Raw genomic sequence first — 72089 nt, 5'->3', positions numbered from 1 at the left:
AGCGGAGATGATGACGATTAGAGGCAGACGTGCTTCAGCCCTCCCTGGTTCCCAAATATTAGGGCCTTGATAATTACCTCTTAAAACTGAAGGAATTGTCCCATCTGACCTGCACATCGGGATAGCAAGTAAGAGTTATACAATGCCATCTGTACGATGTGCATGGACAGCTTTATGTACCATGGGACATGGCTATGTGGTAAATCCGGGGTATTTTACTAAATATCTGCACTCTAATATTGCCTAAACTTTGACTTCTTCACTAGCCCAATAAGCAGCACTAGGCCCTAAAATGTCTGCTTCATCTACGGGGTTCACCTGTGGGGTATAGCAAATGATGACATGGGGTTTTTGATAAAAGGACCGGTTCTATAAATTAGTCTGGGCCATAAATTTGCACCACTGTGTTCTGCGAATCAGAACGATTTATTTTTCCATTGACGCAGCTGTGTGAGGTCTTGGCTTTTGCAGAACGAGTTGTCGTTTCTATTGGTAACATTTTGGGGTACATATGATTATTTGATCACCTTTTATTCCATTTTTGGGAGGCGAAAAGACTAAAAAACTGCAATTCTGTCACAGCTTTTCAGTTTTGTTTTTTTATAGCGGTCACTGTACGGTATAAACAATATGTTAACTTTATCCTGCAGGTCAATGTGATTACGGCAATACCAAATTTATATAGTTTTTTTAACGTTTTACTACTTTTTCACTATAAAAATACTTTTTTCTAAAAACAATCATGTTTTAGTGTCGCCATTTTCTGAGACCATTAACTTTTTTATTTTTCAAGTTGATAGAGCTGTGGGAGAGCTTTTCTTGTGTGAAGAACTGTAGTTTTTATTGGTACCATTTCGGGGTATTTGCGTCTTTTTGATCAGTTTTTATTACAGTTTTTTAGGGAAATTTTTGAGTGGCTCTTAAGGGACTATATACAGGAGAATGTGACAGAAAATAGTATTACAAGTGACAGCCAGCACGGATTTACTAAGGATAGATGTTGTCAAACCAACCTGATTTTATGAAGAGGTGAGCAGAGGCCTAGACAGAGGGGCCGCTGTGGATATAGTGTTTTTGCAGTTTGAAAACGCATTGGACACTGTACCTCATAGACTTCTAATGGGTAAGTTAAGGTCTAATAGGTTTAGAAAGTATAGTTTGTAATTGGATTGAAAATTGTCTCAAAGACCGTATCCAGAGAGTTGTAGTCAATAATTCCTACTCTGAATGGTCCCCGGTTATAAGTGGTGTACCACTATTATTCAACTTATTTATTAATGATATAGAGGATGGGATTAATAGCACTATTTCTATTTTTGCAGATGACACCAATCTATGTAGTATTGTTCAGTCTATGGAAGATGTTCGTAAATTGCAAGCTGATTTGGACACACTAAGTGTTTGAAGATCCACTTGGCAAATGAGGTTTAATGTAGATAAATGTAAAGTCATGCTAAATACTGGCGCAGGCTCTTGTAGGATAAAAGTAGAACTTCTGAAGATATTATTCAATCAGGTTCTTTAAATTACATCTCGCTGTCAGCTGTCTCTGTTGCTTGAAGAAGGGGTCCTAGATGCCCCAAAATGCAGTATTTTTAATGAGACATGATAAAAAGATCCTGATTGAATAAAAAGGCTTAGTTTTATTTTATGGAAACCTGCGCCAGTAAAGTCTCCACCTTTTCTTTGTTTGAAGTCGTCCGTGACAAGTGAGCTCTTCTGCTCTCCCTGGCCTAGGCCTACAACTGGCATTCCTGATAGATAGGAACCAGCTATATTCTGCTCTAATTAAAAAGTTAGACAGATTGAAAAAGTGCACGACCAAGAGGGAGGCAGTCACCATCCCCAAATGTACAATGCAAAAGATATAGTCAGCAGCTCCCTACACCAGGGGTGTAGCTAGGATGGGGAGGGGGACATGTGCCATGGGCACAACTAGGGGGAAAGGTAGGGGGTACCGCAGTGCCGCTACTGAACAGGTGTATCTGGAACAACTGCCGCCAGTGGCGGAACTTCCGCTATAGCAGCCATAGCGGCTCCTTCAGGGCCTGTGGCATGATGGGGCCCATGCCGCTCTGCCAATAATGTGCCGGGCCAGGCGGCATGGGCCCCCTCATTCCCGGTGATGTCGCCTGCAACGGGCATCCAGGGCTCCGGGCGACTGCCACATTTAATTGGATCTGTGTCCTTAGGATGCAAATACAATTGAATGCTATGGCAGAGCAAGGAGCTAGCTCGCTGCTCTGCCATTCACTAAGGAGCTGGGAGCTGCGATCACGTCAATGGATCTACCCAAGGATCCCGTCTCTTAGGCTGCTGAGGAGGCTGTAGACCTGCTCAGTTCATCGCGGGCTGTGTGACACCATCGACAAGTGGGGACTGTGTGGCACTATCTACAAGGGCAGGCTGTGTGGCACTATCTAGAAGGGGGGTTGTGTGTGTCAATATCTTAGGAGGTGTGTGGCACTATCTACAAGGGGCGGCTGTGTGGCTTTATCTAGAAGGGAGTGTGTATGGCACTATTTACAGGTTGTGTGTTTGGCACTATCTACAAGAGTAGTGTGTGGCACTATCTACTGGGGGAGTGTAGCAATATTTACAGTGGGGCTGTGTGGCACTATCTACAAGGCAGGGCTGTGTGGCGGTATCTACAAGGGGGTGTGTGCCACTCTCTACTAGGGGGTATGTGTGGCAGTATCTACAAGAGGGGGTGTGGCACTGTTCATTATGTCACCATATAGTCTCACTAGCCTCAGTTACACAATCTGTTTTAGTCAGGCACGCTGACCTCTTTAATTTATTTTCATTTAATTTATTATTATGTTAACTGCCTTATATAACTATATTCATGTAAAATGTACAAATGGTTTTATGATAAAGTTACATAAAAAAAAATGTGGGGAAAAAACGGACACCTCTTTGATTGGTAGAGAAAGCAAAGATGGCGAGGGGGAAGGAGATGTCGGGAAAGAAGTTGAAAGGGGGCGCCAAACTGAATCTTTGCCTTGGGTGCAGGAGAACACATTCGGATACTGTACAATTAGTGCTGTTAGTGTTAAACTGTGTAGAGACCCACCCTATTGACAATGGCAATGGCCAGTTATCGATTTACAATATTCATTCATTTTCTGGAGGAACAGAAAAAAAACACACATTCGGGAATTCAAGTATTGACTTAAAGAGGCTCGGTCACCAGATTTTGCAACCCCTATCTGCTATTGCAGCAGATAGGCGCTGCAATGTAGATTACAGTAACGTTTTTATTTTTAAAAAACGAGCATTTTTGGCCAAGTTATGACCATTTTTGTAATTATGCAAATGAGGCTTGCAAAAGTCCAAGTGGGTGTGTTTAAAAGTAAAAGTCCAAGTGGGCGTGTATTAGGTGCGTACATCGGGGCGTTTTTAATACTTTTACTAGCTGGGCGCTCTGATGAGAAGTAACATCCTCTTCTCTTCAGAACGCCCAGCTTGTGACAGTGCAGATCTGTGATGTCACTCACAGGTCCTGCATCGTGACGGCCACATCGGCACCAGAGGCTACAGTTGATTCTGCAGCAGCATCAGCGTTTGCAGGTAAGATCGACTTACCTGCAAACGCTGTTGCTGCTGCAGAATCAAATGTAGCCTCTGGTGTCGATGTGGCCGTCACGATGCAGGACCTGTGAGTGACGTCACAGATCTGCACTGTCACAAGCTGGGCGTTCTGAAGAGAAGAGGATGTTACTTCTCATCAGAGCGCCCAGCTAGTGAAAGTATTAAAAACGCCCCGATGTACGCACATAATACACGCCCACTTGGACTTTTACTTTTAAACACACCCACTTGGACTTTTGCAAGCCTCATTTGCATAACTACAAAAATGGTCATAACTTGGCCAAAAATGCTCGTTTTTTTAAAATAAAAACGTTACTGTAATCTACATTGCAGCGCCTATCTGCTGCAATAGCAGATAGGGGTTGCAAAATCTGGTGACAGAGCCTCTTTAAGCAGACATGTCATGAGAGCTGACAGGTCATCTTTAAGTCAATTCAGATAAACCTTTTTAGAATTCTCTTCATAAACACCACTGATAGACATGCAGAGAATAAAGAAAAAACTGCAGTAGCTCAAAAATATACAGTACACTACTACACTAGGTGAATAAGAATGTATAACTTCCCATTGTTCTGCATGTAACATCTGGCTGGTGTTTTATATTTACGCAAACAATACAAAGCCACCCTGGCGTCATTTAGAAAATATTTTAGAGTAGATACAGTGGAGAGAAATGCTGCTCATGCATATCAAGTATTTATATAAAGTAATGTGCATGCAACATTTTCCAGACCCCAAATTGACAGCCAGCTAAAACGAGCTCATAGCTGTAATACATTGTAGAACAGTTTTTCTACAGTGTGTAGCACTGGTATTATAAAATGATTTCATTTATTTTGCAACAGTACATTTGGTATGCGTAGAATAAGTATACCAGGTATATTTGCTCTGACAAGTATGTGTGAATGAATGTTCACACACCTCTCATACGTGCTGGAACATTTACAGTATTTCCTAGCATTGCGTATTCTTTTTATCTTGTATTGCAATTCTCTATAAAACATGAATGGGATCTAAATTTGCTGATTTCAATGGTAATGCATCAGTTGCAAATGGTTTTCATTTGTCGCCATTCTGTAAGGTTTCCGTTGTTTTGATGGAATTAATAGCGCAGTCGACTACGCTATTGATTCCGTCAAAACAATGGTAACCTTACAGAATGGCGACAAACGGAAACCATTTGCAACGGATACATTACCATTGAAATCAATTGTGACGCAAACAGAAAACTATGGTTTCCGCTTGTTTCAGTTTGGTTTCCGTTCATGGGTTCCCCTGACGGAAAGGTCAGACGGAACCCACGAACGGAGCCTCGATGCAGATGGAAACGAAGCCTTCATCTAAGTCTTTTGTAGAATATATTTATGGATCGCAATTCTACTCCAAGCTTAATGTCCAGTAGATAAGCTGGAGAACAAGTAGGTATGTACAGTCTACAAGATTATTATCAATGGATCGAGTCAACATAAAGAAGTTCAAAGCTGGAAATGGTGTGACTCCTCTGCGAAGAAGTATTAAATGCATCATCCTGAGCACCCAAGGGATCTTGGGAAGACAACAGTTTAAGGGAAAACTATGATTTTCTTCTGCATACAGGGTTCCTTCTAATCAATGTAGAGGATGAATTTCACGTTGGGTACGTGGACCCACTGGGCCGTACCGCCTTGATGGTATGGCAGCTGGCCAACAGGACACAGGTCACAGTCTATAGTTCGTATAGGTTTAACTGTGGTAGCTCCGACAGTAGCAAGACTGGCTAGGGACTTAGGCAGCAGGCAGACATCAGGCGTGGGGAAGCAGGACAGGTGTGGTACTCAACGCAGCTCGACTCCAACTCAATATGGCACTTGACCAGGATAGCACGGGATACAGGTTACAGGTAGCAGGAACGGGAAACACTTGGAACTGGAAAACACTTAGGAGACCATTTGCATAGACAGACTAGGGTAACGACAACAAAGCGAGCGCACCCTACGGGAACCGGCCGGGAGAAGCGGAAGTTCACAGATCCATGGCTGCGGCCATCAGGAGGTAAGTGAGCCTGACGGGCTGCGGCCTTGGGCATGACAGTATCTCCCCTCTTACGCCCCCTCCTCTTGGGGCCAGAGCGAGAGAGAAACTTCTTCAGAAGTGTAGGAGCATTGAGGTTCTTCTCTGGCTCCCAGGACCTCTCTTCAGGACCAAACCCCCTCCAATCCAACAAATAAAAGGTTCTTCCATCCACTCTCTTGGTGTCCAGGATCTCCTTAACCTCAAAAGTATCTGATGAACCGCTGTGAGCCACTGCAGGACTAGGAATCTTGGAGCGGTTCAGGACCACAGGTTTCAGAATGGAGACATGGAATGAGTTGGGGATCTTGAGGGTAAGAGGCAGCCGAAGCTTGTAGGAGACAGGATTGATTTGTTGCAAAATCTCGAAGGGTCCGAGGAACCTGGGAGCAAACTTGTACGATGGCACCCTCAGCCGGATATTCTTAGAGGACAGCCAGATCTTAGTGCCTGGATGACACTGGGGAGGCTCTCGTCTTCTTGTGTCTGCCTTTATTTTCATGTGTTCGACGGCCAGCAGAATAGAAGATCGGGTCAGCTGCCAGATTTGTAGAAAGTCCCTAAATGTAGAGTCAGCTGTGGAAACAGGAAGAGGTATTCGTGGATGTTGGCCATAGACAATAAAGAATGGGCTGGAGGCGGTGGACTCACTAGTGTGGTTGTTGTAGGAGAACTCAGCCCAAGGAAGCAGCTGCACCCAGTCATCATGCTACCTGGAGAAAAAGTGTCGTAGATAGTTCTCCATAAACTGATTTATTCTCTCGACTTGACCATTGGACTGGAGATGGTAGGCTGAGGAAAAGTCCAACTTCACACCAAGGAGTCCACAGAGGGCTCTCCAGAACTTTGATGTGAACTGAACCCGCCGATCTGACATAATATGCAGAGGCAAGCCGTGCAGACGGAAGATGTGTTTGATGAAGAGATTGGCCAGTCGGGAAGCAGAAGGTAGGCTGGTCAGTGGAACAAAATGAGCCATCTTGGAGAATCGGTCCACCACCACCCAGACCGTACTGCATCCAGCAGAGGGAGGCAGGTCCGTGACAAAGTCCATAGCAAAAAGCTGCCAGGGGGCATCGGGCACAGGCAGCGGCTGGAGCAGGCCAGCCGGTTTGGAGTGTGAAACTTTACTCGCTGTGCACACCGTGCAGCAGGAGACAAAGTCCATGATGTCTTAGGGCAGCGTGGGCCACCAGAACTGATGAGCAATCAGGTCTTGGGTCTTACGAGCACCCGCGTGACCTGCCAGTTTGGAACTGTGTCCCCAGCGGAGGACTCTTCTTCTGTCTGGCAGACGCACACATGTCCTCCCCGGGGGAATGTCTCTAACTTGCAGATGGTTGACTGGGATGATGTAGGATGGATCAATGATATTCTGTGGAGACTCCATAGTGTCCTCTGTAATCAACGACCTGGACAAGGCATAGGTTCTCACATTCTTGTTGGCCAGACGATAGTGGAGCTCAAACTGGAACCGGGCAAAGAACAGCAACCACTGGCCTGACGGGGATTCAGTCGTCGGGCCGTTTGGAGATAGGTGAGGTTTTTGTGGTCCGTGAATATCAAGATGTGATGAACTGTGCCCTCTAGTAGATGTCTCCACTCCTCCTGAGCCAATTTTATGGCCAGTAACTCCCGATCCCCAATCGAGTAGTTGCGTTCTGCGGAAGAGAAGAGTTTAGAGTAATAGCCACATACCATTGTCTTGCCCTTGGAACCTCTCTCTAACAGAAGTGGACCAGCACTGACAGAGGAGGCGTCCACCTCCAATGAGAACTGTCGAGATACAGTGAAGGAAATAAGTATTTGATCCTTGGCTGATTTTGTAAGTTTGCCCACTGTCAAAGACATGAACAGTCTAGAATTTTTAGGCTAGGTTAATTTTACCAGTGAGAGATAGATTATATTAAAAAAAAAAAAGAAAATCACATTGTCAAAATTATATATATTTATTTGCATTGTGCACAGAGAAATAAGTATTTGATCCCCTACCAACCATTAAGAGTTCAGCCTCCTCCAGACCAGTTACCCGCTCAAAATCAACTTGGTGCCTGCATTAAAGACAGCTGTCTTAAATGGTCATCTGTATAAAAGACTCATGTCCACAGACTCAATTAATCAGTCTGACTCTAACCTCTACAACATGGGCATGACCAAAGAGCTTTCTAAGGATGTCAGGGACAAGATCATAGACCTGCACAAGGCTGGAATGGGCTACAAAACCATAAGTAAGACGCTGGGTGAGTACTATTTCACTGTTGGTGCAATAGTAAGAAAATGGAAGACATACAAAATGACTGTCAATCGACATCGATTTGGGGCTCCATGCAAAATCTCACCTCGTGGGGTATCCTTGATCCTGAGGAAGGTGAGAGCTCAGCCGAAAACTACACGAGGGGAACTTGTTAATGATCTCAAGGTAGCTGGGACCACAGTCACCAAGAAAACCATTGGTAACACATTACGCCGTAATGGATTAAAATCCTGCAGGGCCCGCAAGGTCCCCCTGCTCAAGAAGGCACATGTACAGGCCCGTCTGAAGTTTGCAAATTAACATCTGAATGATTCTGAGAGTGATTGGGAGAAGGTGCTGTGGTCAAATGAAACTAAAATTGAGCTCTTTGGCATTAACTCTACTCGCCGTGTTTGGAGGAAGAGAAATGCTGCCTATGACCCAAAGAACACCGTCCCCACTGTCAAGCATGGAGGTGGAAACATTACATTTTGGGGGTGTTTCTCTGCTAAGGGCACAGGACTACTTCACCGCATCAATGGGAGAATGAATGGAGCCATGTACCGTCAAATCCTGAGTGACAACCTCCTTCCCTCCACCAGGACATTAAAAATGGCTCGTGGCTGGTCTTCCAGCACGACAATGACCCGAAACATACAGCCAAGGCAACAAAGGAGTGGCTCAAAAAGAAGCACATTAAGGTCATGTAGTGGCCTAGCCAGTCTCCGGACCTTAATCCCATCTAAAACTTATGGAGGGAGCTGAAGATCCGAGTTGCCAAGCAACAGCCTCAAAATCGTAATGATTTACAGATGATCTGCAAAGAGGAGTGGGCCAAAATTCTATCTAACATGTGTGCAAACCTCATCATCAACTACAAAAAACGTCTGACTGCTGTGCTTGCCAACAAGAGTTTTGCCACCAAGTATTAAGTCTTGTTTGCCAAAGGGATCAAATACTTATTTCTCTGTGCACAATGCAAATAAATATATATAATTTTGACAATGTGATTTTCTGTTTTTATTTTTTATATAATCTATCTCTCACTGGTAAAATTAACCTAGCCTAAAAATTCTAGACTGTTCATGTCTTTCACAGGCGGCAAACTTAAAACATCAGCAAGGGATCAAATACTTATTTCCTTCAATGTACATCTGGATGATGGAGGGTAGAGGCTGATGTGAAGGCACTCTTCAGGCTATTAAATGCAGATTCCGCCTCAGGACTCCACACCTTGTCGTTCATGCCTTTTTTTGGTGAGGGTAGAGATAGGAGATGTCAGTGAGGAGAAGTTTGGAATTAACTGCCTGTAGAAATTAGCCAATTCCAGGAAGCGCTGTATGGACCTCAAGCCTTGAGGGCGTGGCCATTCTAGGACGGCTTTTACCTTTTCAGGATCCATCTTCAGGCCTTGAGCCGAGATGATGTAGCCCAGGAAGGGTAGAGCATCTTTCTCAAACACGCACTTCCCCAACTTTGCATACAGGTGAATCTCCCTTAACCACAGCAAAACTTGACGGACATATCTCCGATGAGTCATCGGATCTGGAGAAAAAATCAAGATGTCATCAGGATAGACCACAACACAAACATAGAGGAAGTCACGGAAGATCTCATTAATTAACTCACCCCTGACGAAGCACCAGCGAAACGCGCGTCGGGTCTGGCAGCGGTCTCCCCTCCCGGTCTTGATCTCCTGCTCATTTTCCACTACGTAGGTGTAGGTATACTGCTCATTAGTTTGCCTATGACTGCACTTTGCATGTATATTTTTTTAGGTATCTATCTGTGCAAATGTACTATGCTTAGCACCTGCCTAAAAATATTGATTCATGCTTTTTGTGGGATCTTTTGACCATTTTAACATCTGGTGGACCAGGCTTGCTTTCATGTTCGGATTCCATCTCTTTATGAGGGTTCATTCTTTTTACTGTGTATAGTTGTAATGTGTTTTTTGTGTGTATTTTTGACTGAAATAAAGATTGTTTGTAATTTTGCAAATACTTGGTCGTGACTTTTCTTCTTTTTCGGGTTTATTAATTAACTCTTGAAAGACCGCGGGAGCATTACACAGACAGAAAGGCATTACTAGATATTCATAGTGTCCATCACCGGGTGTTAAATACCGTCTTCCATTCACCACTCCGGCAAATCCAGATTAGCTTGTAAGCCCCACGCATGTCTAGGCTCCTCGTATACGATCGAACAGTTCAGAAATCAATGGCAACGGATATCTATTTTTTAACGTGATCTGGTTGAGACCCCAGTAGTCGATGCAGGGTCGCAAAGAACCATCCTTTTTCTTGACGAAGAAGAACCCGGCTCCTGCCGGGTAGAAGGAGGAATACCATATGAAGCCCCTCTCCAGATTCTCCTTAACATAGGCAGACATGGACTGAGTCTCTGGTAAGGAGAGAGGATATACCCTACCACGGGGAATGGATGTACCAGGAATCAGCTCAATAGAACAGTCATATGCCCGGTGTGGGGGCAGCGTCTCCATCTCTTTCTTGCTGAAGACATCCGAGAATGCAGAATGATGACAAGGCAACCCTGCCAAGGACTGAGGCAGAGTAGGCTGAGCCAACCGAATCTGTACCAGGCAGCAGTTGAGACACTCAGAACCCCACTGGAGAACCTCTCCAGAATTCCAGTCCTGGACTGGGGCATGTAGTCGGAGCCAGGGCAGGCCCAGTAGCACAGGGTTGACGGCTTTAGCCAGGACAAAGAACGTGATGAGCTTTGAAAGGAGGGCTCCCACTTGGAGCCTCAGCGGCTTGGTCACAGCTAGAGATGAGCGAACCGGGACAACCGAACCCTGTTTCGGTCCGAACATTGGGAAAAGTTCGGTTCGCAGCGATTCCGAACTTCACCGGGTTCAGCCAAACACGTTTTGACCGAACCCGGTCAAAAATATTATACAAATCGGCAGCCACTTGTCTCTATCAATCACTGATAGGGAAAAGAGGCTGCTGATTAAAAATAAAATAAAAAGCATTTCATACGTACCCGGTCGTTGTCTTGGTGACGAGTCCCTCTTCTTCCTCCAGTCCGACCTTCTTTCCTGACGCGGCAGCCTGTGATTGGCTGCAGAGGCTGCTGCAGCCTGTGATTGGCTGCAGAGGCCGCGGCAGCCTGTGATTGGCTGCAGCGGTCACATGGGCTGTAACGTCATCCAGGAATGTTGGGCCGGATGTCGAGAGGGACGCGTCACCAAGGCAACGGCCGGGAGACCCGACTGGAGGAAGCAGAAAGTTCTCGGTAAGTATGAACGTCTTGTTTTTTTTACAGGTTACTCTATATTCTGATCGGAATTCACTGTCCAGGGTGCTGAAACAGTTACTGCCGATCAGTTAACTCTTTCAGCACCCTGGACAGTGACTATTTACTGACGTCGCCTAGCAACGCTGCCGTAATGACGGGTGCACACATGTAGCCACCCGTCATTACGGGGCCTCATGCACATGACCGTAAAAGCACCCGTTATTACGGGTCGTAATTATGACCCGAAATAGCGGGCCCATAGACTTCTGTTAGCCACGGGTACCTTCCCGTTTTCTCACGGGAAGGTGCCCGTGCCGTTAAAAAGATAGAACATGTTCTATTATTTTTATTTTACGGGCCGTGCTCCTATACTTTATAATGGGAGCACGGGTCGGAAAAACGACCGGCTGCCCGTGGCCTGCCGTGCCCGGCCGTGCTCATCTCCTGAAATACTCTGTGCTGCCTTAAACTCTGTGGACAGGTCAGGATCCTGTTTCTTTTAAATGCTGCTGGGGAACCCGCTCGATCCACTATATAAGGCTGCGCTACAGTGCTTGGGAATAAGTGACTGGGGCAGAAGAGGATGGAGGCGCAGCCTTATATAGTGGATCGAGAGGGGTTCCCCAGCAGCATTTAAAAGAAACAGGATCCTGACCTGTCCACAGAGTTTAAGGCAGCACAGAGTATTTCAGGAGATGAGCGTGCGGATCTTGTGCGGGGTGGTGACTTGCCAATCATGTGAAGGTGTTATTGAGGACAGGAGTGGAGGAGAGGTAACAGACTGAGAGCTACGTAATGGTAAGAGCAGAGTTCACAGCAGCACAGAATCTGCAGGCTCCTCTCCTGAAATATTCTGTACTGCTGTGAACTCTGCTCATACCATTACGTAGCTCTCAGTCTGTTACCTCTCCTCCACTCCTGTCCTCAATAACACCTTCACATGATTGGCAAGTCACCACCCCGCACAAGATCCCCACGCTCATCTCCTGAAATACTCTGTGCTGCTGTGAACTCTGCTCTTACCATTACGTGGTGACTTGCCAATCATGTGAAGGTGTTATTGAGCACAGGAGTGGAGGAGAGGTAACAGACTGAGAGCTACGTAATGGTAAGAGCAGAGTTCACAGCAGCACAGAATATTTCAGGAGAGGAGTGTGCAGATGTTGAGGAGTGTATGACGCTGAGAGGCCGCGGCAGCCTGTGATTGGCTGCAGAGGCCGCGGCAGCCTGTGATTGGCTGCAGAGGCGGTCACGTGACGTGCGTGACCGCCACTACAGCCTGTGATTGGCTGCAGCGGCGACATGGATGAAACGTCATCGCTGGAGGCCGGACAGGAGGAATGTAAGTATGAACGTATTTTTTTATTTTTTTTACTACAGTAAAATTTTATTTTCCGTGCGCCGAGTATGGTACTGGCAAGGTTGCTGAAAGAGTTAGTGCAGCCCATTAACTCTTTCAGCACCCTGGACTGTACCATGCTCGGCGCACGGAAATTACAGGTTCGGTCAGAACTAGTTCGGTCCGAATCAAACTTTTTTGTGAAATTCTGTGAATTAGCCGAACCGAACTTTTCATAAGTTCGCTCATCTCTAGTCACAGCTACAACCGGGTCTGGCAGTCTATTCACAGATGCAACCATGAAAAGCCTCTCCAGAGGGGTTCTGGGCAATTGGAGAAGATCCACCAGGTCTCTTCTAATGAAATTAGCAGCGAATCCAGAGTCCAAATAAGCAGAGACCCAGTGCGTTTTTTCCCCGGCACTATAGTCACGGGAATGGACAATTTCGACAAAAGTCCTTCTTCACCCAGGGTTGTCTGTCCCACCAATCCTAGGCTCTGGGGCTTTTGGGGGCACAGACGCACAAGATGGCTTCCGAGACCGCAATATAGACAGAGTCCCAAGGTGCGTCTGCGTTGTCTCTCCTGGGTAGACAGCTTAAACTGGTCCGTCCTCACAGACTCCCTTGCAGGATCAGCAACTGAGGACAGCAGGGGTTGCTGCAAAGTAGGAACCGGGCTAGGGAGTCTTCCCTCTCGATGAGCTTCTTGGAACCATTCTCGGATACTTATATTCATCCGGGCAGCCAGAAGGATGAGGTTATCCAAGGTAGATCGTAGATCTCGGGCGGCAAGCTCGTCCTTAATCTCAAGAGACAGTCCCTGCCAGAATGTAGCCACCAAGGCCTCATTGTATACACCCACGGAAGTGTCTGCCTGGCGTAGGTTCAGCACAGAGGCAGCTGCCAACAAGACTCGTCCAGGCTCCTCAAACACTGTGCGAAATGTCCGTAGGAACTCCTGGAAGTCACGGGTCTCCAGTACTTGTCTCTCCCAGATAGGGTTCGCCCATGCTAGGGCCCTGCCAGTGAGTAGAGAGACGATGAAAGTGACCCTTGAATCATCAGTCGAAAATGCCCTTGCATACAGGCTAAAGTGGATCTGGCACTGGTTCAAAAATCCACGGCAGATCTTCGCATCTCCATCATAGCGGTGAGGTAGCGGCAAAGAAAATCAGGGATCAGCACTGCCAGGAGGTGTAGCCAGATGATCTGTACTGCCAGGAGGTGTAGTAGGAGGAGCAGTTTGCACCTCCAGCTGATGTGCAATAATGTTCAATGCCTGTAGGAGTTGGTCCTGTGGAGACCGGATGCCTAGCATATCCGCCTACATCTCTTGTGATGTCATCTTGGTCTTAGATCGACCAGCGGGGTCGATGGCCTGAGCTTACTGTCACGTTGGGTACGTGGACCCACTGGGCCATACCGCCTTAACGGTATGGCAGCTGGCCAACAGGACACAGGTCACAGTCTATAGTTCGTATAGGTGTACCTGTGGTAGCTCAGACAGTAGCAAGACAGGCTCGGCTGGGACTTAGGCAGTGGAAAGACACCAGGCGTGGTGAAGCAGGACAGGAGTGGTACTCAGTGTAGCACGACTCCAACTTAATACGGCACTTGACCAGGATAGCACGGGATACAGGCTACAGGTAGCAGGAACGGGAAACACTGGGAACTCTAAAACACTTAGGAGACCATTTGCATAGACAGACTAGGGTAACGACAACAAAGCTCAGGCAAGGCAGGAAGGGGCTGGGCCCCTCTTATGGTCCAGGGTGCTGATGGGCTAATTTGGCACTTTAACTCAGGTGCGTGCGCTGGCCCTTTAAGAGCGGGCACGAGCATGCGCGCGCACCCTACGGGAGACCATGAGGATGGTGTTGCTTTACTTTCCTCATTTTCATTGTATTTCACAAAAAAATTAATTGGTTTTGTACTGTAAATAAAATTAGCGCCCTGAGACTTTAGTTACGTTTTCATGCGTTATGGTGGTATGAACCTCAACTGCACATGCTAAAACTCTTGCTGTAATTCATCTCTTTGATCCCTCAGCCATTTAAAGTCAACAAAGTGAGTTTTAGGCTCTGGTTTAAATGGCTGAGGGAGGAGGTCAGATTATGTTGGATTAATATCAGTCTGTGATCTCTATGACGGACCTAAAAGACTGTGCAAGCTATATTACAATTTTCCAATTTAACACAGCAGTAAAATTATGTTAAAAATGATTCTATGCAGACTGGAATCTACACTGACTGAGAAAGGTTCAATATACAAATTGGATTCTGGACAGACCAATTTTTTGCTGATTTATAAAAAAAACAATAATTACAGTTAGACTGTAGTTTAAAGACAACTGCAATTAGCACATCATAGAGAATAATTTGGCATCATTTTCTTGTATTATAGCAGGGCAAAAATGAGGTCATTAATAATGCATAAAAATTACAATTGTAATTGGTAATTACTCATATTTGTAACAATGTGACAAAAATTGTATAGACAATGCGAAGAAAAAATGCTTGTTGCTACCTTTATTTGTAGATGTTTTTCTCTTAGACGTGAATCAAACACAATACATGCTTTGAGACATTGCTTGAAATACAGTTCAAATTATCTTTTACATTTTAATGATTTTGCAAACAGGGCATTACAGCAATTATGCCACGTCCCTGGACTATGAAGTACAATTTGACAGCCCAGTTATACATCAAATAGTTTTCTGCCTTGTTTGATGTCACTAAGTGTTGTATTCCATTGATATTAATATTATATTAAAAACAATTAATTTCAAAACAAGACAATGAAATCAGATGTGTTCTTTCATATTACACTACTTTATTAACCGTTTCCCGCCGCAGCCTTTTATCAGATTTTCAATAAAAACATTTATTTCTAAGCCATAACTTCTCCTAAACCATATGGCTACGCCAAAACTTTTTTAGTTTTCCGTCTATATAGTCCTGTGAGGGGTTGATTTTTGCAGGTCAAGTTGCAGTTTTTCATGGCACCATTTGTTGTACCATATAATGTACTAAGAAACGGGAAAAAATTATTTGTGGAGTAGAAAATGAAAAAAATAGCAATTGCTCCATTGTTTTTTGTGCTTCGTTTTCTTTACGTAATTCACAGTGCAATAAAAATGACATATTAACGTTATTCTGCGGGTCAATATGATTATGGTGATACCAAATTTATATTGTTTTTTTCTATATTTTACTTCTTTTACAAGGAAAAAACAAACTGTGAAAATAAAATTTATTTTGTGTCGCCAAATTCTGAGATCCATAACTTTTTTTAATTTTTCCGTCGATTAAGCGGCATGAGGGCAGATTTTTTGCGAGATAAGCTGGAGTTTTTAACCCCTTGAGGACGTGGACTAGTTGGCACATTCAGGACGCAGCATAATTTTTCAAATCTGACATGTATCACTTTATGTAATGCTCATACCTTGCTTCTCGGGGCACGTGTCGCACTGTTAGATGGTATATTTTCTTATGCCGTTTTTAAAGCATACCTTGCATCATTTTTAGCTCTTTCCCTTCTTGGCAGTTTGGGGAACTCCACTGGGGAAATGTTGCCCTGGCACAATGCGTGTGGCCTTGCTTCCAGAAGTAATGGGGCCCTCCTCTTCCTGATCTCCAAATGTAAGGGACTTTATTACCACCTCTTGAAATTCCAGGGAAGTTCCCTGCTGGCCTGAAGATCTGAATAGAATGTAAGCATTATACAATGCTGTTTGCATGATGTGCACGGCCAGCTTCTTGTACCACACCCTTGATTTCCGCATGGCATTGTATGTCTGCAGCGCTTGATCTGAGAGATCAACCCAACACATGTTTTTATTGTAGTCAAGAATGCAACTGGGTTTGAGGGTCTCTGTATAGGTAACTCGTACAGGGACGGGGGTGCTGCCATGGCCATGTATTGTTGTCAATATATGGACATCCCTCTTGTCCCTATACTTGACACACAATAGATTGGCGCTGCATTGTGCCCTACTCTCACCTCTTCTGAGTTTTTACCCGAGCAGCAACTTGGGCCTTATTCACACGACAGTGAAATACGGCCTCGTGACGGCCGTTCTTTTAACGGCCGTCAAACGGCCGTTTTCATAACAATGATGTTCTATGGGTGTATTCACACAGCCGTTTTTATACATGTAAGAACCGTTAAAAACGGATCTGTCACATGGGGATTTGCAAGGGAACTACTCACCGATGCAGCGCTGTCTTCTTCTGGTGTGGTCACTAGTCTCACGGGTTCTGCGAAGGCGATGTGATGATGTCATCGCATCGCCTTCGCAGATCCCGGGAGACTAACGACCACACCAGAAGAAGACAGCACTGCAATGGTGAGTGTCATTGTGTTGCCTTCGCAGATCCTGTGAAGACGAGAGACCTTACCTGAAGAAGACAGCGCTGCATCGGTGAGTATGTAAGGCATTCATGTCAGGCTGTGTGGCATCATATACATCGGAGCTCTGTGGCATCATATACAGGGAGGTGTGTGGCATCATATACAGGGAGGTATGTGGCATATACAGGAAGGCTGTGTGGCATATAAAAGGAGGTGTGTGGCATTATATACCGTGAGGTGTGTGGCATCATATACAGGGAGGTGTGTGGCATCATATGCAGGGAGGTGTATGGCATAATTTACAGGGAGGCTATGTGGCATCATATACAGGGAGGTGTGTGGCATCATATACAAGGAGGTGTGTGGCATCGTATACAGGAAGGTGTGTGGCATCATATACAGGGAGGCTGTAAATTGTGTCTAGGTGAACATGTGACCTTCCGTTGGGTGTTTTCAGATGCCACACACCACCTTGTATATGATGCCACACACCTCCCTGTATATGATGCCACATAGCCTCCCTGTATATGATGCAACGCACCTCCTGTATATTATGCCACACACCTCCCTGTATATGATGCCACACACCTCCCTGTATATGATGCCACAAACTTCCCTGTATATGATGCCACACACCTCCCTGTATATGATGCCACACACCTCCCTGTATATGCCACACACCTCCCTGTATTTGATGCCACACACCTCCCTGTATATGATGCCACACACCTCCTCTATATGATGCCACACTCCTCCTGTATATGATGCCACACACCTCCTGTATATGATGCCACACACATCCTGTATATGATGCCACACACCTGTATATGATGCCACACACCTCCCTGTATATGATGACACACACCTCCCTGTATATGATGCCACACAACTCCCTGTAGATGACACAGCCTCGATGTATATGATGCCACACACCTCCTGTATATGATGCCACACACCTCCCTGTATATGATGCCACACAACTCCCTGTAGATGACACACAGCCTCGATGTATATGATGCCACACACTTCCCTGTAGATGATGCCACACAGCCCAACATGAATGCCCTACATACTCATCGATGCAGCGCTGTCTTATTCAGGTAAGGTCTCCCGTCTTCACTGTATCTGCAAAGGCGTCGCGATGACACTCACCATTGCAGCTCGTCTTCACGTGTGGTCTCTCGTCTGCACGGGATCTGTGAAGGCGGCGCGAAGACGTCATCGCGTCGCCTTTGCAGAACCCGTGAAGACGAGAGACCACACGTGAAGAGGTCGCGCTGCATCGTCGAGTGTGTGTCATCGAGCAGCCAATAGCCGGCAAGGGAACTAGCAGTTCCCTTGCCGATCCCCATGTCACAGATCCATTTTTAACGGTTGTTATATGTATTGACAGCCGTTAAGAACTGATCCATTCACTTCTATGTGGCCGACAGGCCGTTAAAACAGCCAAAAATAGGATATGTCCTATTTTTTGACGGCCATTATTCACAGGCGGTTAGAAAAACGGCCGAGTGAATACACCCATAGAACATCATTGTTCTGAAAATGGCCATGTGACGGCCGTTAAAAGAATGTGAATAAGGCCTTAGGGAGGCTTCCCTGGTTCTTGTAAACTGTGCCGCATGCCACTGTACTTCTTGAAGCGAGGCTCTTGAAAAGTAGTACGCTTGTATAGTAAGTGTCCAGGTACAGGTGGTAGCCCTTGCCTAGCAGTGGATGCACCAAATCCCACACTATCTTGCCGTTAACTCCCATGAAGGGGGGGCATTTTGGGGGATAAATACTGGTGTCCTTCCCTTTGTATATTTTAAATTTATAAGTGTACCCTGATGTACTTTTGCACAGATTGTACATCTTCACGCCATGCCTTGCCCTCTTATTCAGCATGTATTGGCGGAATCGAAGCCTCCCTTTAAAATGCACTAGGGACTCATAAACAGCAATGCACTTCTCGGGGGTGTATACCTGGGCAAATTTGGTACTGAAACGAGCCCTGGCCATCGCCATACGGTACATGGGGGTGTGGTACAGTATATCTGTGCTCCAGTATGGATGTTTTTTTCTGAAGCCCCATACTGAGCACAATACCCCAGAACTTCCTCATTTCCATAGTATCTACAGGGTTCCACCTGTTGGGCTTGGCGTAAATAGATGAGGCATTGTGGGCGATAAACTGGGCATAAAGGTTAGTTTGAGTTACTATTAAGTCAATACATTCGTCAGTGAAATAAACTTTAAAAAAAGTATATTTCCTGTAACCCTGCCATTTCAAATTGAATCCCTGGGGTGCCGTAAACCCAGGGACCTGGGGCTCGTAATTCTCTGAGATTTGGATCCACATGGGGTCACTGCTCTCGTGGGCTGGTGTAGCAGACGTCCGTGGGCGACATCTTGGTGGTTCTTCATCCTCACTTGATGAGGAGGAAGAGGAGAGGTAGAAGAGGGTTTCTATGTCTCCTTTGGACACGCTGTCCGAAGCAATAATGGCATATGCCTCCTCTGCCGTAAATACTCTACGGGCCCTTATGCTCTTTATCAAATAGGTAAGTTGTGCGAATATTATGCGTCAACACGTGTAGTATGTACAACGAGTAATCAGCAAAAACGTTTCATTTTATTTAGTAGTACTAGTACAGTTTTGTACTAGAGAATTTTTTTAGAAAAAAAACTTAAGAGCAAGGTCTGAATTATAAATCAGCGATGGTGATGTCACTAATCAGCCAGAGGGACACAAATTTAGAGTATGCCTCACTAATATGAAATGCTCCAAAAAAAACTTGGCGTCTAGATTATAGATCAGGGATGACAATGAACTAGGGAGTATGCGCCACTAGCAAAACCTACCTAACTATACTCCTATATATATATTTTTGAGTTTTATATTATTTCAATTTTCTTGTAGATTTTTTATCTTTTTTTTAGAACGAAAGATAAAAACCAAGTGCACGGAAAAAACCTAGAGTAAGGCTTATGTTAGGCGACCAGGTATGGCAATCTCATTGACCCGACAGGGGGTGCAGAAGACGAGTTTGCGTCACTAGCAAAACCTACCTAACTAAACTCCTGTATATATTTTTTTTCGTTTTATATTTTTTTAATTATTTTGTCGATTTTTTATATATTTTTTTAGAGCAAAAGAAAAAAAACAAATGCTCTGAAAAAACCTAGAGAAGGCTTATATTAGGCAATCAGTGATGGCGAAGTTGCTGATTAGAACACAAGATCAAAGGACAGCAATACTCGTCCCAGGGGAATACAAAATAAATGAAATATATATATATATATTATAAATGGCCAAAAAGAAAGAAAAAAAAAACCCGGTAGCAAGGGTTTTGGACAGTGATCAGCGAACTTATTCAGTTACTGATCAACTGCAGCAAGTAAAATGACAGAAAACGAAAGTGAACACTAGGGGGCATGATCAGGGGGTAAATGGAGAATGGGGGTTGTAGTATTATATAAATGCAGACCTGTAACAAACAGCTCTCTAGAGGCGTAGTTAGGTTCTCCAGCACCCGGGGCAAAGATTCTTCCCCCTCGCCATGTTTGTTTTCTCTTCCAATCAATAAGGTGTCATTTAGATACCACATTTTTTTATGTAACTCGAGCATAAAGCCATTTGTACATTTTACAAGCAATATGGTTATATATACAAAACCAGAATCAAGCTCATTACATATATACATCACCAGAATCAAGCTCGTTACATATATGCAGCACCAGAACACAGCTCATTACATATATACAACACCAGAACCAAGCTCATTATATATATACAGATCCAGAACAAAGCTCATTACATATATACAGCACCAGAACAAGCTCATTACATATATACAGCACCAGAACAAAGCTCATTACACATATACAGTACCAGAACCAAGCTCAGTACATATATACAGTGCCAGAACAAAGCTCAGTACATATATACAGTACAAGAACAAAGCTCAGTACATATATACAGCACCAGAACTAAGCTCAGTACATAAATACAGGCCAGGCACGGAGGGGTTTCAGTGGTGCCGCCGCCCCCTCAGAGAGGCAGCAGGTCGCCAACATGGATGGTGCTGCCCTGATGCCCGCCCCCCACCTTCCCTCTTAGGTGCGCACATGCCCCAGCTGCCCACCCCTAGCTATGCCCCTGCTCTCTGGAACACAACTGCTCTGCTCCCTCTCAGCAACTTCAATGAGGGTGCAGAGCGGGATCATAATATAAAATGGCCACCAGTGTTCTATGAGTGGTCAGTCACGACAGACAGAACAATCAAAATAATCGCCGACGAGGGACCAGTCTGATTGGTCCCGCGGTGATGTATAGTGATTGGCTGCTGTCCATGACATCAGCCAATCAGGTGTCTTCACTACCCCCCAAGGCCCAATCCCACCTCCAACATGACGATGGTCTGTCAGTAATGACTATCATCGCCATTGAGAGACCGCTGCAATGGGTCCCTCAGCGTTTAGCAGTGATAGTCTGCTGTCCAGGAGAGCAGCTATCACTGCTCTAAAACTTTTCTTCCCTCTCCCCGGTGCCCAATCCTCCACCTCCAACATGACGATGGTCAGTCAGTAATGACTGACCTGTCGCGATGATCGCCACTGAGGGACCGCTGCGATGGGTCCCTCAGCGTTAAGCAGTGATAGTCTGAAGACACAGGTGCATGTTAACACGATGTTATAATAGTACGTTAGTTCGCGTTAACAGTTCACCACCCATGACGTAATAGTACGTCACAGGGTGTTAAGGGGTTAATGGTACTATTTTGAGGTACATGCGAGGTTTTGCTATAATTTTATTCCACTTTTTGTGGGAGATGAGGTGACCAAAAACCATCGATTCTGGCATTTAAATTTTTTTTTTACAGTGTACACCGTGCGAGTTAAATAACGATATATTGTAATAGCTCAGACTTTTATAGACGCGGCGATACCAGTTATGTTTATTTTTTTATTTTTTTTACAATGCTTTAGGGGGGAAATGGGAAAATAAATTACACTACGCAACAGACTGTTGCGCCAATAGAAATAGGTTATACGTTCACTTTAAATTTAAATACACTGCATTCCAAATTATTATGCAAATGTTATTTTTCGCTGATTTTCCTATATAGTCGATGCAAATGACAGTCAGTATAATCTTCAAGCCATCAACCGTTGGAGTATAATGCAAATTTTATTGAACAAATCTCCTAATGATAACATATTTTTTTTTAGAAGTAAAAAACTCAAAATGCACTGTTTCAAATTATTATGCACAACAGAGATCAAAACATTTTAAAGGTTGTAAAGAGAACTAAAATGGTAATTTGTTGAATTTGCAAAATCAGGAGGTCATATTTACAGAAATCAAAAGCTCTTTCAATCCCCAAAAACTTAACAGGCCAAGTTACATGTTAACATAGGACCCCTTCTTTGATATCACCTTCACAATTCTTGCATCCATTGAATTTGTGAGTATTTGGACAGTTTCTGCTTGAATATCTTTGCAGGATGTCAGAATAACCTCCCAGAGCTTCTGTTTTGATGTGAACTGCCTCCCACCCTCATAGATATTTTGCTTGAGGATGCTCCAAATGTTCTCAATAGGGTTCAGGTCAGGGGAACATGGGGGCCACACCATGAGTTTCTCTCCTTTTATGCCCATAGCAGCCAATGATACAGAGGTATTCTTTGCAGTATGAGATGGTGCATTGTCATGCATGAAGATAATTTTGCTACGGAAGGCACGGTTCTTCTTTTTGTACCACGGAAGAAAGTGGTCAGTCATAAACTCTATGTACTTTGCAGAGGTCCTTTTCACACCGTCAGGGACCCTAAAGGGGCCTACCAGCTCCCTCCCCATGATTCCAGCCCAAAACATGACTCCGCCACCTCCTTGCTGACGTCACAGCCTTGTTGGGACATGGTGGCCATTCACCAACCATCCACTACTCCATCCATCTGGACCATCCAGGGTTGCATGGCACTCATCAGTAAACAACACGGTTTGAAAATTAGTCTTCATGTATTTCTGAGCCCACTGCAACCGTTTTTGCTTGTGAGCATTGTTTAGGGGTGGCCGAATAATAGCTTTATGCACACTTGCAAACCTCTGGAGGATCCTACACCTTGAGGTTCGCGGGACTCCAGAGGCACCAGCGGCTTCAAATACCTGTTTGCTGCTTTGCAATGGCATTTTAGAAGCTGCTCTCCTAATCCTATTAATTTGTCTGGCAGAAACCTTCCTCATTATGCCTTTATCTGAACGAACCCGTCTGTGTTCTGAATCAGCCACAAATCTTTTCACAGTACGATGATCACGCTTACGTTTTCTTGAAATATCCAATGTTTTCATACCTTGTCCAAGGTATTGCACTATTTCACGCTTTTCGGCAGCAGAGAGATCCTTTTTCTTTCCCATATTGCTTCAAACCTGTGGCCTGCTTAATAATGTGGAACGTCCTTCTTAAGTAGTTTTCCTTTGATTGGGCACACCTGGCAAACTAATTATCACAGGTGTCTGAGATTGATTACAATGATTCAAAGAGACCTAAGACACAATACCATCCATGAGTTTAATTGAAAAACGAATAATTAAATGTTTATGACACTTAAATCCAATGTGCATAATAATTTGGAACACGGTGTAGTATCACTGCCTTTATGAACTATTAAGACTTGAATTTTATTATAGAAATCAAAAACGAAAAGAAGGCTAAATAACCAAACAACTATTCAGGCGTTAGCACAGTGACCAGTCAGGGGGTGCAGAAAAGGTGACACAGATCAATTGCCAATATATTTCTCCCACTCTTATTTTATTATATAAACACCTGGTCACCCATGCCAATAGAATTGCATCCCTACGCGTTTCCGCACCCCCAGTTTACAGGGTGCATCATCAGGGGTCACACTTATTGTTAAATTAAAACACCTAATGGCCGGCGAGCACCTATTGCGTGCTCTAACATTCACCTGGCTCATGCACGACACTAGTTAGCTGGTCGCACACGAGTCGGGTGAACGCCGGACATAAATAGAAGATGTCCCTCCCACCCAGCAGTGATGCAGCACCCGGCAGGTCAATCCCTACATGCGCACGTCATCACTGACGTCACATGCAAGGGACTCCCGACCCGCTAACCTATCGCGGGTGGGAGGAGACGAGCATCCCTAGTAACCAGGGATCCAAAGGCAGCCACATTCAGGTCTACTGCATGACTTCCCAAGTGGTGATCAGACTGGATCAACATTCTAACAAGAATTTTATACTTTAACATAGGAGCTGATATTTTTTCATTCTAGGAAATTATCTAAGCCTTTTTTAAAGCAATCTACTGTCCCTGCTGCGACCAGCTCCTGCGGTAGACTATTCCATAGATTCACAGTTCTCACAGTAAAGAAGGCTTGTCGCCTCTGGAGCTTGAACCTTTTTTCTCCAGACGGAGGGAGTGCCCCCTTGTTTTTTGAGGGGGTTTTACATGGGACAGGTTTCCACTATATTTTTTGTATGGGCCATTTATATAAGTTAATCATGTCCCCCTTAGTCGTCTCTTTTAAAGGCTTTTCTTCTTTACTTTGCTTGAAGTTGTCCGCAACCAGTGAGTTCTTCTGCTTTCTGTGAACCCAGGTCTTGGTGAACCACCAATTATGGGTGTCTGGACAATGGCAGCATCTCCACTATCTGCTTAACATCAGTATTGTGCATACATAGAGCACAATCTGACCATGTTTTTTCTTGTGTCCATTACTGAGACTTTTTAACCTATGAGGCAATGTTCTTTCTCCTGCTTTGCCTCCGTGTAGCTGGCTTTATTGCATCACTTCAAGACCCAAGAATAAGGTTGTACAGGTATAATGTTTGTGTATGGACCCATCTGAATGCCAGATGGGCTCATAGATTTTGAACAAAATGTGTTCTATGAATCTCACATTTAATGAATAGTAAAAATAGTAAATATAGCAGTGATGTATTAGTGCTAAAGTATAAAAAAAATTGCAAATATCTTAGCACCTGAAGAGTGCGGCTGCATCTTTGTGTTGCAGTCAAATCAGATTTGCACCTGCTCATTTATTTCACTTATTTGGCCACCTATAGGATACCCACCTGTCTGGAGAATGAGGGTCAACTTACCCTCCTTCTCCATTTCAAACCTTGCTTGTCAGTAACCGTAACTTCCATAGACTACAATGGAAGGGCCACACACATGCACGGTCAGCTCTACACTTTGTTTCCTACTATATGCTTCCACTAATGGCCTCTATGGATTGTTCGGGGTTCAGGGGATGGCATATGCAGAGCTGAATTAAAAAAAAAAGAAGCAGTAAACACTTAGGAAAACAAATCACAGCAAAAATTTTATTAAAAGGTAGTAACTTAGTTATAATGGTTTAGAACAAAACTGGACATCCATTGTAATGTACCAGAATTAAAAAATAAACATCATCCAGTGTTAAAGGATAATATTTATATGGGCATGCTATACTTGTGTATTTATCTCTCTAAATGCTGTCAAACATTACTTTATTATTTTCTTGTTTACACCTTTATTTCCCCATCCATTTTCAGAGCACAACCTTTTGTTCCAGAGACGTCTATCTGTCTCTTTTTTAGCAGGTAGACACATATTTCTAGTGACGTGCTGGATAAATGTCAGATGACTGGCGTTTATATGAGCTTTTTAAACAATTAATCGTGCTGCATGTCACTGATATATGTTTTAGTCTTTAGAACAGCCCAGAATTCCAGAGAGATTGTTATGTTCCTGTAATATACTTGCTCCTCCTGCCAGCAGCTGCCGCAATAAATGTCAGGCTGTGCATGCACAGAGCACGTGGCCCTTCAACCAGTCAGAGTGCTTTGCACCTTATATAAAGCAGTTGTCCAGTCATAAGGAATTACTCCAGGCCCCTGCCAATCAGCCTTTTTGAAAGTGCCGTGGCGCTCATGCGACGAATTACAGTATTACAGACTTCTTCCATTGATGTAACTGAGAGAAGGCTGTAATACTGTAAACCACTGCTACAAGTTTGTCAGAGATTCACAGGGAATGAAGGGGAAGCAGTGCTCGTAAAAGCGCCGCGGCTCCTTCAAAACAGCGGATTGTTGCCGGGAGTCGAACCCCCACCGATCAGATGTTAATGGCCTATTGTGACAATAGGCCATCAATTACTTATGACTGGACAACCCCTTTAAAGTGCCAGCACACTGGCCTTAATGTCAACTATAGTGGTTAGTTTCCCTACCTGGTTTACTAGTTTTATGCCTGTGCCTTACTGATTAACCTGATTTTTTTTCTTCTCCTTATTACTCTTATGGATTATCCTCTGTACTGCATACTGAAATCTGCTACATCGCTGTTGCTGAACCGTGTATTGTCTGACTGAAAACCAAGTGTAAAGCAGAGGCGTAAGTCACAAAAATGTATATAGTCCCGGAAAATCCGAGATAAATGCAACTAAACAAGTCTGTACTACGGTACCGACCTGGTTAGTCAATTCACTTCTGGTGGGAGGTACAGTGAACAATACATAACCCTGTATCGCAAAAATAGGCAGCAAGATTCAAGTTATATATGCAAACAGGAGTGCAAGTCAACGTGTATGCTGATTTCAAAGTGTAAAACCAATTAAGAGAACCACATATATCAGACTTTCTGGTTAATAGGATATCTTTATTTCAACATCAAAAATAATGCAAAGAACACACAAACTGAATAAAACCATTTTAAAAAGCACAAACATATACAGTGAAGGAAATAAGTATTTGATCCCTTGCTGATTTTGTAAGTTTGCCCACTGTCATAGACATGAACAGTCTAGAATTTTTAGGCTAGGTTAATTTTACCAGTGAGAGATAGATTATATTAAAAAAAAAAAAACAGAAAATCACATAGTCAAAATTATATATATTTATTTGCATTGTGCACAGAGAAATAAGTATTTGATCCCCTACCAACCATTAAGAGTTCAGCCTCCTCCAGACCAGTTACACGCTCCAAATCAACTTGGTGCCTGCATTAAAGACAGCTGTCTTAAATGGTCACCTGTATAAAAGACTCCTGTCCACAGACTCAATTAATCAGTCTGACTCTAACCTCTACAACATGGGCAAGACCAAAGAGCTTTCTAAGGATGTCAGGGACAAGATCATAGACCTGCACAAGGCTGGAATGGGCTACAAAACCATAAGTAAGACGCTGGGTGAGAAGGAGACAACTGTTGGTGCAATAGTAAGAAAATGGAAGACATACAAAATGACTGTCAATCGACATCGATCTGGGGCTCCATGCAAAATCTCACCTCGTGGGGTATCCTTGATCCTGAGGAAGGTGAGAGCTCAGCCGAAAACTACACGGGGGGACCACAGTCACCAAGAAAACCATTGGTAACACATTACGCCGTAATGGATTAAAATCCTGCAGTGCCCGCAAGGTCCCCATGCTCAAGAAGGCACATGTACAGGCCCGTCTGAAGTTTGCAAATGAACATCTGGATTATTCTGAGAGTGATTGGGAGAAGGTGCTGTGGTCAGATGAGACTAAAATTGAGCTCTTTGGCATTAACTCTACTCGCCGTGTTTGGAGGAAGAGAAATGCTGCCTATGACCCAAAGAACACCATCCCCACTGTCAAGCATGGAGGTGGAAACATTATGTTTTGGGGGTGTTTCTCTGCTAAGGGCACAGGACTACTTCACCGCATCAATGGGAGAATGGATGGAGCCATGTACCGTCAAATCCTGAGTGACAACCTCCTTCCCTCCACCAGGACATTAAAAATGGCTCGTGGCTGGGTCTTCCAGCACGACAATGACCCGAAACATACAGCCAAGGCAACAAAGGAGTGGCTCAAAAAGAAGCACATTAAGATCATGGAGTGGCCTAGCCAGTCTCCAGACCTTAATCCCATCGAAAACTTATGGAGGGAGCTGAAGATCCGAGTTGCCAAGCGACAGCCTCGAAATCTTAATGATTTACAGATGATCTGCAAAGAGGAGTGGGCCAAAATTCCATCTAACATGTGTGCAAACCTCATCATCAACTACTAAAAATGTCTGACTGCTGTGCTTGCCAACAAGGGTTTTGCCACCAAGTATTAAGTCTAGTTTGCCAAAGGGATCAAATACAGATGGCCCCTACCTGTAATGGAGACAGCCCTACAGGTTCGGCATGGAGCTGGTGATATGGAGTATTGAATAGGATGTGTGCAGTAATGTACACTAGCACACAACAAGACTCAGAAGCCATATAAAAGGCACGCATGCATCCAAGCTCTTGTACAGTCCCTACCAATGTTAAATTTTGGACCAGTTACTCAATGTCTTATTCAACCTACTATATTCAACTTATGAACTATGTTAGTACATATAGAAATAAAAATACTGATATTATAAATTAATTAATAAATATTCACTAAACAAGTAATGTGTAGCAATAATTGTATAATTCTTAAAACTGGCAGAAAACAGACCGTATTCCAGAATAATTACACATTAGTTAACGAGAAGAATGTTGACAGAAGGTTAATATACTTTTTATAGTGGTTTATTTCATGCACACTTCATCACATTCATCACTCCCTTTCCCTGTACAGTATACTGTATATTTATCATAAAATTAATAATTTAAAGAATATACAAGTGTAATATGTGCTTTTACCTGATAATAATGAATGGCTTTATCCTAAACATGGTAACAGAACAGAACAAGTCTAAGAACAAGAAGAGTATAAATTATATAAAGGACATCAAAAATCTGATCAGTGATAACTCTGGTCGTTCTTACCTCAAAAGTTGCATATATTGGTTAATAAAACAATGCATCCATACACAGTAACAACGGTAAATAGTATATAAAAAAAATCTTATAAGTGATGGCCCTAATCCTTCATGTCTAATTCAAAAATACATATAGGAAAAGTGCCTCCATATTACAGTGACAACAAAATATAAATATTAATGTAAAATTATGATAAACAATATAAGCAAATAATAAATATAACCTATTAGATGGTATCTCTAAAGGATGTACAAAAAATCTGCACTATAATAATGTAAGTCATATCATACAATATAAACAAGATTTTTTGTTAACAATTGCATACTTATAGTGCCACAGTATACATAGCCAAAACATAAAAGGAGAGACCTGAGATGGATCATGTCATATAAAAAATAATATTTGTTATATGATAAAAATGATAATCTTGTCCATGCCAAGTAGTTGCATGATAATGTGCTTACCCACATGGGAAGGAGAGCACTACCACAGGGACTAAATACCTAAACAATAAAGTACAAAATAAACACACATAGTCCATTGCAAATTAAATATCTTAAACATTATTATTATACTACAAATCTACAGTAGGCCAATATAATAGGCTTATCACAATAGACTCACACTGGAGATGTCTTTTTCCAATCTCTCAATGGAAATCAATTAACTAATATGGATGCTAGATGCCACCAGGAAGAGACCAAACTCCCTAAAATTAAGAGTATGTTCACACCACCTAATTTCAGCCGTTTTTCAGGCTGTAAACGCCCCAAAAAACTGCTAAGAATGCGAGGGCTCAACGCCTCCAAACATATGTCCATTGAAAATCAACGTTCCGTTCCCACGGGGCATAAAAAAAGGCCTAGTAAAAAGTGGCTGTCACTTCTTGAGCCGTATTTGGAGCCATTTTTCATTGACTCAACAGAAAAACAGCTCCAAAAACGTCCGTAAAAAACGCCTCAAAAAACGCAAGTTGCTTAACCTCTTCCCACGCTGCGCCGCAATAGTACGTCCTGCAGAGGGGTTAGTTCCCGCATCCAGACGTACTATTGCGGAGTAGTTTCCGGCGCACACTGTCCTAACGGACAGTGCCCGAGGACCGGGAGGTCAGCTGTCCCTGACAGCTGACACTCCAGCCTTGCCGGTCAGCAGACCATCGCCGCTGATTTCAGCAATTAACCCCATAAATGCGGCGACGGATTGCCGTCGCCGCATTTAAGTGGTTTGAAGCACATCGGCAGCCCCCACAAAGTGATCGTGGGGGCTACCGATGCTTGTCGCGGCAATCGGAGGTCAGACAATGACCTCCAGGTTGCCATGTACGGAAGCCTCGGAGGAGCAGCCTCCTGCCGCTCCTCCGAGACTTTCTGTCAGTGTGACTGTCACGTCACAATGACAGTTAGAGTACATTACACTACGTGTGTAGTGTAATGTACTCTAGCAGCGATCAAAGCTGCAAGTCTAAGTGTCCCCTCGTGGGACAAGTGAAAAAGTAAAAAAAAGATAATAAAAATGTTTTAAAAAAGTGTAAAAATAAAAGTTATAAGTTATATAAACAAACACTTCATTTTTTTCCTATAATAAGTCTTTCATTATAGGAAAAAAATGAACACATTAAAAAAAGTACACATATCTAGTATCACCGCGTTCATAACGACCCCAACTATAAAACTATAATGTTATTTTTCCCGCACGATGAACACCCCAAAAAAAATCAATAAAAAACGACACCAGAATCGCTATTTTTTGGTCACCACCCCTCCCAAAATAGAGAATAAAAAGTGATCAAAAAGTCGCAGGTACCCGAAAATAATACCGATAAAAACTACAACCCGTCCCGCAAAAAACAAGCCCTTACACAGCTTTTTTAACTGAAAAATAAAAAAGTTACGGCTCTCAGAATATGGTGACAGAAAATAAATTATTTTATAAAAAAGAGATTTTATTGCGCAAAAGCTGCAAAACATAAAAAAAACCTATATACATATGGTATCGCCGTAATCGTACCGACCTGCAGAATAAAATATAATGGTCATTTATAGTGCACGGTGAACGGCGCAAAAAAAAAAAAAAATATTGTCAGAATTGCTTGTTTTTGGTCACCCGGCTTGCAAAAAACTTTAATAAAAAGTGATCAAAAAAAATCGCATGTACCCCAAAATGGTACCAATGAAAAGTACAGATTGTCCCGCAACAAATAAGCCCTCACGCAGCTTCGGTGGTGAAAAAATAAAGACGTTCTGGCTCCCAGGAATATGGCGATGCAAAATGTGCAGTGTTTTCTAAAAGCGGATAACATCCGACACCATTTATCAGTGCGACGCTGGCCACATATCTATGAATTATTATTTATTTACCGCATTATTATACCCTCTTATTATGCCCTGATGTTCTCTGCACAGATTACATATGTCCCCACATTATAAACTGAAATACCAGCGAAACCCAAAACAGAAAAACGACCAAGCAAAATCTGCGCTCCAAAAGCAAAATGGCGCTCCCTCCCTTCTGAGCCTTGCAGCGTCCCAAAACAGCAGTTTGCGCCCACATATATGGCATCGCCATACCCGGGAGAACCCACTTAACGTTTTATGAGGTATTTGTCTTCAGTGGCACAAACTGGGCACAACATATTATGCACTAAAATGACACATCAGTGCAAAATTGCAATATTCACACCATCCACTGTGCATTAACCCCTTTGAGCACTATGACGTAATAGCACGTCATGGTGCGGGGGTGATGTATGGAGTGGGCTCACGTGCTGAGCCCGCTCTCCATATGCTGCGGGTGTCAGCTGTGTATTACAGCTGACACCCGGGACTAACGGACAGGAACAGCGATCGTACGGTTACAGAAGCCTGTAAGAATAACAATATACTGCAATACATTAGTATTGCAGCATATTGTACCCGCGATCCAATGATCGCTGGTACAAGTCCCCTAAGGCGACTAATAAAATGTGTAGTAGAATTAAAGTTATTAGAAGTGAGAAAGAAAAAAAAAGTTAAAAAAAAACCTTTTCCCATTTTTCTTCAAAAGTAATGTAAAAAAATAAACAGAATTGATATCGCTACGTCCGTAAAAGGCCGAACTATTACAATATACCATTATTTAACTCGCACAGTGAACACCCCAAAAAACTTAAATAATTTAAACCGCCAAAATCGCTGTAGTTTTCGTTTTTACCGCACGGCGAAAGCTGTAAAAACTAAAACCCCAAAAATGGAATCAGATTTTTTTTCCCATATTACTATATTTTCCTATTTTTTTTCAGTTTCCCAGTATTTTTATGGCTCTTTAAATGGTATCAATAGAAACTACAATTCCTCCCGCAAGAAATAATCACTCACATCACTCTACTGACGGAAAAAGAAAAAAGTTATGACTCTTGGAAGGCGGGTAGTGAAAAACGAAAATAAGAAAGCAAAAATGGATCAGTCCTGAAAGGGTTAATTTATTTCTAATGAAAAAAAATGTATGACCCCATGTGGGGTATTTCCGTACCCGGGAGAAATTGCTTTATAAAAATTGGTTGTTTATTTCTCCTTTATCCCTTGTAAAAATGAGAAAATTCAACATTTTAGTGGAAAAAAATTGTGATATTAATTTTCTCCGCCTAATTCTAATAAACAAGGACCCGTGGAGTCTAAATGCTCACTATACCCCTAGAAAAATTCCTTGAGGGGGGTTTCCAAAATGGGGTAACTTGGGGGGCTTCCACTGTTTTGGTCTCTCCAGGGCGTTGCAAAGGCGGCATGGCACCGAAAAACAATCCATCAAAATCCGTGCTCCAAAATCCAAATGTGCTACTTCCCTTCTGAGCGGTGCCATGGGTCCAATCAGCAGTTTATTACCACATATGGGGTATTGCCGTAATCAGGAGAAAATGCTTTACAAATGTTGTGATTCTTTTTTTCCTTTATTCCTTGTAAAAATTTACAATTTTTCAGAAAAAAAGTTGATTTTCATTTTCACTGCCTAATTCCACTAAATTCTGCAAAAAACCTGTGTGGTCAAAATGCTAACTATACCCCTAGAAAAATTCCTTGAGAGGTGTAGTTTCCAAAATGAGGTCACTTTTGGAGGGTTTCCCCTGTTTTGGTCCCTCCAGGGGGTTGCAAACGCGACATGGCACCGAAAACCAATCCAGCAAAATCCGTGCTCCAAAATCCAAATGGCACTCCTTCCCTTCTGAGCCCTGCTGTGGGTCCAATCAGCAGTTTATTACCACATATGGGATATTGCTGTAATCAGGAGACATTGCTTTACAAATGTTGGGGTGATTTTCTTCATTATTCCTCGTAAATATTAAACATTTCTATGTTTTTTCAGAAAAAAAGTAGATTTTAATTTTTACAGACTAATTCCAATATATTTTGCGAAAAACCTGTGTGGTCAAAATGCTAACTATACCCCTAGAAAAATTCCTTGATAGGTGTAGTTTCCAAAATGGGGTCACTTTTGGAGGGTTTCCCCTGTTTTTGTCCCTCCAGGGGGTTGCAAACGCGACATGGAACCGAAAACCAATCCAGCAAAATCCATGCTCCAAAATCCAAATGGCGCTCCTTCCCTTCTGAGCCTTGCTGTGGGTCCAATCAGTAGTTTATTACCACATATGGGATATTACCGTAATCGGGAGACATTGCTTTACATATGTTGGGGTGCATTTTCTTTATTATTTCTTGTAAATATTAAAAATTTTCATTTTTACAGACTAATTCTAATAAATTTTAGCGAAAAACCTGTGCGGTCAAAATGCTAACTATACACCTGTCACGGGCACTGGGTTTGTGGACCCACTAGGCCGCTCCGCCATAGCGGGGAGGCAGCTGACCAGGTCACAGTCTATATGAAAGTAGATAGCAGACAGTAATGTTTAGGTACCTGTAATAGTCCGGGCGGTGACTGTGGCCTCAGCACGGATGGAGACAGGTGCGGAAAGTGGCGCCAGATGTGGCGGGCAGTATCCGATGAGCCGATGGTGCTTGACGTGGCAGATGGCACTTGACGTGGCAGATGACACTTGACGTGGCAGATGGCACTTGACGTGGCGGATGGCACTTGACGTGGCAGATGGCACTTGACGTGGCGGATGACACTTGACGTGGCAGATGACACTTTAACACGGGTAGGCACAGGAACAATGCGGAATACAGGAACGGTAACAGGGCACGGGTAACAGCAGGAACGGGAAACACTAAGGGACCATTTGCGAGACAGACAGGGAAAGACTAACAACGCTCAGGCAAGGATCAGAAGGGCTGGGGCATTCTTATAGAGCAGGGAATCACGTGGGTTAATGATAATTGATTACATGTGCGCGCGCTGGCCCTTTAAGAGCGGGCGCGAGCGTGCGCGCGCACCCTACGGGATCCGGCCGGACAGAGCGGAAGCGAGCGCCGGCATCTCCCAGGAGGGAGACGGAGGCCAGCGCTCACAGATCCATGGCTGCGGGCGTTGGGAGGTGAGTGAACCCGACGGCCCGCGGCCATGGGCGCTACAACACCTAGATAAATTCCTTATGGGGTGTAGTTTCCAAAATGGGCTAACATAAAGTCCAACATGTCACGAGAAAACAATCTCAGAATCGCTTGGATTGGTAAAAGCATTCCAACGTTATTACGACATAAAGTAACACATGTCAGATTTGAAAAAATCGGCTGGGTCCTGAAGGCCAAAACAGGCTGGGTCCTGAAGGGGTTAAAAAACGTCTGAAATTCAGGAGCTGTTTACCCTTGAAAACAGCTCTGTATTTTCAGCCGTTTTCTGTTAAGCGTGTGAACATAGCCTAAAGGTGAACCAGCGAGGTCCAGAAAAACCAGACAAACTGTTTTTTTTCTACCATATGGGAGTGTAGAAACTTGGATTTCCTTCTGATAATCTCCACCACACCCAGAGGAGAAGGTGAACAAGTGACGTCCAGGAGAGCCAGACAAGCAGTTTTTCCCATATGGGATTGTGTAAGAACTAAGGCCTGATTCACACGAACGCTGTGCATCTCGGACGTGACAAACCGCAGTTTTGCACTTCCGAGGTGCATCCGTGCTCAGCGCTGCGGGACGCGATGTCACGCATCCCCCATAGTTGAAAGCCTATGGAGGGATGCGTGATGCGTGAAAAGATAGGACATGTCCTATTTTCCCACGGACCCTGCACACGGTCCGTTGAAACAGCGGCTGTGTGAACGGCCACATTGAATTACATAGGTCCGTGGGACGGCCGCTGTTTCAACGGCCGTCCCACGGACGTTTAACATGTTCGTGTGAATCAGGCCTAAGTTCTGACTTTGTATCTGTCTAATTGATTAACTATTACACTCAGGCGCGGGTCTTTCCCCCCTTTTTTGTATATTTCTCTATATACCAAGACAAGTTCCGAACAGACCATATTGTCAAAACCTGCTGCCAACCCAGGAATTCTATTACTGAAAATAAAAGCAATACTTTCAGCGCCGGTTACTCTATTTATCCATCTCTAAATTTAAGATGAGACCTTCGAGCGCAATACAGCCCCCCTGAAGATAGCGCCACACAGCCCCCCTGTATATAGTGCCATACAGCCCCCTCCCTGTATATAGTGCCATACAGCCCCCTCCCTGTATATAGCGCCATACATCCCCTCACTGTATATAGCATCATACAGCCCCCTCCCTGTATATAGAACCATACAGCCCCTCCCAGTATATAGCTCTATACAGCCCCCTCCCTGTATGTAGTGCCATACAGCCCCCCTGTATATAGCTCCATACAGCCCCCCTGTATATAACTCCATACATAGCCCCTGTATATAGCAACATACAGCCCCTCTGTATATAGCAACATACAACCCCTCTGTATATAGTAACATACAGCCCCCCTGTAGATAACATCATATAGCCCCAACCCCCCCTCCCCCCAAAAAACAGCCTGTAGCCTATGGTTTGTCCCACAAAAGACATGTATCTCCTATCCACGGGATAGGGGATACATGTGTGATCGCTGGGACCCCTAGCGATAAGGAGAACGGGGGACCGAAAGTCCCCGAAGTTCTCCATGAGAAACCTCGGCCTTCCAGGATCTGCGTCCGGCAGCTCAATGAAAATGAAAGGAGCGCTGGTCACACATGCGCACAAGCGCGACCAGTGCTCCATTCATTTTTACGGAGCTGTCGACACAGACTCCAGAAGTCCAAGGTTTCTCATGGAGAACTTCGGGGGACTTTCTGTCCCCCGTTCTCATCGCTGGGGGTCCCAGCAATCACACATGTATCCCCTATCCTGTGGAAAGTGGATATATAAGTTTTGTAGCAAAACCCCTTTAATGGCAGAGCGGGGAGATACCTCCCTGCTCTGCTGTAGTGTTCAGTAGCGTCGCGCTGTAGCAGCCATAGCGGCTGCTAGCGGTGCCTCCGGCCATGGGGGTGTTGTGGACCCGTGTAGGCGGGCGGCACGTGCCCCCTCATGCTGCGGGCCCCTAGCAGCCACTATGGCTGCTACAGCGGTAGTAACGTAACTGTGTTTGATGCTCCATAGACGCCATCACTGTAGACCTGTGTCCATAGCTCTGTCTCACGGCTGGCATCTTTCCTCAGCTGCCATCTCGGTGCCTCTACAGTCTCAGGTGTCCCTGCTGCCCAGCTCTCTTCTGCTGCCCACTCTTTCTCACGATAACAGCAGTTTTTAGGCGCAGCAGCCTGCAGATGTGTAGAATTCTTATTTGAATGTTGATCCAGTTGGATTGCCACTTGGGATCAGGTGGAAATTTCTTCCCTTTTAAGGAAGATTGGTTAATGCCTTATGGGTCATTTTTTATATATTTTTTGTTTTTTTTAACATACCTCTGGATCAATAGGGGTAAAACAAAGTTCTATAATTTGTCCCATCCCTTCCCTTTCTCCCATCCCTTGGTTAAACTTGATGGACATATGTGTTTTTTTTCAACTATACTAACTATGGAACTATGTAAGACAGCAGTAGGATGCACAGCTGTACTCTCCTGCTGCAGCAGTCGCACGGGTACATGCCCAACTACATTCCTCTGGCGCCAAACTCCTAGTATATAAAGAGTCAGCTCCTCCCCTACATGAGCTGTGCTAGCCCACTCACTAACTTAAGGACCTGCCTATCTGGTCTTGTGACCACAGGTTCTGAACACATTACGCAACAGCACTATACAAAATAGTTATCCGGTTTGGCCACTAGATGTGACAGCAAAGCACTAAAATGATATACATATACTTTTATATATATATATATATATATATATATATATATATATATATATATATAGTGCAGATTCGCATGGGCACCACACTTGATCTTAAGCCTGCAAATAAAAAGACAGGAATCAGAAGGAACAGCAACACATCAAGGCGCCCGAGCCCACCTTACATGACTACCCTCCTGAACTCCAGAACTTTACCATGTGCTTAACTATACTGCATTTCTGTTACTAAACCCTGGATTGTCTGACTACCCTCCTGAACTCCACCACATACTTTACTGCTAGAGCGCTGCTGTCGGAACCTAGATTGTCCAAATATCCTCCTGAAAACTAGAGCTGTGCCACATGCTTGATTCTACTACATCCCCATTACTAATCCCTGATTAAGTGAGTCCTTCTCTTTCCTGGAATATGTTATTTGACTTTTTGCTGTTACCCTTAGCAACCGCATCTCTAACTTCCTAGCATTTGTCTGGTTCCCATTCCACTGATGTTATGCAGAGATCAACCACTGGGCTAACTGGAGGAACCAGAGTCTGGGGGCCCACCGCCTACCTTCCACCCTAACCTAAGTTATGGGAAAGAACTATAGGTGAATTTTGCCGTCTGGTTTATTCTTTATCAGGGTATAATAAGAACCTGACTTTTTCAGTGGGATCCCATTACAATTTTGCACAATATTATTCAGGATAATTCACACAACAGATTTTCCAATATTTAGGGTTCATGTATTTGGAATTTCTGAGTGCATGGACCTTGTATGGTGGCATATTGAATGCCCTACGTGACCCGTATGCACTGGCGCACACAACATATTTTTACTAATGGATTTGCATGGGGCACTGTATGGATATGTAGCAGATCCCTCTGCACTGAAAAGCGTAGTTGACTACGTGTTGAAGAAAAGGTATTCCAGTCAGGGAAAAACCATAGTGCACCAAGCCCCTGGCAGTCGGACCCCCTGGCAGCAGAACCATTTTCAACTATATGCACATCCTCAGGCAGCACTATAGTGAAGCAGGGATCTGTCAGCCACCTGCTTCAACATTTATTCTGTGACACCTGCCGTGAGCGGCTTAGCACTGACAGGCATGATGCAGTGACATCATCGCGCCTGTCTGCGCTGAGCCACACACCGCACAGACCAGAGGAGACCTGCAGAGAGATTTTCTCCATTCGTTGTGGAATTGAGGCTAGGTGAGTAACTATTTTATTAATTTTAGAACAGTGTACTTTTGTACTATGTACTATACTTATACTGTGGGTGGGAGGCACTATAGGGGCATTATACTGTGTGTTTGGGAGGCACTATGGGGGAATTACACTGTGTGGGGGCACTAAATTGTCTGGAGGCACTATGAGGGCATGATACTGTGTAGGGAGGCACCATGAGGGCATGACACTGTGTGGGGAGGCACTATGGAAGCATGATATTGTGTGTGGGGAGGCACTATGGAAGCATGATACTCTATAGGAAGGGGCATTATACTGTGTGTAAAAGGCTCTACAAGGGCATTATAATGTGTGGGGCAATATACTGTGTGTAAGGGCCTTACAGGGGCATGATACGATGTGGGGACAATATGGTGGCATTATACTCTGTAGGAAGGCACTATAGGGGCATGATACTGTGCAGGGGGCACTATGGGGGCATGATACTGTGTGGGAAGGCAATATGGGGGCATCATCCTGTGAGAGGTCACTAAGGGGTACTATAGTGTGTGTGTGTGTGTGTGTGTGTGTGTGTGTGTGTGTGTGTGTGTGTGTGTGTGTGTGTGTGTGTGTGTTGGGCACTATAAGGGCATTATACTGTATTGGGGAACTATGGTGCATTATACTGTGTGGGAATGGACTATAGGGATATGATACTGAGTGTGGAGGCACTATGGGGGTAGGATACTGTGTTGGGAGGCAATATGGGGCATTATACTGTGTGGGGGCACTATAGGGATATTATACTGTGTGGGCACTATGGGGGAATTATACTGTGTGTGGGCACTATGGGGGAATTATACTGTGTGTGTGGGCACTATGGGGACATTATACTGTGTGGGGGGCACTATGAGGGCATGATACTGTGTGTGAGGGCACTATGAAGGCATTATACTGTGTGTGGGGCACTATGGGGGCAATATACTGAATGGAGGCACTATTGAGGCATCATTTTACCTCTTGTCTGAAGAGTGGCCCACCCATGACATATTTGCACTGGGCTCACTAATGTGTTAAAATAGCCCTGATTATGGTGCACAATGAACATATGCCAAAAGGACACTATGGATATGAAATAACCTATATATTCAATGTTTGTGTTTATCTTAGCACTCGCAAAGAGCTGCTGTATCCTTTTTGTTTGCGTGTTTGTTTGCTTTGCATTGCAGTCACAATAGACATGCACCTGCATATTTATTTCACTTTGTTAGGAGGTGCTGACCCACTTTGTTTTTTTTCCTTATGGATACATTCAAGAAATGCGCCTGGAGCTTTCCATACGCTTACACCAAACGTAGAGGAAAAACTTTATGTGGACATAGCCTTTATGCAATTTATGTCAAACCAAAAAAAACTTGGAAGTGGATGAAATGGGCAGCTATATTTACAATTTAATCCTTTTATGCTAGCCAACAGTGCCCTCTAATGTTTTTAAGACCAATTGGGTATACTTTTGAATGCAACTTCACAAAAGGCTCACTTTTACTAATTTTTCTATTTATTACATTGTATTAGTTAGTGCATTTCATATGCTTTTGTTTTGTCTTCACTTTATCTCTGGCTTACCTATGTAACATTTTTTTTATTTTTTTTTCAATACTACAAATGAAGACAATGCAGTGTGATGTCTACGATACAGCTTAAAGGGGTTTTCCAGCCAATAAAAATTGATGGCATATCCTCAGGATAGGCCGTCAATAGCTGAAGGGTCGGGTTATTGGCGATTTACAAGTATTGCAGCCTTTTCTCCCATTGAAGTGTGTCGGACCCTGACCCATCAGCTATTGACGGCCTATCCTGAGGATAGGCCATCAATTTTTATCGGCCATTCATTTTTAACCAAACAGTATCAACTAGTCATTGTATTCATATTTTCGTGACAAAAGTATGGAGGTAGATGACATGAGAAAAGCCTCTAACAGCATCCATGCACATTTGATACAGAAATATTGTCTAAAACTGTATGCTTGGTAACTCATGACAAAAAAAAATTGTACAGTTGCAATGGTAGAAATATAAAAGTGAAAGGCCAATTATTGTTTTGCTTAAAGAGGCTCTGTCAACACATTATAAGTGCCCTATCTCCTATATAAGGAGATCGGCGCTGTAATGTAGGTGACAGTAATGCTTTTTATTTCGAAAAACAATCTATTTTAAACCACTTTATGAGCGATTTTTAGCTTTATGCTAATGATTTCTTAATGCCCAAGTGGGCATGTTTTTACTTTAGACCAAGTGGGCGTTGTACAGAGGAGTGTATGATGCTGACCAATCAGCGTCATACACTTCTCTCCATTCATTTACACTGCACTAGCGATATAGTTATATCATTATGTGCAGCTACATACACAAACACTAACATTACTGTAGTGTCCTGATAATTAATATACATCACTACCAGCCTGGACGTGATGTTTATTCAGAATCCTGACATGTTTGTAGCGTCTCTGTGAGATTTACAGCAAGGCAAACGTAATCTCGCGAGATTATGATGTAACCTGTCATTTCAAACGAGATTACGCTTGCCTTGCTGGTATCTCACAGAAAAGATTCAGAAGTGTCAGTATTCTGAATAAACATCACGTCCAGGCTGGTAGTGATGTATATTCATTATCAGGACACTACAGTAATGTTAGTGTTTGTGTATGTAGCTGCACATAACGATATAACTATATCGCTAGTGCAGTGTAAATGAATGGAGAGAAGTGTATGATGCTGATTGGTCAGCGTCATACATTCCTCTGTACAACGCTCACTTGGTCTAAAGTAAAACACGCCCACTTGGGCATTAAGAAACTCATTAGAATAAAGCGAAAAATCGCTCATAAAGTGGTTTAAAATAGATAGTTTTTCTAAATAAAAAGTATTACTGTCACCTACATTATAGCGCCGATCTTCTTATATAGGAGATAGGGCACTTATAATGTGGTGACAGAGCTTCTTTAAAGAGGCTACATAATAAGATCGGTGCTGTAATGTAGGTAACAGCAGTGTTTTTTATGTAGAAAAACTATCTATTTTCACCAAGTTATGAACGATTTTAGCTTTATGCTAATGACTTTCTTAATGCCCAACTGGGCATGTTTTTACTTTTGACCAAGTGGGCGTTGTGGAGAGAAGTGTATGACGCTGACCAATCAGCGTCATACACCTCTCCATTTATGTAATCTGCACATAGTGATCCTGCGTTGTTCACTATGTGCTGGCACATACACCCACATTAACATTACTGAAGTGTCTTGAGAGTTAATAGACACCGCTTCCAGCCAGCGTGATCTCGCTGTAAGCTGTCATTTACAGCGTGATCTTGCGAGATCATACTTACTGTGCTGTAAGTCCCACACAAACGTTACCGAAGTGTCGGGATTGTGAATAGACATCCCGTCCTGGCTGGAGGTGATGTCTATTCACTGGCTAAAATCGCTCATAACTTGGTGAAAATAGATTGTTTTTCTAAATAAAAAACACTGCTGTTACCTACATTAGAGCGCCGATCTCATTATGTAGCATATAGGGCACTTATAATGTGGTGACAGAGCCTCTTTAAATAGAGCCTTGAGCCTAAAACAATATCATAAACAATCATTTAGCAGCACAATGTATATACACATATATGTTTAGTAAAGTTAAGTGATTGTACACCCTTTAATGCCATTTTGCTTTTTTAATCTAAATAAGTCCATAATTTTGTACTGATTAATTTTGTTATAATGTATCTTTCTAGTCGTCAGTGTTCAATTTTTCTCATTTAACACTTCAAATCCCCTGTATAGACATATTGTTAAAAGATCAAATCCTATCACTACAGCCAGTACTAAAGAGAGATTAGGAGCAGAGTGCATACTGTTTATACATTGAACAGACCCGTTCACCTTCCCTTTTTTCTACATCCGACCCAGACCGCCATGATGAATTAGCCTGGTCATGGCTCGTTTCTGCAGAATCTGCAATCCAGATGTTTATAGCTCGTGTATAGACAAATTCTAGACTGCATTTATGTTGATAAAATTATATAATGAATGTAATTTTTGGGAATTTTCTATTGGTCATATGGTGCAGTGGTACCGCATGAGTATGGTGTGTTGTTGTTTGGCATAGCAAGCAGGGTAGCCCGCTCTATGAACTATCAAGGCGTCACAAATAGGCTTCTACCTGGCTATACACATTGTGCCTCATGACGTACACACTATCCCTCCACGTTTCACACACTTGCACCCCATTATCCATTTATTTCTATTGAGGCACTTCTCATTACTGCCCCCTATATTTCACTTATAGTATTACACTTGCACACACACTATTCATTTATTATTTCTTAATACACATCCCATGCACCACACACACCACTCCCCTCCAGACTAGTGGGAGTGGCTATTATTATTTAAAGCACCTGCTCACACTCCTTCATCAGCGTTTCTGACCTGGCTGTGTCCATTTGTTAGTATGGCCTTTTTCGGTGTTTTTTGTATATGTCCCCTTGTTTTTATCTGTTTTGTCCGCCATGATGAATTAGCCTGGTCATGGCTCGTTTCTGCAGAATCTGCAATCCAGATGTTTATAGCTCGTGTATAGACAAATTCTAGACTGCATTTATGTTGATAAAATTATATAATGAATGTAATTTTTTGGAATTTTCTATTGGTCATATGGTGCAGTGGTACCGCATGAGTATGAATAATACCCTTGGATTAATCTGTCCATTTTTTCTATATTTTAAATCTGACTAATTCTGATCCTGTATGTGTATCCACTATGAGATCGGTGGCGTCTCGATTGGCAGCAGTGATGGCACTAATAAACTTTTAATAATAATAGTCATTAGAATATGACTCGCTCTGATAGAGTCAATTAGGTTTATTCGCCTCTTGGCTAGTACCCACTATAAAACCTCTTGGGGATGATATATCCGCTGGAGGTCTATGTGGTAAATGGAGACAGGTTACTCTCTTATGGATAATGAGAGATGTAATCTGTACCGGGATGTTGAATACCTTGTAAGTGCCTGAACGAAAATTGGCTAAATGACGTTGTTTGCGTAAATGCGAACGGACCGTTTTCCCTCTTGTTGGAATGACATGTTGGATCTTATAAATTCCCCTTTTGAGATAACTATCCTCTTTTATGTAACAAAAATAGGTTATGGTTAAACTATGGATTTACCTGGCTGGGATTGCGATATTCCCACTTTAACCCCTTCCCTCTTTAGCCACTTTTGACCTTCCTGACAGAGCCTCATTTTTCAAATCTAACATGTGTCACTTTATGTGGTAATAACTCCGCAATGCTTTCACCTATCCAAGTGATTCTGAGATTGTTTTCTCGTGACACATTGCACTTTAAGTTACTGGCAAAATTTGCTCGATATGTTCAGTATTTAATTGTGAAAAACACCAAAAATTAGCGAAAAATTGCAAAAATTTTTCTCAATTTAAATGTATCTGCTTGTAAGACAGGCAGTTATACCACACAAAATTGTTGCTAATTAACATCACCCATATGTCTACTTTAGATTGGCATCGTTTTTTGAACATCCTTTTATTTTTCTATGACCTCACAAGGCTTAGAACTTTAGCAGCAATTTCTCACATTTTCAAGAAAATTTCAAAAGGCTATTTTTGCAGGGGCCAGTTCAGTTGTGAAGTAGTTTTGAGGGCCTTATATATTAGAAACCCCCAAAAAGTCACCCCATTTTAAAAACTTCACCCCTCAAAGTATTCAAAACAGCATTTAGAAAATGTCTTAACCCTTTACACATTTCACAGGAATTAAAGCAAAGAAGAGGTGGAATTTACAAATTTCATATTTTTTTGCAGAAATAAATATTTAATACAATTTTATTTATAAAACAGAAAGTTTTACTAGAGAAATGCAACTCAATATTTGTTGCCCAGTTTCTGCAGTTTTAGGAAATATCCCACATGTGGCTGTAGCGTGCTACTGGAATGAAGCACCGGCCTCAGAATCAAAGGAACACCTAGGGGATTTTGGGGCCTTATTTTTGTTAGAATATATTTTAGGCACCATGTCAGGTTTGAAGGGCTCTTGCAGTGCCAAAACAGTAAACATCCCCCAAAAGTGACCCCCATCTGGGAAACTAGACACCTCAAGGAAATTATCTAGGGGTGTAGTGAGCATTTTGACCGCACAGGTTTTTTACAGAAATTATTGGAAGTAGGCCGTGAAAATTAAAATCGACATTTCTTCAAAGAAAATGTAGGTTTAGCGATTTTTTTTTTTTCATTTCCACAAGGACTAAAGGAGAAAAAGCACCACAAAATTTGTAAAGCAATTTCTCCCGAGTAAAACAATACCCCACATGTGGTAATAAATGGATATTTGGACACACAGCAGGGCTTAGAAGGGAAAGAGTGCCATTTGGCTTTTGGAGTTCACATTTAGCAGGAATGGTTTGCGGAGGCCATGTCACATTTACAAAGCCCCTGAGGGGACAAAACAGTAGAAAACCCCCACAATTGACCGCATTTTGTAAACTACACCCATTGAGGAAATTATCTAGGGGTATAGTGAGTGTTTTGACTCCACAGGTTTTTTGCATAAATTATTGGAAATAGGCCCTGAAAATGACAATCTAAATTTTTTCAAAGAAAATGTAGGTTTAGCTAATTTTCTCTCTTTTCCACAAGGACTGAAGGAGAAAAAGCACCATAAAATTTGTAAAGCAATTTCTCCCGAGTAAAACAATGCCCCACATGTGGTAATAAACGGATGTTTGGACACACGACAGGGCTTAGAAGGGATGGAGTGCCATTTGGCTTTTGGAGTCCACATTTAGCAGGAATGGTTTGCGGAGGCCATGTCACATTTACGAAGCCCCTGAGGGGACAAAACTGTGGAAACCCCCCCACAAGTGACCCCATTTTGGAGACTACACCCATTGAGGAAATTATCTAGGGGTATAGTGAGCGATTTGACCGCACATTTTTTTTGCAGAAATTATTGGAAGTAGGCCCTGAAAATAATAATCTACATTTTTTCAAAGAAAATGTAGGTTTAGCTAATTTTTTCTCATTTCCACAAGGACTGAAGAAGAAAAAGCACCGTAAAATTTGTAAAGCAATTTCTCCCGAGTAAAACAATACGCCACATGTGGTAATAAACGGCTGTTTGGACACACGGCAGGGCTTAGAAGGGAAAGAGCACTATTTGGCTTTTTGAGATCACATTTAGCAGGAATGGTTTGCAAGGCAGGTCACATTTACAAAGCCCCTGAGGGGACAAAACAGTGGAAAACCCACACAATTGACCGCATTTTGGAAACTACACCCATTGAGGAAATGATCTAGGGGTATAGTGAGTGTTTTGACCCCACAGGTTTTTTGCATAAATTATTGGAAATAGGCCCTGAAAATGACAATCTAAATTTTTTCAAAGAAAATGTAGGTTTAGCTAATTTTCTCTCTTTTCCACAATTTCTCCCAAGTAAAACAATGCCCCACATGTGGTAATAAACGGATGTTTGGACACACGGCAGGGCTTAGAAGGGATGGAGTGCCATTTGGCTTTTGGAGTCCACATTTAGCAGGAATGGTTTGCGGAGGCCATGTCACATTTACGAAGCCCCTGAGGGGACAAAACTGTGGAAACCACCCCACAAGTGACCCCATTTTGGAGACTACACCCATTGAGGAAATTATCTAGGGGTATAGTGAGCGATTTTACCCCACAGTTTTTTTGCAGAAATTATTGGAAGTAGGCCCTGAAAATAATAATCTACATTTTTTCAAAGAAAATGTAGGTTTAGCTAATTTTTTCTCATTTCCACAAGGACTGAAGAAGAAAAAGCACCGTAAAATTTGTAAAGCAATTTCTCCCGAGTAAAACAATACCCCACATGTGGTAATAAACGGCTGTTTGGACACACGGCAGGGCTTAGAAGGGAAAGAGCACTATTTGGCTTTTTGAGATCACATTTAGCAGGAATGGTTTGCGGAGGCCAGGTCACATTTGCAAAGCCCCTGAGGGGACAAAACAATGAAAACGCCCAAAAAGTGACACCATTTAGGAAACTACACCTCTTGAGGAATTCATCTAGGGGTGTAGTAAGCATTTTGACCCTACAGATGTTTCATAGAATTTATTAGAATTAGGCAGTGAAAATAAAAACAGTCCTTTTTCTTCAATAAGACGTAGCTTTAGCTCAAATTTTTTCATTTTCTCAACAAATAAAGGAAAAAAAGAACCCAACATTTGTAAAGCAATTTCTCCCGAGTACGGCAATACCCCATATGTGGTAATAAACTGCTGTTTGGGCAAACGGCAGGGCTCAGAAGGGAAGGACCGCCATTTGGAGTGCAGATGTTGCTGGATTGGTTTCTGGGCGCCTGTGGGCCCAAAACAGTGGAAACCGCCCAGAAGTGACCCCATTTTGGAAACTACACCCCTCAATGCATTTACCAAGGGGTGTAGTAAGCATTTTAACCCTGCAGGTGTTTTGTAGAAATTAGTGTGCACTCGATGTTGCAGAGTGAAAATGGGATTTTTTTCCATAGATATGGCAATATGTGGTGCCCGGCTTGTGCCACCATAACAAGACAGCTCTCTAATTATTATGCAGTGTTTCCCAGTTTTAGAAATACCCTACATGTGGCCCTAATCTTTTGCCTGGACATATGACAGGGCTCAGGAGTGAAGAGTACCATGCGAAGTGGAGGCCTAATTTGGCGATTTACAAATTATTGGTTCACAACTGCAGAGGCTCAGATGTGAAATAATTTAAAAAGAACCCTGAGAAGTGACCCCATTATGGAAACTGCACCCCTCAAGGCATTTATTAAGGGGTGTAGTGAGCATTTTCACCCCACAGGTCTTTTCCATAAATGAATGCACTGCGGATGGTGCAAATTAAAAAATTATATTTTTCCCTAGATAAGCCATTCAGTGGCAAATATGTCATGCCAAGCTTATGACGCTGGACACACACCCCAAAAATTGTTAAAAGGGTTCTCCCGGGTATGACAATGCCATATATGTTGAAGGAAACTGCTGTTTTGGGACGCTGTAGGGTTCAGAGCCGAGGGAGCACCATTTGGCTTTTGGAGAGCGGATTTTGCTTGGTACTATATTTGTTTGAGTATTGCTGGTGTTTCCATTTATAATGTGGGGGTACATGTAAGCGGGGCGGAGTATATAAGGGGCATAGTCAGGTGGTATAATAATGGGGTAAAAAAATAAATAAAAATAATCCATAGATGTGTGTTACGCTGTGAAGCATTCCTTTCTGCACAGGCCGGTGTCGCACTGATAAATGGTGTCATTTCTTATCCCCCTTTTGGTCCACACTCCGCACCTTTGTAGTTTGGGGAATTTTGCTGGGAAGTGTTGTCCTGGTATAATACGGGCACCGTCGCTTCCAGCGGATATGTTTGGGCTCTCCCCTTCCTGGTTCCCTAATTTTAGGTCCTTGATAAATCGCCTCTTGAAACAGAAGAAATGTTCCCCTCGGGCACAACTGCATATTTTTTTATTTCCTGACTTATTGGAGCCATAACTAATTTTATTTTTCATAGACGTAGCGGTATGAGGGCTGGTTTGTTGCGGGACGAGCTGTAGTTATTATTGGTACCATTTTGGGATACATGCGACTTTTTGATCACCTTTTATCCTATTTTTTGGGATGCCAGGTAAACAAAAATACGCAATTCTGACACAGCTTTTTTCGGTTTTTTTATACAGCGTTACAACTTTTTGCACAATAAAATAACTTTTGTAAAAAGAATGTATTTTTTCTGTCGCCAAGTTGTGAGAACCATAACTTTTTAATTTTTTTGTCGACGGAGGTGTATGAGGGCTTGTTTTTTGCGGGACGAGCTATAGTTTTTATAGGTACCATTTTTGGATACGTGCGACTTTTTGATCACTTTTTATTCTAATATTTGTAGGGCAAAGTGACCAAAAAACAGAAACTCTGGTAAAGTCTTTTACATTTTTTTTTTACGCTGTTCACCGCGTGCAATAGATAATATAATATTTTGATACCTCAGGTCGTTACGGTCGTGGCGATACCAAATACATATGGTTTATTATTATTTTTCAATAATAAAGGACTTGATAAGAGTAAGAGGGGGATTGTGTTTTATTTGATTACTTGAAACTTTTATTGTTTTCAAACTTTTATTTTTTGCACTTTTTTTTACACTTTTTTATACTTTATTTAAACTTTTTCTCAAGTCCCACTAGGGGACTTGAAGGTCCAACGGTCAGATTTTTTTTTTATAATGCATTGCACTACCTATGTAGTTCAATGTATTAGATCTGTCAGTCATTCACTGACAGAAAGCCGATTAGGCTTTGCCTCCCGGCGGGGCCTAAATCGGCTTCCGTAATGGCAGAGCAGGAGACCATTGTGTCACCTGTTGCCATAACAGCAGTCGCCAGTCCTGATTGCCTGACAGGGCTGGCGATCTGCTAGTAACCGCTACGATGCAGCAATCGCTATCATTGCTGCATCGAAGGGGTTAATGGCAGGGATCGGAGCTAGCTCCGGTTCCTGCCGTTACAGGTGGATGTCAGCTCTACAGTACAGCTGACTTCCACCGCTGATGACGCCGGATCAGCTCCTGACCCGGCGCCATCTTGCCGGCAGCTACGGAAGCCGATCAGGCTCCGCCGCCGGGCGGATCTTGACCGGCTTCGGTGCTAGGCAGACCGGGAGGCCAGTATTAGGCCTCCGGTTGCCATTGCAGCCACTGGAACCCCGGCAATTTCATTGCTGGGGTTCCGATGAGCTGCAAACACCTTAAGTGCAGCGATCGCGTTTGAGCGCTGCACTTAAGGGGTTAATGGCGGGGATCTAAGCTAATTTCGGTCCCCGCCGTTACAGTCGGATGTCAGCTGTAAGATACAACTGAGATCAGATGACGATGGCACCGGCTCAGCTTCTGAGCCGGTGCCAAACATTTGGCATAAGTATATGACATTTCGCAGGAAGCACTGGCTTTCCATGACGTATATTTACGGCAAATGTTGGGAAGGGGTTAAAGATGGCGGTTTTGAATACCAAACAAGGGATGACATCTCTATAGTTGAATCTCGCGAGACATACTTGAGGTTCTGCTGCTCCATGTTGCCCTGACGTTATTTGATTTGACGTTCAGTTTATGCAATCTATGCGCTCTCTGCGGGCATGAGCAGTATGGTGTGTTTAACGCCGGTTTGGATGACTATGAACGATTACCTTTTTTCCTTTCATAGATCGGTGAGTGCCAGCTGATCTAATTTTTAATCAATTACACTGTGTTTATAAATTCCAATGGTAACAAGATAAATAGTGTACGTTTAATATTGATATATATAAAGTCCTGCCTAAATAAACGTTTAAAATGTCTTTATTAACCCCTTCCCTCTTTGGCCACTTTTGACCTTCCTGACAGAGCCTCATTTTTCAAATCTGACATGTTTCACTTTATGTGGTAATAACCTCGGAATGCTTTTACCTATCCAAGCGATTCTGAGATTGTTTTCTCGTGACACATTGGACTTTATGTTACTGGCAAAATTTGCCCGATACATTCAGTATTTAATTGTGAAAAACACCAAAATTTAGCGAAAAATTGCAAAAATTAGCATTTTTCTCAATTTAAATGTATCTGCTTGTAAGACAGGCAGTTATACCACACAAAAATGTTGCTAACTAACATCCCCCATATGTCTACTTTATATTGGCATCGTATTTTGATCATCATTTTATTTTTCTAGGACGTTACAAGGCTTAGAACTTTAGCAGCAATTTCTCATATTTACAAGAAAATTTCAAAATGCTATTTTTACAGGGGCCAGTTTAGTTGTGAAGTGGCTTTAAGGTCCTTAGATATTAGAAACCCCCAATAAGTCACCCCATTTTAAAAACTGCACCCATCAAAGTATTCAAAACAGCATTTAGAAAGTTTCTTAACCCTTTAGACGTTGCGCAAGAATTAAGGCAAAGTAGATGTGAAATTTACAAAGTTCATTATTTTTTTCCAGAAATTCATTTTGAATCCATTTTTTTTGTACCACGGAATGTTTTACCCAAGAAATGCAACTCAATATTTATTGCCCAGGTTCTGCAGTTTTAGGAAATATCCCACATATGGCCCTAGTGCGCTAATGGACTGAAGCACCGGCCTCCGAAGCAAAGGAGCACCTGGTGGATTTTGGGCCTCCTTTTTATTAGAATATATTTTAGGCACCTTATCCGCTTTGAACAGGTCTTGTGGAACTAAAACAGTGGAAACCCCCCAAAAGTGACTCCATTTTGGAAACTACACCCCTCGAGGAATTTATCTAGGGGTGTAGCAAGCATTTTGACCAGCCAGTTTTTTTGCAAAAATTTTTGGAACTAGGCCATGAAAATGAAAATCTACATTTTTTCAAATAAAATGTAGGTTTAGCTATTTTTTTTTCATTTCCAAAAGAACTAAAGTAGAAAAAGCACCACAACATTTGTAGAGCAATTTCTCCCGAGTAAAACAGTACCCCACATGTGGTAATAAACGATTGTTTGGACACACGGCAGGGCTTAGAATGGAAAGTGCGCCATTTGGCTCTTGGAGCTCAAATTTAGCAGGAATGGTTTGCGGAGGCCATGTCACATTTGCAAAGCCCCTGAGGGGACAAAACAGTGGAAACCCCCAACAAGTGACCCCATTTTGGAAACTACACCCATTGAGGAAATTATCTAGGGGTATAGTGAGCATTTTGACCCCACAGGTTTTTTGAAGAAATTATTGCAAGTAGGCTGTGAAAATGAAAATCTAAATTTTTTTCAAATAAAATGTAGGTTTAGCTAATTTTTTTTCATTTCCACAAGGACTAAAGGAGAAAAACCACCATAAAATTTGTAAAGAAATTTCTCCCGAGTAAAACAATACCCCACATGTGGTAATAAACGGTTATTTGGACACACAGAGAGGCTGAGAAGGGAAAGAGCGCTATTTGGCTTTTGGAACTCAAATTTAGCAGGAATGGTTTGCGGAGGCCATGTCGCATTTGCAAAGCTCCTGACGGGACAAAACAGTGGAAACCCCCAACAAATGACCCCATTTTGGAAACTACACCCCATGAGGAAATTATCTAGGGGTGTAGCAAGCATTTTGACTAGCCAGTTTTTTTTACAGAACTTATTGTAAGTAGGCCGTAAAAATGAAAATCTACATTTTTTCAAAGAAAATGTAGGTTTAGGTATTTTTTTTTCATTTCCACAAGGACTGAAGGAGAAAAAGCACCGCAACATTTGTAAAGCAACTTCTCCCGAGTAAAACAATACCCCACATGTGGTCACAAACATCTGTTTGGACACACGGTAGGGCTCAGAATGGAAGGAGCACCATTTGGATTTTGGAATGGTTTCTGGGTGTCATGTCATATTTGCTGAGCCCCTGTAGTACTAGTACAGTGGAAACACCCCAAAAGTGACTCCATTTGGGAAACTGCACCCCCTGAGGAATCATCTAGGGGTATAGTGAACATTTTGATCCCAAAGGTTTTTTGCTGAATTAATTAGAATTAAGCCATGAAAATGAAAAATAATTTTTTTTTCCAACAAGATGTCGTTTTACATACACATTTTTGATTTTTGCAAGGAATAGAGAAGAAAAAGCCCCCCAACATTTGTAAAGTAATTTCTCCCGAGTACAGTAACGCCCCATATGTGGTTATAATCGGCTGTTTACGTATATGGGAGCATTCAGAAGAAAAGGAGCGGTATTTATCTTTTGGAGCGTAGATTTTGCTGGAATGGTTTGCGGACGCCATGTTGCGTTTGCAAAACCACTGATGTACCAAACAAAAGTGACCCCGTTTTAGAAACTACACCCCTAAAGGCATTTATCAAGGGATGTAGTGAGAATTTAGAATCCACAGGTGTTTTTCAGAAATGAATACGCAGTGGATTGTGCAAAGTGAAAATTGCAATTTCTTCACTGATCTGCCCATTCACCGCACAAGATGTTGTGCCCCTAGAGAATCTTACCCCATAAATTGTTAAGCAGGTTCTCCCGGGTATGGTAATGCCTTACTTGTGGCCATAAATTGCTGTTTGGGCACACTGTAGGGCTAAGAAGGGAAAGACCGCCATTTTGAGCATGGATTTTGCTTGGTAATAGTTCTGTTTGGGGTTTTGATGGTATTTCCGTTTATAATGTGGTGGCATATGTAATCTGTGCGGAGTATATCAGGGGTATATGTAATCTGTGCGGAGTACATCAGGGCATAATAAGAGGGTATAATAATGGGGTAAATAATACATTTATCCATAGATGTGTGTTACGCTGTGAAGCGATCCGTTATGCGCAGGCCGGCGTCACACTGATAAACGGTTTTCTTTCTTATCCCCCTTTTGTAACGCTCTGCAGCTTTTGGGGACTTTTTCTCCTTCGTAGTTTGGGAAATATTACTGGGAAAGTTTTCCGCTGGTATAATACGGGCGCCCTCGCTTCCAGCGGATGTGCTATGTCCCTTCCCTTTCCTAGTTCCTAAATCCTGGGGCCCTGAAACTGAAGGAATGTTCCCCTCAGGCCTGCGCATTGAGATGTTTTTCATCACCGCATTACTAGTGCCGTAACTTTTTTGTTTTTCAGTTGATTGAGCGGTGTGCGGGCTTGTTTTTTGCGAGACGGACTGTAGATTTTATTGGTACCATTTTAGAACACATACCACTTTTTGATCACTTTTTATTTCATTTTTTTGTAAAGGAAATTACTAAAAACAAGCAATTCTGGAATAGTTTTTTATAGTTTTTTTTATCGGCATCCACAGTGCGCCCTAAATTACATGTTAGCTTTATTCTGCGGGTCGATACGATTACGGCGATACCAAATTTATATAGGTTTTTTTATGTATTGCGGCTTTTGCACAATAAAATCACTTTTTTTATAAAATCATTTGTTTTCTGTGTCGACATTCTAAGACCCATAACTTTATTATTTTTGCGTGCACAAAGCGGTGTCAGGGATTATTTTTTGCGGGACGGATTGTCGTTTTTTATTAGTACTATTTTGGAGTAAATGTGACGTTTTGATCACTTTTTATAGCATTTTTTGGAAGGAGATGTGACCTAAAAACAAAGATTCTGGCGTTGTTTTTCATGGTTTTTTTTTACGGCGTTCACCATGCGGGATAAATTACAGAATTGTTTTGTAGTTTGAGTCGTTACGTACGCGGCGATACCAAATTTATATAGTTTTTTTTATGTATTGCGGCTTTTGCACAATAAAATCACTTTTTTTATAAAATCATTTGTTTTCTGTCTCGCCATATTCTAAGACCCAGAACATTTTTATTTTTGCGTGCACGAAACGGTGTCAGGGATTATTTTTTGCTGGACGGATTGTCGTTTTTTATTAGTACTATTTTGGAGTAAATGTGACTTTTTGATCACTTTTTATAGCATTTTTTGGAAGGAAACGTGACCTAAAAACAAAGGTTCTGGCGCTGTTTTTCATGTTTTTTTTTTACCGCGTTCACCGTGCGGGATAAATTACATAATAGTTTTGTAGTTTGGGTCGTTACGGACGCGGCGATACCTATTATGTATAGTTTTTTTTATTTTTACGGTTTTTCCCATAATAAAAGACTTACTATGGGAAAAAAGTCAGTTTAGCTTTATTTTTATTTGAAATGTGTGTGTTTTTATTGTTTTACCACATTTTTATTAACTTTTTTTTACTTTTTTTACTTGTCCCACTAGGGGACATGAGGGCCTGATGCCCCGATCGCTACTCTAATACACTGCACTACATACGTAGTGCAGTGTATTAGCGCTGTCAGTTATTCACTGACAGCAAGCCTATGAGGACACGCCGCAGGCGGGTCCTCATCGGCTCCCGTACAAGGCAGACTCGGACGCCATTTTCTGGCGCCCGATTGCCACAGCAACCCAGCGATTGCATCACTGGGTTGCCGATCGGGTGAAAACCTATCAGATGCTGCGCTCTATTGAGTGCAGCATCTGAGGGGTTAATCTGCCGGATCGGAGAATAGCTCCGGTCCTGGCAGTTACAGGAGGGTGCCAGCTGTATAATACAGCTGTCACCCCGCGGTGATGGTGCCGGCTCTGCTCCTGAGCCCGCACCATCACTGCGCCGTATATATACGGCGCTTTGCGGGAAGCACCTCCCGACAGCGCCGTATATATACGGCGGATGTCGGGAAGGGGTTAAGTAGTATTTAAAATAGGGCATTAATGCCAATTTTACTGTGAATAGGCATTTGGCAAAACAGAGACTCAGTTCCCTGATCAGGTGTAAACATAGGATAATGATTGGTACACCTATAGTGTCGATACAACACCCGACAGGAGTAGTGATTGCCACCACTCGTCCGTTTGCCGCAACGATACAAAGTAGCTTAGTCCAATATTAATGTTCCACAGGCACCGATGCTAGGTGCACCAATTAAAACATGAACAGAGAACTTAGCAAATATAAATGTGGTCTGTTTGCCACAAGTTAGCAATTTTGAGCAATCTTCCAACGCGTTTCTGCAACCCTCTGAACCAGAGGGGAACGTCCTCAGGGGTATTTGTTAATTGCATATAATCATTTGAGCAGCTACCATACAGCACATATTATGCTGCTGAATTAGTGTATTCTCAGGAGCGCAGTGAGACACTAGTACCTGGTCTGACTCGCGCCGGAGACTGTCACAAGCTTTATACAGCTAGCCCCACCTAGCAGATGTGTGGAATGGAACGGACATAGCCAATCGGTGTGTCACAGCACATCAGTAACGCCCACCGATCGGGCATGCCCATGGTAACATAGACGCCAATCAGATAGATGCATAAAGCATCGGTAGTTACTAGGGGAATACAGGCGGTTTATACATACGTTTGATAAATAAACGGATAGGTGTGAATGTGTGCCAAGAATAGAGCAGAATGACTATGTAAATATTGCGGTGGTCACCTACAAATACTGCCAATGACAGTCTCTTGTCTACACAGTAAATGAAGGGTGCACGTACGATGGGTAAATGGAAAGAAATGAGCAGAATACAAAACCAGCAAAGAATAAAAGACAACCTCATTGATGAGGAAAATCTTAAATTGAAAAATAGGGAAAAAAAGTGAAAAATCAATGGGCAAAGGAAACCAATATGAGCATTTAATACATTGTTGTAAAAGAGCAAATAGAGATGTTATTATTGCCATAGACGAGCAAAAGAACTAGAGGAAGGAAAGAAAGGAAAGATATTCATTGAGTCCAGATGGACTAACTGTTTTCATTCTGAATATCCATTGGGCTTCCTTCTGGAGGATTTTTTTATCCCAATCCCCTCCTCTAGTTGGTGGCACAATGTGTTCCATCCCCTGAAATTTCAGGACACTGGAATCACCAGAATGATGCTCCCATACATGTCTAGAGACAGAGGTATCTTCCTTCCTATTTATGTCACAGATGTGATCTCTAATCCTCCGTCTAAATTCGCGTCTAGTCTTTCCAACATACTGGATACCACAGACACAGGTGATAAGGTACACTACTCCCTTAGTCAAGTAGTTGATAAAGGATCTCGTGTAAAAATTCTCGCCTGTGGTTGTACTTGCAAATTTACGGGTACTGAGAATAGAGCAGCAGGCTTTGCATCTGCCACATTTATATGTCCCTTTCGTATTGGATGACAGCCATGTAGTATTTTTACCTTCAAGATGGCTATGAACTAACCTATCTTTAATATTTCGACCTCTTTTGAAGGTAATAATAGGTCTGTCACCTACCAGGTTGCCTACATCTGGGTCAGATTTAAGGATATCCCAGTAGAGGGTAAGTATTCTCCTAACCTCATGATGTGCAGCATCATAGGTACCTATCACTCTAATTGTCTCCTCCTGTATTGAACGTATTTTGGGATTTAGCAAGTTGTCTCTATTAGCGCCCATAGCGTGTTGATATGCAGTTTTCAGCACATGATTCGGATACCCTCTCTGCATAAATCTGTCTCTCAGACCATTAGCTGAGGATTTAAAATCTGAAATTGTGGTACAGTTGCATCTTGCCCTAATGTATTGCCCTTTGGGTATGCCTTTCTTAAGTGGGACAGGATGCCAACTATCCCATCTAAGCAAATTATTAGTTGCGGTATCTTTTCTATACATATTCGTTCGTAGATAACCCATCTCTGTTTTTTCAATTTTAACATCCAGGAAAGTAATGTGTTGTTCCTGTATTTCTGACGTGAAGAAGAGACCTATGTCATTGATGTTTAACACAGACACAAACTCCTTAAATTCAGCAGCAGTTCCTGACCAAAGAATCAACACATCATCAATGAATCTTAGCCACAACACAATATGCGATGTGTATTTCTCCATCCCATCACTAAATACATATTCCTTTTCCCACCAACCCAGATAAAGGTTAGCATAGGTAGGAGCACATGGGCTTCCCATTGCCACTCCTCTGAGCTGGTGGAAAATCTTATGCTCAAAAAGGAAAAAATTATGCTCCAAGACATACCACAGTAACTTTATCACAAATTGATTGTGGGCATGGAATTGGGTTCCTCTGTCCTGAAGGAAGTACTCCACTGCTCGACATCCCCTATCATGAGGGATGGAGCTGTAAAGAGCCTCCACATCCAGACTTGCCAGGAAAACATTGGGTTCCACTTTAATGCCTTCAAGTTTTCTAAGCACCTCCATCGTATCACGTACATAAGATGGAAGTGCCATAACAAAAGGTCTAAGTATTTTGTCAACGTAAACACTGGCATTTTGTGAAATACTCCCAATGCCAGAAACGATAGGGCGACCTTTAAGGGGATGGAGTCCCTTATGTACCTTGGGAAGACTATAAAAAGTCGCCACTTGCGGGCAATTCCCTAGTATAAAGGTAAATTCTGTATCATTAATGATCTTGGTCTGTTTAGCCTCAAGTAGAATACCTCTGTGCTCAACCAGAAATTTTTGTGTAGGGTTGTTAGTCAAAACCTGATAACAGCATTTGTCTTTCAAAATGTTCATACACATGGTGACATAGTGGTTACGATCAAGAATCACCACATTGCCACCTTTGTCTGAAGACTTGATAATTATCTCAGAGTCATTTTCAAGCGTCTGAAAGGCTGATACTTCCTCCAATGATAAATTGAAATCACCGTTCCCATTTGGCTCCAATTTCGCAAGTTGGTCCGTGACCACTTTCAAAAACACATCAAGTAACGTGTTACTGTTGTATTAAATGCTCATATTGGTTTCCTTTGCCCATTGATTTTTCACTTTTTTGCGCTATTTTTCAATTTAAGATTTTCCTCATCAATGAGGTTGTCTTTTATTCTTTGCTGGTTTTGTATTCTGCTCATTTCTTTCCATTTACCCATCGTACGTGCACCCTTCATTTACTATGTAGACAAGAGACTGTCATCGGCAGTATTTGTAGGTGACCACCGCAATATTTACATAGTCATTCTGCTCTATTCTTGGCACACATTCACACCTATCCGTTTATTTATCAAACGTATGTATAAACCGCCTGTATTCCCCTAGTAACTACCGATGCTTTATGCATCTATCTGATTGGCGTCTATGTTACCATGGGCATGCCCGATCGGTGGGCGTTACTGATGTGCTGTGACACACCGATTGGCTATGTCCGTTCCATTCCACACATCTGCTAGGTGGGGCTAGCTGTATAAAGCTTGTGACAGTCTCCGGCGCGAGTCAGACCAGGTACTAGTGTCTCACTGCGCTCCTGAGAATACACTAATTCAGCAGCATAATATGTGCTGTATGGTAGCTGCTCAAATGATTATATGCAATTAACAAATACCCCTGAGGACGTTCCCCTCTGGTTCAGAGGGTTGTAGAAACGCGTTGGGAGATTGCTCAAAATTGCTAACTTGTGGCAAACAGACCACATTTATATTTGCTAAGTTCTCTGTTCATGTTTTAATTGGTGCACCTAGCATCGGTGCCTGTGGAACATTAATATTGGACTAAGCTACTTTGTATCGTTGCGGCAAACGGACGAGTGGTGGCAATCACTACTCCTGTCGGGTGTTGTATCGACACTATAGGTGTACCAATCATTATCCTATGTTTACACCTGATCAGGGAACTGTGTCTCTGTTTTGCCAAACGCCTATTCACAGTAAAATTGGCATGAATGCCCTATTTTAAATACTACTTAATTACACTGTGTTGGTTTAATCAATCATAAAGATCAATTTTTATATGTTAGCCATGTTGCATCATCTGTTTGTATTATTGCATCATGTCATAACTCATGTTCACTATCTGAATTTTGTTTCACTTGTCACTTTATATTTATAATATTTATGTATTTTTATATTTTTTATTAATTATGTACTGATTTGTAACACTGATTGTCTGGGCTTTGCCCCCTATATATACACGTGTATGCTTTAACACACCTGACTTGAAAAAGCCATCATTGAGAAGGTGAAACCGTGCAGTGGATGCTGGATGAATAAACCAGAGTTTTTTTGAGTGCTGCTTCTATCTCTCTTTTTTGGATGTTTATAGCTCTTCACTTTTATAGCACATCCTAAAGGCTTATTCAGACGAACGTGATATACGTCCGTGCAACGCGCGTGATTTTCACGCGCCTCACACGGACCTATATTAGTCTATGGGGCCGTGCAGACAGTCCGTGATTTTTACACAACGTGAGTCCGCTGAGTAAATCTCACAACATGTCCGTTCTTTCTGCGGATTTCGCGCATCACGCACCCTTTCAAGTCAATGGGTGCGTGAAAATCACGCATGCCACATGGAGGCAGCTCCGTGGGACGCGCGTGATTTGCGCAACAGCAGGAAAAACTATGATTGCAAACAGAAAAGCACCACGTGCTTTTCTGTTTAGAAACATCCAAACAGAGTGTCATAATGATGGCGGCTGCGTGAAAAGCACGCAGACGCGCACCATATGATCATGACACACGGAGCTGTTAAGTGCCTTTTGCGCGCGCAAAACGCACACACTCGTGTGAATCCGGCCTTACCCTGAACAGAAATATCTCATCCTGATGTCCCAAAAATAGTGGTAAACACATAGTGCCCCCCACACTGTACTAGGACCCCACACAATAATATTGCCCATTTGTGTCTCACACACTTTCACAGTCCCCTCTTTGTGTGCCTTAGAGCCATCCCACAGTAAATATGCCCCCGAAGTGCCCACCCAAACACACACAGTAAAGATGCATCTTATTGCCCACTCATACAAAGGATGCACCCTCAGTGCCCCACATAGAAATAATGCCGCATTAGTGCCCACCCACAGTAATAATGCCTCCTTAATACCATCACAATAATTATGCCCCCTTAGTGCCCTCCACAAAGAATACACCCTTCGTGCCCCCACATGGTAAGGATGCTCCCTTAGTGCCCTTACATAGTAAAGATGCCCCCTTATAGAAATGATGCCCCCATTAGTGCCTCCTCACAGTCAGCGGCATAGCTATAGGGGTCACAATGGTCGCAGTTGTGACTGGGCCCCTAAGCCTGGGGGGACCACAGGGCCCCCGTTGCCACACAGCACTGACCGCATTGGTCCAGATTCCAACTATATCTGCATCCTCAGGACGCAGATACAGTTGAACTCAATGCTGGAGTGAGGAGCTGATGGCTCTTTACTCCAGCATTCACTGTGCCGTGAGCCATGAGCGGCTTGGCGCAGACAGGCGCGATGCTGTGACGTCATCGTGCCTGTGTCCGCTGAGTCACTCATAGCACAGGCCAATTGAACAGGGATAGGTAAGTAATTATTTTATTATTTTTCTGTTAGGCACATATTGGGGCATTATACTGGGTATTGGAGGGTGGCATTATACTGTGGGGCAGCTTTAAGGGGCATTTTACTGTGGGGCAGTTATGGGGGCAGTTATGGGGGCATTATACATTGGGGGCCATTATACTGTGTGGAGGGAAGGTATGAGGGGCATTATTCTGTGTGGGGGAAGCTATGGGGAGCATTATACTGTGGAGGCAGCTATGCGGGGCATTGTACGGTATGGGGGCATTATACTGTTGGGGGCAGCTAAATGGAGCATTATACTGTGTGGGAACATTATACTGTGGGGGCAGCTGTGGGGGGAATTATACTGTGGGGGCAGCTATGGGGGGGGAATTCTACTGTGGGGCAGCTATGGGGGGCATTATACTGTGTGGGGGCAGCAATGGGGCATTATACTGTGGGGGCAGCTATGGGGGTATTATACTGTGGAGACAGCTTTGGGGACATTATACTGTGTGGGGGCAGCTATGGGGGCATTATACTTTGTGGGGGCATTATACTGTGGGGGCAGCTATGGTGGCATTATACTGTGGGGGCAGCTATAGGGGCATTATACTGTGGGGAAACTATGGGGGCATTATACTGCGTGGGGGGAAGCTATGGGGGCATTATATTGTGTGGGGGGAAGCTATCGGGAGCATTATACTGTGTGGGCAGCTATGGGGGGCATTATACTGTGTAGGGCAGCTATGGGGAGCATTATACTGTGTGAGGGCATTATACTGTGGAAGCAGCTATGGGAGGCAGTATACTGTGGGGACATCCATGGGGGCTGTTGGTCAAGGTGACTGGGCATAGTTAAGCACAGGGGTCTGGTGGTGTTGGGGAGGGGTAGTGGGGCCCAAGCTGAATTCTTGAGCTACACCCTTTAGCTACACCCCTGCTCACAGTAATTATGCCCACAGTGTTTCTTCACAGTAGGGATGCCTCTTACTGCCCCACCCACACAGTAGCGATGCTCCCTTAGCGCCCCTCACAGTAGTGATGCCCTCTTAGTGCCTCCCCATAAAATAATAGTAATACTCACCTAGCCCCATTCCCACAACAAACAGAACTCTCTCTTTAGGTCTCTTCCATCCTGTGCAGTCGACGGTTCAGAACAGGCAGGAGCGATGACGTTACTGTCTTATGATAGATAGGTAGAATATTACACATTTCAGAACCAAGCTCATTTTGGCCCTTGGGGACCAGCCCCATTTTTTAAAATCGGACATGTGTCATTTTATGTGGTAATAACTCTGGAATGCTTTTGCCTATCCAAGCGATTCTGAAATTGTTTTCTCATGACATATTGTACTTTATGTTAGTGGAAAAATGTGGTCAATAAATTCATTGCTTATTTGTGAAAAACACTAAAATGTAAAGAAAATTTGCAAAAATTATGATTTTTCTCATTTTAAATGTATCTACTTGTAAAACAGATAGTAATGCCACACAAAATTGTTGCTAATTAACATCCCCCATATGTCTACTTTATATTTGCATCGTTTTTTGAACATTATTTAATTTTTCTAGGACATTAATAGACTAAAAGAAAATTTCAAAATGCTATTTTTCAAGAACCCGTTCAGTTCTGAAGTGGCTTTGAGGAGCTTATGTACTAGGTAGACCCCATAAATCACCCCATTTTAAAAACTTCACCTCTCAAAGTATTCAAAACAATGTTCAGAGAGTGTTTTAACCATTTAGGCATCTCACAGGAATTAAAGCAAAGTAGAGGTGAAATTTACAAATTTAATTTTTTTTGTTGCTGAAATTCATTTGTAATAAAACAAATTCTGTAACACAGAAGATTTTACCAGAGAAACGCAACTCAGGACCTTAACGGTCTGAAACGCGTAAGCGTGGTCCCGGGATTTTTGTTTTAACTTGTGTTTTGAACATGACCTAATAAACCATTTAACTTTTATATCGAGTGCTGGATACACCATCATTGTTCACTTCCATTGCCTTGCATACCTGCTGTCGACATAGGACTACGTTAAGGGTATTTTCAAGCACCTGCAGCATTTGAATGAAATCAAGTTGCATCATATAACGCTTTGAAAACGCATTGGAAACGTGGTGATCAAACTTTCTGTAATACACTTTTTCTTTATCTAATGTGTATGGCTAGCTTTAGACCGATTTAACACAAAGCATTTAGCAGCATTTTTTTGCTGCATTTGGCCATACACCTAATGTAAATAATAGAGCAGACCTGTCACAGCAAAAGTGTTAAATCCCTTCAGACAGTATTATTTCATGAGTTCATTGAATAGAATTAGTGTTTTTTTTACCTGTTCCGGATAACGGTTTCAGAGCTTAACATGAAAAACATGTGAAATGAATTAAAACAATTCGCAGAGAATAAGCAATTCTTTTATTTCATTTTCTCTATGACTGCACACTGCACAATGATTCTTGACAAGCTGTCTTTATTATTGACTTCTGTCTCACTACAGTGATGATAACTTGATGCAGTTTGTAATTCTCTTACTTACTAAAGATTTATGTGTGTTTTCTGTTTCCTATTTCAGGGTGTAAACTGTATATCAAATATGAATACAGGAACATATTAGAACATTATTTTTTTCAAAAACATGCCCTGTGAATTACATGGTAAATACATGTTTTGCTGTTTCACTCACCAGAACTAGTGTGAACTAGAGAATATTTTTATACTGCTAATTCAGAATCTGCAGAGTAAGGCTCCGTTCACACTTGCATTGTGGTTTCTGTTTATAACTAAATCTACGACGAAGTGCCGAATCTGTCGCACGATGAAAGCCAGCAGCGCCCAGCGAACCCTACTGACCTGGAGCCCGTTGGGTTCCGCTGAGGTGCCTGTCGTTTTGACAGGAAAAATAGCGCTGCATGGAAATGCTATTTTTTTTACGTCAAATTTGAAAGAATCATAGACTAATGCTGACGAGAGGGTGACCATAGCCTAAGACTATGTCCACACCATGTTTGTATATGCTGACCACTTCCATATCCTATAATTGGCCACAAATACACTAAAACATTGTCCTTTTGGCACAAGTTTGGGTAGTATATTTTGTTATACCTTTTTTCTTACAATGGGAGTCAATGAGCGATGTATGCAACTTTATGGCATACCGTTTTATACGTTGGCAGTGTTTGGCATATACACAGGGCCATATTTGCCACTAGGCACTGGGGGGCGCACTGCCTAGGTTGTCCAGCTGGCGGGGGGATGGCTGCCGGATTTTTTTTATTATTTTTTTTTATTAAAAAGTTAACATGTGACCTGACCGACCAGCGGTCCGGTCACTCACAGGGCAGGGGGGGTGCGCTTCACCAGCGCTACTCAGGCTGTAGGACACACCCTCTGTTAATGGATTGGCCAGAACTGCTCGTGATCAGCTGTGGCCAAACCGAGAACAGTGGGCGCATCTTAGACTCAACCTAAGAAGCACTGTGGGGAACGGACGCAGAGCAGGACAGGAGGGCACCGCAGCAGGTCAGGTAAGGTAAGTAAATATTCTGTGTAATGCACTGTCTTAAATTGTATCAGTGTCCTTAGGAAGTGAATATAATTGAAAGCGCTGGTGAGGCAAGGGAACAATTAAATCAAAGGGGAGAGAATAGACATGGACCGCACATCCACTGTATACTATGATCAATGCGGCTAGGCAAAATATTTAAATATGAACGAGAGGTTCTTTGTAACATTTTGATCAAATTGTATGCAAGCCCACTTGCCACTTCACGGCAACCTCTAAAAGTGGGTCCCTACTCTAGCGGTTGCAGCACCGCATGGCAGCTACCGCCACCGCAGCACCACTCCTGCAGAGGGAGCAACCCAGGGGACCAAAAGCACCCATGCCTACAGACCGTGCCAAGCCTCCTTGGCTTTGGGCCACGTCCCCCCACAAGTGCAGCACTACAGCAACAGACACCACCACACAGCACCACAACATGTGAACAGATGGAATGAGCTCACCTTGCCATGCGCCCCCAGTGGCCAACTGAGAGTACAAGCAGGAGCAGGAACACTTATGAAGTCATTCCTAAATTAAAATCAGCTGGGCCAAAAGTGTGGAGTGCTGGTACCAAGTACAAAAAAAAACAACAGAGGGGATAGACTTTGTATCATATCAAAGGGGAGAGAATAGACATGGACCGCACATCCACTGTATACTATGATCCATGCGGCTAGGCAAAATATTTGGTACCAGCACTCCACACTTTTGGCCCAGCTGATTTTAATTTAGGAATGACCTCATAAGTGTTCCTGCTCCTGCTTGTACTCTCAGTTGGCCACTGGGGGCGCATGGTAAGGTGAGCTCATTCCATCTGTTCACTAGTTGTGCTACTGTGTGGTGGTGTCTGTTACTGTGGTGCTGCACTTTTGGGGGGAAGTGGCCCAGAGCCAGGGAGGCTTGGCTTGGCCTGATGGCATGGGTGCTTTTGGGCCTCTGGGTTGCTCCCTCTGCAGGAGCGGTGCTGCGGTGGCGGTGACCGCCACGCGGTGGTGCAACCGATAGAGTAGGGACCCACTTTTAGAGGTCGCCGTGAAGTGGCAAGTGGGCTTGCATACAATTTGATCAAAATGTTACAAAGAACCTCTCGTTCATATTTAAATATTTTGCCTAGCCGCAATTGATCATAGTATACAGTGGATGTGCGGTCCATGTCTAGTCTCTCCCAGTTGAAGGGAACAATTAGTACCCTTCCTTATCATTCGGCGCTTTTCTTGTGGCACCACCTGCTGTCGTTCCGCTGGAGCAGGCCTGATCAGAAAAGGCCAGGCCTGCATCAACGGAAACTTAATTGCTGAGCCCCGCGGACGCTAGTAACTCCTAGCACGGGGATTCCTTTGTTTAAGAATTTTGCCGCATCTTGGGTGATCCTGCGCCACTTACAAGTCTCCGTAAACTAAGCAGTGACAGCTCTATGCTGTCATTGGTTAGTTTACATCACGTGTTGGCAGGTTACCTAAGTTCATTGGCCTACATTTAAAAGTAGGCCAATGAACTGAGGTAACCTGAGACCATGTGATGTAAACTAACCAATGGCAGCTTAGAGCTGTCACTGCATAATTTACGGTCACAGACACAGGAAGGTAAGTATAATAATGGTTTTGCTTTTTTTAGTTATTAGAGCTACTGAGGGTTTATTTCAAACAAATATTTTTTCTGTGTCTGTGTTTTTTTCAAACTTTATTACTACTTCTTTAGTAATGGCGGCTGTATGATTTACAGCGTCCATTACTAAGGCGGGGCTTAGTGTTAGCCGGTAAACACTAACCCCCCCCCCATTATTACCCCGGTACCCCCCGTCACAAGGGGTACCGGGAAGAGTCGGGTAAAATCCAGTACCCGACCATCTGAAGTGATGGTCGGGTACTGGGGTGGCCGCAGGCTGGTATTATTAGGCTGGGAAAGCCCAAAAACAATGGGCCTTCCCACCCTGGTAATGCTAGGCTGTGGCTTTATTGTATCTGGCTGGTTATGAAAAATATGGGGGACCCAATGTTTTTGTTTTTTTAAAATAAATAAAAAAATAAATAGCTTAAACATGGGGTCCCCCCCATTTTTCATAACTAGTCAGATACAACTTAACAGCATCAGGCTATAATTACCATGGTGGAAAGGCCCACTGTTTTTGGGCTTTCCCTGCCTAATAATATCAGCCTGCAGCTGCCCCAGTACCCGACCATCACTTCAGATGGTCGGGTACGGGATTTTACCCGGCTCTTTCTGGCACCCCAGGTAATAATGGGGGGGTTACTGCTAGCCCTTTCATTGGCTAACTCTAAGCCCCACCTTTGCAATGGACACTGTCTATCAGACAGCTGCCATTACTAAGGCAGTAGTAATGAAGTTAAAAAAAACACAAACTCAGAGAAAATATTTTATTTTAATATTTTATTGAAAATAAAAACGCCATCATTGAAGTAGTCCTCAAATCCGACATAGTCCAATGACCAAACCTGTAAAAAAAACACACACAAAAAAAACGTTACTAACACTAATAACTATAAAAGGAAAACCATTATTATACTTACCTTCCTGGGTCTGTGACAGTAAACTAAGCAATGACAGCTCTAAGCTATCATTGGTGAGTTTACATCACATGGTCCCAGGTTACCTCAGTTCATGGGCCTACTTTTACTGCTCCAGTGGGGAAGGGGGGTCACTGCAGGAGCGTTTTGTTTTTTTTCTAAATAATAATAAACTGTGACCTGATCAATAATAGGGGAAATGGGCCCCAGTGTTCATGTGGGGGACAGGGGAGGGAGTATCTATGGGTTAGCACTGAGCATTTATTTTAGCGTAAACACTGGATTTTCTGCAACAGATTTTGTTGTGAAAAATCTGCAGTGTAATACAGTAGCAGCAAAGCGGATGAGATTTGAACAAATCTCATCCACACCCACCGAAAACGTCATAAATTGACCTGCGGTACGTTTTTTTAAACTTAAGCATGTCAATTGCTGTGGGATCGCTGGTTTTCTGTTACAGGTATTCCCCATTGAATTCATTGGGGATGTAAAACCCACAAAAATTAGGACATGATGCGATGTTTGCGGCGGAACAGCTGTGTTATCGGGGGCGTCAGCACTAAGAGTGCCTAGGGCAGCACCAACTCCAAATATGGCCCTGCATATACATTAAGTAATTATTCCCAGTGTAGGTGTGTACAGAGCCCAATTGGAAATAACATTGTGTTATTTATTTTAGACTATAGTTGTGTAGTAAAATTCAAATTAGCGGTTCTTAACATTTATTATATAGTGAGCAGATATAAAATCTAGGATTGTTATAATATATCTCCTAATTATTTAGCTATTTTTACTGTGCAATGTAGAAGAAAATAAGTCTTACTACTTGGAAACCATCCATAAACAGATTTATTTATGCTGACAAATCTTATTAGTGTCGCTATATATTTATTTATTTATTTTAAATTTAGATTTTTATTGCATTTTCAATAAAACAAAGAGCAAGTACATGTACATTTAACAAAAACACTTCAAGTTCAGTGTTTCCAGGCAATAACATTAGCATGATGTACAATTATAAGCTTTTGTACAGTACAAATCCAAGGGTTAAAACAGAATGTTTCGACAAGTTAAATAAGGGAAACAGAGATATCAAACACAAACATAACCAAATTTTAGGCTACATTAGGAAAATCAAGAGAAAACCAAAAGCTGTTACCATCATAAAAGACAAACGAATTGTACACCTGGGTGCATGTCCACATCAGTGGCAGGTGCAACAACAGTAAGAAATTCAATATGAAATTATTCCAAGACCCCAGTTAAGACGTAAAGGACTATCCAATTATTTGGAAGCTCCTTGTAAAGGATCTGCCAGGCACAGCGGGGTTAACTCCCAGAACTAATCAGTCAGCACCTGAGAATACATCCCTGAGACTGACTCCTGCTTCCACCATTCAGGCTGGCAGGCTTAGGAGTGGGAGAGCCTATCGTAACCTGGCCAGACTCAGCTAGCTCCCGCCCTCGGTCTATTTAAGCCTGCACTTCCTGTCCCTCGGTGCTTGTTATTGCTTTTGTTTCTTTCCTTGTGGTTCCTGGCCCAGCTACAGCTCCTGCTATTTTTGATCCTGCTCCATACCGACCCTGGCTTACCGACTACTCTTCTGCTTTTCGTTTTGTACCTCGCACACTCCTGGCTTGACTCGGCTCGTTCACCACTCTGGTTGCTCACGGTGTTGCCGTGGGCAACGGCCCCTTTTCCTTGCTTGTGTTCCTTGTATGTTTGTCGTGTTTGTCGTGCACTTACTGAGCGCAGGGACCGCCGCCCAGTTGTACCCCGTCGCCTAGGGCGGGTCGTTGCAAGTAGGCAGGGACAGAGTGGCGGGTAGATTAGGGCTCACTTGTCCGTCTCCCTACCCCCTGCCACTACATAATAACAAGCCCATACCTAGTCTACCCCTGGTCCCTGACACCACTATGGATCCCCGTGAGACCCTGGCTCAGCAAATGCAGGGTCTCTCCCTACAGGTCCAGGCCCTGGCTCAGAGGGTCAACCAGCCTGATGCTACCCTGGTAGTTCCCCGCACCGCACCTCTTGAACCCCACCTCAAGCTGCCCGACCGGTTCTCAGGGGACCGGAGGACTTTTCTCTCCTTTCGGGAGAGTTGTAGGCTTTACTTTCGTTTAAAGCCTCATTCCTCAGGTTCTGAGAGCCAGCGGGTGGGTATAATTATGTCCCGGCTCCAGGAAGGGCCCCAAGAGTGGGCCTTCTCCTTGGCTCCTGACGCCCCTGAACTTTCCTCCGTTGATTGTTTCTTTTCTGCTCTCGGACTTATTTATGACGAGACTGACAGGACTGCCTTTGCCGAGAGTCAGCTGGTGACCTTAAGTCAGGGTAAGAGACCTGTTGAGGAGTATTGCTCTGACTTTCGGAAGTGGTGCGTAGCTTCTCGGTGGAATGACCCTGCCTTAAGGTGCCAGTTTAGGTTGGGTCTGTCGAATGCCCTGAAAGACCTGCTAGTTAGCTATCCCTCTTCTGACTCCCTAGACCAGGTTATGGCCTTAGCGATACGACTTGACCGACGTCTCAGGGAACGACAACGTGAACGTTTATGTGTTTTCTCCTCCGACTCCCCCATGATGCCTCCCGAAGCTCCGTTGCTTCGTTCCTCCCCGAAAGATTCAGAGATACCTATGCAACTCGGGGCCTCCGTGTCCCCCCAACAACGTAGAGAATTCCGCAGGAAGAATGGTCTCTGCTTCTACTGTGGGGACGACAAGCATCAAGTGAACAACTGTCCTAAGCGTAAGGTTGCAGCCAGAGAACTTCCGCGTCTAAGTGATCATCGGGGAGGTCACTTGGGCGCACAGGTATTTCCCGTAAATATGAAACGTACTAAGATCTTGCTTCCCTTTCAGGTCTCTTTTGGTGGTAGGTCTGCTACCGGCAGTGCTTTCGTGGATTCAGGGTCCTCTACTAATATCATGTCTGTGGAATTTGCTATGTCCCTTGCTATGCCTCTTATTGATTTGCCTAAACCTGTCCCGGTAGTGGGTATCGACGCCACTCCTCTTGCTAATGGTTATTTTACACAGCATACCCCTGTTTTTGAACTCCTTGTTGGCTCCATGCATTTGGAGCAATGCTCTGTACTGTTGATGCAGGGATTATCGTACGATTTGGTGCTAGGTCTTCCCTGGTTGCAGTTGCATAATCCTACGTTTGACTGGAATACTGGGGAGCTAACCAAATGGGGTAATGAATGTTGTACGTCATGTTTTTCTGTTAATTCTATTTCTCCCCCTAAGGAGGCGAATACGCTACCCGAGTTTGTTCAGGACTTCGCTGATGTTTTCTCTAGGGAGGCCTCCGAAGTGTTACCTCCTCATAGAGAATACGATTGCGCTATCGAATTGGTACCAGGAGCTAAGCTTCCTAAGGGTAGGATATTTAATCTTTCTTGTCCCGAACATGAAGCTATGAGAGTGTATATCCAGGAATCCCTGGCCAAGGGTTACATTCGTCCCTCTTCTTCTCCGGTAGGTGCTGGCTTCTTCTTCGTGGGGAAGAAGGATGGTGGTCTTAGGCCATGCATTGACTACCGTAGCCTGAATAAGGTCACGGTAAGGAACCAGTATCCCCTTCCTTTGATTCCTGATCTCTTTAATCAGGTTCAGGGGGCCCAATGGTTTTCTAAATTGGATCTACGGGGGGCGTATAACCTTATTCGCATCAAAGAGGGGGATGAGTGGAAGACTGCGTTTAACACGCCCGAAGGCCATTTCGAATACCTCGTCATGCCCTTTGGGTTGTGTAATGCCCCTGCGGTCTTCCAGAATTTCATAAATGAGATTTTGAGAAATTACCTGGGGATTTTTCTGGTAGTGTACCTTGATGACATACTGGTGTTTTCCAAGGACTGGTCCTCCCACGTGGAGCATGTCAGGAAGGTGCTCCAGGTCCTTCGGGAAAATAAACTGTTTGCCAAAACCGAAAAATGTGTGTTTGGGGTACAGGAGATTCCATTTTTGGGTCAAATCCTCACTCCTCATGAATTCCGCATGGACCCCGCCAAGGTTCAGGCTGTGGCGGAATGGGTCCAACCTGCCTCCCTGAAGGCGTTACAGTGTTTTTTGGGGTTTGCAAATTATTACAGGAGATTTATTGCTAACTTCTCGGTCATCACTAAGCCCCTTACGGACCTCACTCGCAAAGGTGCTGATCTCCTCCACTGGCCTCCTGAGGCTGTCCAGGCTTTTGAGGTCCTTAAGAAGTGCTTTGTCTCGGCCCCGGTGCTGGTTCAGCCCAACCAAATGGAGCCATTTATCGTGGAAGTTGACGCATCTGAGGTGGGAGTGGGGGCTGTCTTGTCCCAGGGTACCAGGTCCCTCACCCATCTACGCCCCTGTGCCTACTTCTCCAGGAAGTTTTCGCCAACTGAAAGTAACTATGATATTGGCAACCGCGAACTCTTAGCCATTAAATGGGCATTTGAAGAGTGGCGCCACTTCCTGGAGGGGGCTAGGCACCAGGTAACGGTCCTTACCGACCACAAGAATCTGGTTTTCCTAGAATCTGCCCGGAGGCTAAACCCGAGACAAGCTCGATGGGCGTTATTTTTTACCAGATTCAATTTTTGGGTTACCTATAGGGCTGGGTCTAAAAATATTAAGGCTGATGCACTGTCGCGTAGCTTCATGGCCAGCCCTCCTTCGGAGGAAGATCCTGCTTGTATTTTGCCTCCAGGTATAATCATTTCCTCGATCGATTCTGATTTAGTCTCTGAAATTGCTGCTGATCAAGGTGCAGCTCCCGGGAACCTTCCTGAGAACAAGCTGTTTGTTCCCCTGCAATTCCGGCTAAGGGTACTTAGGGAAAATCATGACTCCGCACTATCTGGCCATCCAGGCATCCTGGGTACCAAACACCTCATTACCAGAAATTATTGGTGGCCTGGGTTGCCTAAAGACGTTAAGGCCTACGTCGCCGCTTGTGAGGTTTGTGCTAGGTCCAAGACTCCCAGGTCCCGACCAGCGGGCTTACTGCGTTCGTTGCCCATTCCCCAGAGACCTTGGACACATATCTCCATGGATTTTATCACCGATTTGCCTCCATCCCAAGGCAAGTGGGTGGTGTGGGTGGTGGTGGACCGCTTCAGTAAGATGTGCCACTTTGTGCCCCTCAAGAAACTACCCAACGCCAAAACGTTGGCTACCTTGTTTATCAAACACATCCTGCATCTCCATGGGGTCCCTGTCAATATTGTTTCGGACAGAGGGGTACAATTTGTTTCATTGTTTTGGAGAGCCTTCTGTATGAAGTTGGGGATTGATCTGTCCTTCTCCTCTGCCTTCCATCCTGAAACCAATGGCCAAACGGAGAGGACTAATCAGTCTCTAGAACAATACTTAAGGTGTTTTGTCTCTGACTGTCAATTTGATTGGGTCTCTTTCATTCCCCTCGCCGAATTTTCCATTAATAACCGGGTCAGTAACTCGTCAGGGGTCTCTCCTTTTTTTTGTAATTTTGGGTTTAATCCACGGTTCTCCTCCGTTTCACCTGGTAGTTCCAACAATCCTGAGGTAGAGGTTGTTCATCGGGAACTGTGCACAGTCTGGGCCCAGGTTCAGAAAAACCTAGAGGTGTCCCAGAGCGTACAAAAAACTCAGGCTGATAAGAAACGTTCTGCTAACCCCCTGTTTATGGTCGGGGATCTGGTGTGGTTGTCGTCTAGGAACTTGCGTCTCAAGGTTCCGTCCAAGAAGTTTGCTCCCCGGTTTATTGGGCCGTATAAGGTCATTGAGGTCCTCAATCCTGTCTCCTTCCGGCTGGAGTTACCCCCGTCTTTTCGGATACACGACGTGTTTCATGCCTCCCTCCTCAAACGCTGCTCCCCGTCCTTGGCTCCCTCGAGGAGACCTCCTGTTCCCATCCTCACCCCGGAGGGGGTGGAATTCGAGGTGGCCAGGATTGTGGACAGCAAGATGGTCCAAGGCTCCCTCCAGTACCTGGTCCATTGGAGAGGATACGGGCCCGAGGAGAGGACTTGGGTACCCGCCCGGGATGTTCACGCTGGGGTATTGGTCAGGAGGTTCCACCTGCGTTTCCCCAGTAAGCCAGGTCCACTTAGAAAGGGTCCTGTGGCCCCTCATAAAAGGGGGGGTACTGTAAAGGATCTGCCAGGCACAGCGGGGTTAACTCCCAGAACTAATCAGTCAGCACCTGAGAATACATCCCTGAGACTGACTCCTGCTTCCACCATTCAGGCTGGCAGGCTTAGGAGTGGGAGAGCCTATCGTAACCTGGCCAGACTCCGCTAGCTCCCGCCCTCGGTCTATTTAAGCCTGCACTTCCTGTCCCTCGGTGCTTGTT

Source organism: Rhinoderma darwinii, chromosome 4 (assembly GCF_050947455.1).
Source record: "Rhinoderma darwinii isolate aRhiDar2 chromosome 4, aRhiDar2.hap1, whole genome shotgun sequence".
NCBI lineage: Eukaryota > Metazoa > Chordata > Amphibia > Anura > Rhinodermatidae > Rhinoderma > Rhinoderma darwinii.
Note: the sequence above shows the minus strand (reverse complement) of the source record.